At 37.1% G+C, this 60948-nt stretch overlaps 1 pseudogene; it reads left to right on the top strand.

Moving 5' to 3' along the window:
- Window positions 1–18944: 18944 nt before the first annotated feature.
- On the top strand, window positions 18945–23892 carry LOC107987380 (olfactory receptor 11H12-like; annotated as a pseudogene).
- Window positions 23893–60948: the final 37056 nt, after the last annotated feature.

The following is a 60948-nucleotide window of genomic DNA, read 5'->3' as shown; positions in this document are numbered from 1 at the left end:
GGAATAATATTTTGTCTCCTGTCCCTGACCTTCTCAGCATTCACTCAAAGAGCGAATGGGAAGTATATAACATGTGAGTCACCCAGTTTTTTTTGCAAAAATCATAGAAAATGTTTTCTTCTTGTCTTTGAGAAAACTAAAAATATATCTCAGAATGAAAAGCTGGCAAAGAATGAAGCTGAAAAATATAAGTTTTTCTTCTTGTTTCCCTGAAATCTGGAAAATATTTTCCAATTATGGTTCATATCCCTTTAAAATATGAATAGCCATATATACAAAAAGAATAGTATTTCAAGTGAAGATGTATATTAACTGATGAATTGCTGGAGAAGGGTATATTTTGGTAATTTTTGTTACTTGGTGAGCAGAAGAAATATGGCATATTTCTCTTTCCAGCAATATTTTCTTTCTTAAGCCCAAATACTGATTTTTCAGTTCCATTACATTAATAAGACTTGGTATTATACAAATTAGTTATTATTTAAGAAACAAAAATCTTCAGCTCATATGACTTTTTCTTGTTTTTGTTGTTATTTGGGCTAGAAGTTAACCGGAGGGTAATCAGGGGAAAAGTTTTATGTTTCGGATTTGCCTAGATAGGAAAGGCCTCAGAAAACAACCACAGTGAGATGCAAAATAACACCAAAGGTCAAAGGAAGAAAAGGAACATGTGGAAGAAAGCAGTGAATAAAAAACATGGAAACTTTTGTAATATAAACTTTATCTGCCTTTCTTATTTTCCTGCAGCTGACTTGACCATGATTAACAAAAAACAAGCACATTGAACTTGGCCACAGTCACGCAGACCAGCTGTTCTCCCTAAGGTCAATGTCATAATAGGCATATGAAGTTCTTACATTCACCTGGAAGCATATAAAAATATTTAGTCAGAGCAATTTAAGAGCCAAAGTATGGCACGCTTCCTCACAGCATATAGCATATCCAGCTGCCTAAAAATGAAAGAATGTATTTTTTATGCTAAACATTGGTACAGATACATGAAACAGCATAAAAGACCATATATTCTCTAATGACAGAGTTCTTTCTTATTACCACTTTAAAACACTACAAGTAACCGGGAGTAGCTGAAATTGAAAGTAAATATTAATTTGTGCCCTGGCATGGCACTATATTGAGAAAGAGTATTTTTAAATATCTTGGTTTTGTATTTTATTTTTATACCACTAATAATAATGAATCAGGTATTCATAGTACTGTTGAAAGAACTACATACCCAGATAAATACAGTATCAATAATGCAGGTAAACAGAAGAAAGAGTAGACCCATTGTATATAGGTAATTTATTGGAATCACAAAATTTGCATTCCTGGTTTCAAGTCTAGTGTTCTTAGCAAGAAAAAAAACTCTCCACAATTCATATTTTCCCTTCTATTGTTGTGATTTATTAAAATAAACGTGTAGGAATTGAGTCATGAAAGTCACAGTTTTGTTGTTTAAACAAAAGTCTAATTGTTTACTACTTTATAATATACATGATGAAGAATTTTGGTTGTTTCCAAGAAGAAACAGCACGCTCCCTTTCATGTTTCAGTTACCTCTGCCATCTCCATGTCTTCCAGACTAATGAATGTGTTCAGCATGGAAACTATCAATTTTGTTAGCTGCCTTATCCTCATGGGCTTTCCCTCAAGCCCAGAAATGCAGCTCCTCTACTTCGGTCTCTTCTCAGTAGCCTATACTCTCACCCCGATGGGAAATGCAGCCATTGTCTGTGCTGTGTGGTAGGACCAGCACCTTCACACTCCCATGTACACCCTCTTGGGAAATTTCTCTCTCCTGGAAATATGTTATGTTACTGCAACTAAACTGCTGGCCAACTTCCTCTCCACAAGCAAGTCCATCTCATTCATGAGTTGTTTTGCACAGTTCTACTTCTTCTCTTTGGGGTATGATGAGGGCTTCTTCCTTTGCATCACGGCCTTTGACAGGTATCTTGCCATCTGCCGCCCTCTACGTTATCCATGCATCATGACTAAACAAGTATGCACTGGCCTCATCATTTTTGCATGGTCATGTGTCTTTGTAATCTTCCTAACTCTGGTGATTCTCATTTCACAGCTATCCTACTGTGGCCCAAATATTATCAACCATTTTATTTGTGATCCCGTCCCATTGAAGATGCTGTCCTGTTCTGAAGACATCATCATCACCCAGCTCATTTACTCCACATTCAATTCTGTCTTCATGATTGGCACCTTTCTCTTTATTCCTTTGTTCCTATGCTCTGGTGATTCTGGCTATAATACGGATGCCTTCAGAGGCTGGCAAACGAAAAGCTTTCTCCACTTGTGCCTCTCATTTGGCAGTTGTCACCTTATTTTATGGCTCTATCCTGGTGATGTATGTTAGTCCTGGATCAGCACACCCAGTAAAAATGAAAAAATCATTACCTTGTTCTATTCTGTGATAACACCACTCTGTAATCCTCTAATATATAGTCTCAGGAACAAAGAGATGAAAGATTATCTGAGGAAAATCTTCAGGACTGGAAAAGATGTTAATAAAATATAAATAAGAGAATTTTCATTTATCAAATTAACTTTATTATACATGAATATTTGTCTACAAATTTATTGTTTTATTTAAGAACTGCTATAATAATGAGCCATTAACATCTTAAACACCACTCACCACAATCTGCATTACTGTGGTCTTATTTAAGAATGTTTCAACAGTGAATTAGATTTTCTGTTGAAGTGAATAATACGTATGTAAAATTCTATGTCTATGCTAATCAGAACGTGTATATGTAACTCAACTTTTTAAAAAGAATGCAGACGTCCTTTTTGTATTACTGAGCTAAAGCAATTGGTAACACATGTGACAGATATCATAGACTGCTCTCACAATTAACACTATAATCCAATCATTATCCACTAAGAGATACTGGCTGAAAAAGAGCCAAGTTTTAAGTAGTCCAGCTTGTCAAAATGTAGCAAGTGGTCTTTACATTATATAAATAGACTAATAGCCTTAGTTTGATATTCAGTGTTTTTTCAGAGAGTACACAACCAAGAATTAGGAATTTAAAGCAGATTCGTTACCTGGAATATAGTGCAGCAAAGACCTAAACAAAAAGGTGAGCATTACTCAGGATATAGCTTTCTTTGTTGTAAACCCAGTTTAAACACAGGATTTGATACCATAACTAATTTAGTATTAATACTGTGTGACTTATTTGAGTACTGCTGGACAGTACTAAAATAAAACTCTTAAAATCCATTTTATAAAATATTTGACTAATATCTTGCTTTAATTTTGACTTTTGTTTCGTTCTATGCCATTTTTTCAAATACAACTCTCAAAAACTTAATGAAAAGGAATCACAATATGAAATGTAGTTTACAGAGTTTTAATTTGTAAGCCATCATAGCTATTTGCTCCACAAAATGAGGTGCAACTGCAATTAGTTTTTGTGTCACAAGGAAGCTGAGTTGAGAATATTTTCTGGGTTTGAAAGGCAGGATTTATATGAGTTCTGGGGAAAAGAGTGGTTGTTTTATTATACCTCACATGTGAAATGTAAATTAAATAGCTAAATACTTGCCTGAAAGCCTCTTTTATATAGGAAGAAAATACAAACAATTTAGAACTTCATTCAAACTGACTTCAACGGTGGGATCTCTTTAAAGTGCTGATAAATTTAACACTGAGTTTCACCTGTCCATGCCAGTTTTGTTTATATTTCTTAATTATATGAGAAAAAATGATAGAAATTCTTAATAAAATATAATCTCAACTGTTATAAATGTGCACAGTGCCCATATTTGTAATTATCTTCAAATTGATCATTAACCAATCTTATCTTACCAATATTAAATTCTATCTCATATTGAGCTTGCTGGCACTTGATAGAATGAATTGAAAACTATTAGATACAGTAAAAAGCATTTCCATAAGATACAAACATGCCTTCATTGTGACAATATCTCTTCCTCAGTTCATACCTATGGCTTCATGGTATTTCACACAACCAGCTAATAAATGAAGAAAGAGCCTCAGGCTTGGATCACAAATGGATTGTCTGAATCTACACTTAGACAAGATAAAAACTGACTAATGCTGCAGCTTAACGCCTCTCCAGGGTAGCCATAGAATGTAGTGGTGGAGGAAATCCTCGTAAGCCAATGATTCGGTAGCAATATACTTAGTTGTCCACTTTGAATGTTGGGAGAAATAGCTTGCTATGCAAGATAAGGATATGTGTAGTATAATGATTGTTGTAAAAAAGTTTCACTAAGCAAACCCCCTCAAAATACAGAAAAATCAGATTTAATGAAATTTGAGGTGGAGGCCTATGTATGGGCCTATGAGAATAAGCACAAAGTATGCAGATCTTTGTTTCTCAACTCTGTGCCCATTAGAGAGTATCCTCCAGAGTGGAGGCACTCAATAGCTAAGTGAAAAGAATGAGTCATCTAAAAATGTCAGTCAGCTCTGATTTCATTCACCTCAGAGCTTATAAAAGGGAATATAAAGAAAGCTGTATAAATGGAAAATATGCACGTGCCAAAAAATACAGGCATTATCTTACCAAGGTTGGTGACAAATCACTGAGCCACTGAAGATGCAGCCTCGATGAGAAACCAATGTTAAGCCCTCAATATGGCACCAATCTTTGAGAAAACCAGCCAGCAATGGGTGGCAAATTGATTACATCAAATTCCTTTTACTTTGGAGGGTGCCAAGTGACATGAAAGAGTATAGTCAACCTCTACTTCTTCATTTCATATTCACTCCCCAACCCCCTGTGATCTTGCTTTCTATCTCCTCTGCTCAACTAAAACTTCTTTTCATCATGTTTCTGTAGAGGATTAACAATAATCATCATATGGGTATTTTATCTTAGGTACAAGAAAGTATAGTAACTCAAATAGATTTTCCAATCTACCATTATTTTCATTAGTCAACATTATCTTAGCCAGAGAAGATGTGAACTCTACATTTTGTAATTCTACATTGTTTGAGTTTGAAAACCTTTGCTATAGCCTGGGAATAAGTTGTTTTTGGATCAGTTGCAGCCTCTTATGAACAAGATTAAAGATGAAAAAGTTGAAAAATGTGTATTACCCTATAATTGCAACTCAAAATCTAGCTTATTTTTCATGTTTCACATGAAAACAGATGTTTAACCTAGTAGTTCTCAACTTTAATATCCATATCAATCACCATCACGTATGGATCTTTTCAAAATGCAGATTCTCTATGACATCAGGAAGATTGAAGAATAGGAGGTCCCAGTTTTCCCTACCCTTCATAGAATGTTCAATTAACAACTGTACACAGACAAAAACTCCTATGTGAACACTTCAAAACTCAAGATTAAGCCTGAGAAACCTGTGTGAACTAAATAACCAAACAAAATGCCACATGAGAAGTGTAAAAAGAATAGCCTCACTCTGACCACATCACCTCTCCCTTTCTCCCAAGTCAGCACAACACCACTTAGAATTTTTCTAGGCCCACAGTTTCTACAGTAGGAAAAGAGAACTAGAGGTGGACATTCACGTTCCCTGTGTTCCAAGATACCTCCCCCAGGAAGCCAACTCTGGTCTCACCTTGCAAGGAGCATAGGGGTAATAGCATGGCTAGACTACCTGTGGTCAGGTAGAAACAGAGCAGGAAGGCAAAGCTCATAGTGACAAACATGCAGATCTTGGTGGTAGGTCTATGTAACCACCAGCAGTGGTATGTGATTAGGGGCATTAGCGAACAGTATTAACAAACCAACAAAGTCAAGCTGGTTGCCCCGGGAAATAGGAAGTTCTACCTGGCTTGAATCCCTAGACAATCAGCCTCCATGCCAGCCCCAGATCCTACCACAAAGCCTTGTCCAGAGGGGGAGATGACCACAGCATATTTTGGTAAAGTACAAGGGCTAGACCTGCCCCACTCAGAAGCCCAAACAGTGGTTTGGCTTAGTCTCAAAACCCACAACAGGGACCCAGCCAGGCAGGGAGATGCATACCACAGCCCATTATTAGCACAGTGTAGGGTCTAGAAATGCCTTACCTGGGGACTCTAACAGTGGTTCAACTCAGCCTCAAAATCATCCCCAAAGCCCACTCAGAGATGGAGATACTTGCCGCAGTGCATTTTGGCAAAGTGAAAGGGCTATATGCACCCCAACAAGGAATCCAAACAGTGGTTTGGCTCAAATCTCAAAGCCCACCCCAAGGTGCTACCCAGTCAGGAAGGCAAACATCAAATGTGCATTCCCACCAAGTGTAGTAGCTGTTCTCTCCATCCTGAGCAGTGTCCCCACTTAACTTTATGAGTAAGCCTGCAACCCCATACAACTCCAGAACTCAAATAGTGGTACCATCCAGCCAGGAAATACATCCTGTGGCCTGGCCCAGTCAGAGACAATCACCATCCGAGCAAGCAATTTTGTCTGATTGCATAGCTCATTTAGTGGTCATACCAAAAATCAGAGCCCAGCCAGTAGTCCCAACTGAACTCAGAGCAAAGACAAAAGCTGAGCCATCCGGAGAACCTGAAAGCAGAAAGCAAGCTCTACTTTCCCAGGGTTGGTACCAGTTGGCCAATCTAGAATGAAAGGCTAGACTAAATAATGAAAGTCTATCCCTGCCAACTAATACCTATAAAAAGAGGTAGCTACCTCCTCAAATGAACAGACAGCAGTGCAAGAACAAAAGGATTGTGAAGAATCGAGGAATGATGACACCTCCAAAATAAACTAATAAAACTCTTAACAATGGACCCTAAAGGAACGGAGATTTGCAAAATGACTGACAAAGAATTCTAAAAAGTCCAGGAGCTGGTTTTTTGAAAGGATCAACAAAATTGATAGACTGCTAGCAAGACCAATAAAGAAAAAAAGAGAGAAGAATCAAATAGACGCAATAAAAAATGATAAAGGGGATATCACCACCGATCCCACAGAAATACAAACTACCATCAGAGATTACTACAAACACCTCTATGCAAATAAACTAGAAAATCTAGAAGAAATGGATAAATTCCTCGACACATACACTCTCCCAAGACTAAAACAGGAAGAAGTTGAATCTTTGAATAGACCAATAACAGGAGCTGAAATTGTGGCAATAAGCAATAGCTTACCAACCAAAAAGAGTCCAGGACCAGATGGATTCACAGCCGAATTCTACCAGAGGTACAAGGAGGAACTGGTACCATTCCTACTGAAACTAGTCCAATCAATAGAAAAAGAGGGAATCCTCCCTAACTCATTTTATGAGGCCAGCATCATCCTGATACCAAAGCCAGGCAGAGACACAACCAAAAAAGAGAATTTTAGACCAATATCCTTGATGAACATTGAGGCAAAAATCCTCAATAAAATACTGGCAAACCGAATCCAGCAGCACATCAAAAAGCTTATCCACCATGATCAAGTGGGCTTCATCCCTGGGATGCAAGGCTGCTTCAGTATACGCAAATCAATAAATGTAATCCAGCATATAAACAGAACCAAAGACAAAAACCACATGATTATCTCAACAGATGCAGAAAAGGCCTTTGACAAAATTCAACAACCTTCATGCTAAAAACTCTCAATAAATTAGGTATTGATGGGACGTATCTCAAAATAGTAAGAGCTATCTATGACAAGCCCACAGCCAATATCATACTGAATGGGCAAAAACTGGAAGCATTCCCTTTGAAAACTGGCACAAGACAGGGATGCCCTGTCTCACCACTCCTATTCAACATAGTGTTGGAAGTTCTGGCCAGGGCAATTAGGCAGGAGAAGGAAATAAAGGGTATTCAATTAGGAAAAGAGGAAGTCAAATTGTCCCTGCTTGCAGACGACATGATTGTATATCTAGAAAACCCCATTGTCTCAGCCCAAAATCTCCTTAAGCTGACAAGCAACTTCAGCAAAGTCTCAGGAAACAAAATGAATGTACAAAAATCACAAGCATTCTTATACACGAATAACAGACAGAGAGCCAAATCATGAGTGAACTCCCATTCACAATTGCTTCAAAGAGAATAAAATACCTAGGAATCCACTTACAAGGGACATGAAGGACCTCTTCAAGGAGAACTACAAATCACTGCTCAATGAAATAAAGAGGATACAAACAAATGGAATAACATTCCATGCTCATGGGTAGGAAGAATCAATATTGTGAAAATGGCCATACTGCCCAAGGTAATTTATAGATTCAATGCTATCCCCATCAAGCTACCAATGACTTTCTTCACAGAATTGGAAAAAACTACTTTAAAGTTCATATGTAACCAAGAAAGAGCCCGCATTGCCAAGTCAATCCTAAGCCAAATGAACAAAGCTGGAGGCATCACACTACCTGACTTCAAACTATACTACAAGGCTACAGTAACCAAAACAGCATGGTACTGGTACCAAAACAGAGATATAGATCAATGGAACAGAACGGAGCCCTCAGAAATAATGCCGCATATCTACAACTATCTGATCTTTGACAAACCTGACAAAAACAAGCAATGGGGAAAGGATTCCCTATTTAATAAATGGTGCTGGGAAAACTGGCTAGCCATATGTAAAAAGCTGAAACTGGATCCCTTCCTTACACCTTATACAAAAATCAATTCAAGATGGATTAAAGACTTACATGTTAGACCTAAAACCATAAAAACCCTAGAAGAAAACCTAGGCATTACCATTCAGGACATAGGCATGGGCAAGGACTTCATGTCTAAAACACCAAAAGCAATGGCAACAAAAGCCAAAATTGACAAATGGGATCTAATTAAACTAAAGAGCTTCTGCTCAGCAAAAGAAACTACCATCAGAGTCAACAGGCTACCCACAAAATGGGAGAAAATTTTCACAACCTACTCATCTGACAAAGGGCTAATATCCAGAATCTACAATGAACTCAAACAAATTTACAAGAAAAAAACAAACAACCCCATCGAAATTGGGCAAAGGACATGAACAGACACTTCTCAAAAGAAGACATTTATGCAGCCAAAAAACACATGAAAAAATGCTCACCATCACTGGCCATCAGAGAAATGCAAATCAAAACCACAATGAGATATCATCTCACACCAGTTAGAATGGCGATCATTAAAAAGTCAGGAAACAACAGGTGCTGGAGAGGATGTGGAGAAACGAACACTTTTACACTGTTGGTGGGACTGTAACTAGTTCAACCATTGTGGAAGTCAGTGTGGCGATTCCTCAGGGATCTAGAACTAGAAATACCATTTGACCCAGCCATCCCATTACTGGGTATATACCCAAAGGACTATAAATCATGTTACTATAAAGACACATGCACAAGTACGTTTATTGCGGCACTATTCACAATAGCAAAGACTTGGAACCAACCCAAATGTCCAACAATGATAGACTGGATTAAGAAAATGTGGCACATATACACCATGGAATACTATGCAGCCATAAAAAATGATGAGTTCATGTCCTTTGTAGGGACATGGATGAAATTGGAAACCATCATTCTCAGTAAACTATCGCAAGAACAAAACACCAAACACCACATATTCTCACTCATAGGTGGGAACTGAACAATGAGAACATATGGACACAGGAAGGGAACATCACACTCTAGGTACTGTCGTGGGGTGGGGGGAGGGGGGAGCGACAGCACTGGGAGATATACCTAATGCTAGATGACGAGTTAGTGGGTGCAGCGCACCAGCATGGCACATGTATACATATGTAACTAACCTGCACATTGTGCACATGTACTCTAAAACTTAAAGTATAATAAAAAAAATTTAGTGAACTACAATAATATAAGGGTAGATAATTAAAAAAATTGAAAAATAATAAACAATATAACATGTTTGACAAATAGGAATAATAAAAATATAGAAATCTTAAAGAATAAAATGACTGAAATGAAAATGCAATAGAAAGCTCTAAGAACAGGCTCAATCAAGCAGAAGGGAAACAATCAATAAGCTAGAGACAAAACATTTAAAATAATTCAGTCAGAAGAGAAAAAATTAAGAAGATTGAAAAAGAATAAAGACAGACTCTGGATATGAAGGGAAACTATTAAGACCTAATATTCATCTAATAGGAGTTTTCAGAAAGAAAAGAAATAGAAAAGAGACCAGAAAGCATATCTGAAGAAGAAATTCTAAAGAACTACCAAATCTGGAGAAAGTTGCTAACATCTAAACACAGCAAATGCAGAGTTATCCAAACAAGTTTAAGCCAAATAGGAGTTATCCAAGATGTACAATAATTCAAATACCAAAAATTAAAGAAAAAGAAAACATTTTGAAAACAGCAAGTAATTAGAAGCATATCACATAGAAGGGAATATCAAAATAGCTGTCACTGGATTTCTCAACAAAATCTCAGGAGACCAGGAGAGAGTAGGATAATGTATTCAAAGTGCTGAAGGGAAAAAACAAGGCCAACAAGTCTACTTAACCCAGCAAAGTTGTCCTTGGCAAATGAGAGAAAAGCAAAAACTTTTCCAGACAAACAAAAGCTATGAGAGTTCATCACCACTAAATATGTCTTAAGAGAATTACTAAAGGAAGTTCTTTGAGCTGAATTAAAAGGCTGCTAATTAAAAATATAAAACATATGAGAACACAAATGCAATGGGATAAGAAATACAAAGTCATATCCAGAATATTCTAAGACTGTAATGATGATGTGTAAAGCAATTTTTTCCTATAGTACAATGGTTAAAAGACAAATCTATTAAAACACATAGAGCAAAAATAGTCAATGGATACACATAAGAAAATGATGTATATTTTGACATCAAAATCGTAAAATGTGGGAGAGGAGAAATAAAGTGTACGGTTGTTGTTGGCAAATAAAGCATACAGTTGTGATTGTTGTCAGCTTAGAATAGTATATCATATAAAAATAAAGACTAAAAACATCACCCAACACTACACAACTACATGGAAATTAAGTGACTTGCTCCTGAATGACTTCTGGGTGAACAATGAAATTAAGGCAGAAATCAAAAAAGTCTTTGAAATAACTGAAAACAGAGACACAATATGCCAAGATCTCTGGGATGCAGCAAAAGCAGTGTTAAGAGAAAAGTTTATAGCACCAAACAATTACCGCAGAAAGTTAGATATACCTCAAATTAATGACCTAGCATCCAACAGAATAGCTAGAAAAGCTAAAACAAAGCTAGCAGAAAAAAAAATAACTAAAACCAGAGCAGACCTGATTGAAATACACCAGAAAATTAATACCAAGAATCAATGAAACCAAAAGTTGATTCCTTAAAAGGATAAACAAGATTGATGGGCTGCCAGCTACAGTAACAGAGAGAGAGCGAGAGCAAGAGGAAGAGAGAGAGAAGATTCAAATAATCACATTAAGAAATGACAAAGGTGACATTACAGATGATCCGATAAATACAGAATATCCTCCAAGACTATTAGGAACACCTCTATGAACACAAACTACTAAATCTAGAGGAAATTGATCAATTTCTGGAAACAACCTCCCAAGATTGAATCTGGGAGAAATTAAAACCCTAAAAGACCAATATTAAGGTCCAAAATAGAAGCAGCAATAAAAATCTACCAACCAAAAAAGTCCTAGACCAGATGGTTTCACAGCCAAATTCTACCATGCATACAAAGAAGAGCTAGTATCAACTCTACTTAAACTATTCCCAAAAATGAGGAGAATGGACTCCCCCCTAACTCATTCTATGAAGCCAGCATCTCTTTGATACCAAAACCTGGCAAGTGAAAGTTTATAGCTACAAGTGCCTACACCAAAAAAGTAGAAAAATTTCAAATAACCTAGTGATGTATCTTTAAAAACTAAAAAAGCAAAAGCAAACAAACCCAAATTATTAGGAGAAAATAAATAATAAAGATCAGAGTAGTAATAAATGAAATGGAAACAAAGCATACAATACAGAAGATCAACAAAGTGAAAAGTTTGTTTTTTGAAAAGATGAACAAAATCAACAAAACTTTACCTAAGAGAAAAAGTGAAAAGACCCAAATAAATAAAATTAAGACATAAAACCAATACTGCAGAAATTAAAAGGATCACTTGCAACCATATGCCAATAAACCGGAAAATCCAGATAAAATAGATAAATTCTTAGATACATACAACCTATGAGGTTTGAGCCATGAAGAAATCCAAAACCTGAACAAACCAATAACAAGTAATGAGATCAAAGCCCTAATAAAAAGTCTCCCAGCGAAGAAAATCCCAGGACATGGTGGCTTCTCTGCTGAATTTTACCAAATATTATAGAGGAATTAATACCAACACTATTCAAACTATTCCAAAAAATATAGGAACACAGAATACATCCAAATTCATTCTATTAGGCCAGTATTACTCTGATATAAAACCAGAAAGAGACATATCAACAAAAGAAAACTACAGACCAATATCCCTGATGAACACTGCTGCAAAAATCCTCAACAAAATACTAACAAACTAAATCCAACAGCACATTAAAAATTTAATTCACCATGATCGATTGAGTTTTATTCTAGAAATGCTAGGATGATTCAACATATGCAAATCAATAAATGTGATTCATCACATAAAGTTAAAAACAAAAACCATAGGATCATTTCAATTGATGTTGAAAAGACAATCATAAAATAGGAGAAAATATTTGTAAACTATCCATCTGGCAAGGGATTAATAACCAGAATATATAAGGAACTCAAACAACTCTATAGGAAAATTCTGATCATCCAATTTAAAAATGGGCAAAAGATCTTGCTCAGAAGAAGACACATAAATGGCAAACAGGCATGTGAAAAAGTGCTCAGCATCATTGCTCATCAGGGAAATGCAAACCAAAACTACAAGACGAATCATCTAACCCTAGTTAAAATGGCTTATATCCAAAAGACAGGCAGTAAGAAATAGTGGCTAGGATATGGAGAAAAGGGAACCCACTATTGGTGGGAATGTAAATTAGTACAATCACTATGGAGAACAGTTTGGAGGTTTCTCAAAAAAAACAAAAATAGAGCTACCATATGACCCAGCAATGCCATTGGTAGGTATATACACAAAAGAAAGGAAATCAGGATATCTGAGAGATACCTGCACTCCCATGCATATTGCAACACTATTCACAATAGTCATGATTTGGAAGCAACCTGTTTGTCCATGAACAGATGAATAAAGAAAATGTGGTTAATGTACACAATCGAGTAATATACAGCCATGAAAAAGAATGAGATCCTGTTATTTGCAACAACATGGATAGAACTGGAGGTTATTACGTTAAATAAAATAAGCCAGGGACAGAAAGACAAATTTTCCATGTTCTCACTTATTTGTGGGAGCTAAAACTTAAAATAACTGGATTTATGGAGATAGAGAATACAGTAATGGTTACCAGAGACTAGGAAGAATAGTAGGGTTAAGGGGAGGAATGGATAATCGGCATAAAAATACAGTTAGATAGAATAAGTAAGATCTAGTATTTGATAGAACAACAAGGTGACTATAGCCAAACAATTTATAGTACATTTAAAAATAACTAAAAGAGCATAATTGCATTGTTTGTAACACAAAGAAAGGGTAAATGTTTGAAGTGATGAATATCCCATTTACCGCGATGTAATTATTATACACCGTATGCCTGTAGAAAAATATCTCATGTACCCCATAAACATATACAGTCACTGTGTACCCATAAAAATTTAAAAAGGAAAATATAAAATAAACAACCTGATATTACAACTCTAGTAACTAATAAAAAAAGAACAAACTAAACCCAAAGTCAGCAGAAGGAAGGAAATAACAAGGATCTGAATAGAAATAAACAAAATAGAGACTAAAACTACAATAGAAAAGAACTCAATGTAATAAAGAGTGTTTTTTCAGAAGGATAAACAAATCAACAAACCTTTAGCCAGACCAAGGAAAAAAAAGAAAGGACTCAAATATTAATACAATCAAAAGTGAAAAGGGAGACATTACAACTGATACCATAGAAATATAAAAGCTCATAAGAAAAAAAAGCTCATAAGAGAGTACTATGAAAAATTGTACAGTAACAAATTGAATAAAGTATAAGAAATAAATAAATTCCAAGATACATGCAAGATACCAAGACTGAATCATGAAGAAAAAGTATGAACAGACCAAAAATGAGTAAGAAGATTGAATTGTAATAAAGTCTCCCATCAAAGAGAAGCCCAGAATAGCTTTACTGTTGTATTCTACCAAACACTGAAATAATTAGCAATCCTTAAACTCTTCCAAAAAAAATCTAAGAGGAAGGAATACTTCACTTACAAACTTTTTTTACGTGGCCAACATTACTCTGACACCAAAGCCAGACAAGAACAAGAAAAAGAAAAGAAAAGAAAAGAAAAATTATAGGCCAATATCCCTGATGAACATAGATGAAAGAATCCTCAATCAAATACTAGCACACTGAATTCAACAGCACGTTAAAAAGATAACTTACCATGCTCAAGTGGATTTACCCCAAGGATACAAGGTGGATCAACATACATACATCTATAAATGTGATATACATTAACAAAATGAAGCCCAAAATTATATAATCATCTAATTAGATGCAGAAATAGCATTTGAAAAATTCAACATTGTTTCATGAAAAGATTCTCAACAGAGTTGGTTTAGAAGAAATATACTTCAACATAATAAAGACCATGTATTACAAGCCTACAGCTCACATTATATTCAACGCACCCTCCAAATCTCAGGCTGAATTGTGATCCCCAGTGTCAGAGGGGGTGCCTGGTGGGAGGTGTCTGTGTTATGGAGGTGAATCCCTCATGGGATGGTGATGGTATCCAACCCAACCCTCAGGAATGGGTTTGCATTTTACCCATAGTAGAGTTACCATCAGATCTGATGGTTAAAAAGAGTATGGGACAACCCCCTCCCCACCTAGCTCCCTTTCTTGCCATGTGACACAACTGCTCCCTCTTTGCTTTCTTCAATGAGTAGAAGTTTCCTTAGGCTTCAGAAGCTAAGCAGATGCTGATGCCATGCTTGTATTGACTGCAGGACCATGAGCCAAATAAACCTCTTTTCTTTATAAATTACTCAGTCTCAGGTATTCCTTTATAGCAACGTAAAATGGACTAACACAAATGTTATTGGTGATTTATGCAATGGCCATTTTAAGGGTGTGGTGGGGGGAAGCCATATTTAAATATATTGGAGGTGAGAAAGACATGAGGAAAAGATGAAGATTCCTTACTGTCTCTCAAGTATGGCAGGCATGCTCCTGCCTTGTGGTCCCTATACATGTCATCTCCTTTGCCTGGAATGCTCTTTTCCCAGATATTTATATTTCTTTCCCTAACACTCCCTTCAAATCTTTGACCAAATATCACCTTTTCGGTGAGGCCTTTCCTGACTAGCTATTGAAAATTCCACTCAGGGGAATTGAGAGATATTGGTCAAAAGGTACAATGTTTCAGCTAAACAGAATGAATAAGTTTTGGAGATCTACTGTACAGCATAGTGACTGTAGTTAACAGTCATGTGTTATACCATTGTCCCTAAATATCTGCAATATCAGGGGGGCGATTCGTTCCAGGACTCCCCAAGGACACCAAAATCCTGGGATGTTCAAGTCCCTTATATAAAATGATATCATTTTATATTTGCATGTAACCTACGCATATTTTTCCATACACTTTAAATCATCTATAGATTACTTATAATACTAATAAAATATAAATGTTTTATAAGTAGTTGTTATACTGCATTTTTTTATTTTTATTGCTTTTACTGTATTTTTTGTGGGTTTTTTGTACAAATAGTTTCTATCCAGTTGGTTGAATGCCTGAATGTGGAACTCATGGAAACATAGGGCCAAAAGTATACTTGAAATTTTTAGAAGAGATTTTAAATGTTCTCACACAATAAAATGAAAGTATGTAGAAGTGATAAATGTTAATTAGTTTGAATTAATCATTTCACCATGTATACATATCAAAAAATCATCTTGTATGCCACAAATGCATAGTTTTTTAATAAAAAATATCCAATCACCTATTATAAGGCAAGCGCATATTGAACAAGTGCCAAGTGAGCCTCATATACTGGATAATGATTCCATGGAAAGTAGCCTTGCTTAACTGGGAAAAGACCCAAGTGACAGAGTAGCTCCCTATGGAAAATCGTAACTGGTTTAAATGACAGCTTAAACTCCAGAATGTCTCACCAAACAGTCAAATGCTAGTTCTGTGAATTGTTTTTTCTTCTCATGTGAATCTGTATACTGTTTTTGTCAATTACATCTTAGTAAGGCTGGGGGTAAAATGCACCTCTGCCAGCTCCCACACACACTCCCTATTGACCTGACGTTTCTAATTTTTCTCCACGTTTCCTCATCACTCCCTAATATACTATAGTTTACTTATTTATTTAACACCTGTTGTCTCCCTTTGGAATATAAGTTCCACATAGGAATTTTTGTACATTTTGTTCACTGCTATGTGCATGAGCATTTAGAGTAGTCCCTGGAACATTCACAATCAATTATTATTATTGAATTAACTAATCAGTTTTTAATATTAAAATATAAATATAAATAATATAAACATGTATAGTAAATTTTACACTTAATTACAAACATTATGAATATAAGTGTGATGAAAGGAAAAATTTTAAATGTTAAATGGTTATGTTGTATTCTCATGCATATGTATGTTTTCTCAAATTTTTCTATAATAAACTTGTAGTTACTCTTGTAAAATATCAAAAGTGAGCATTTGTTAAAATAAACTCATGTAAATAAATTTCATGCTTTCTGAAATGGCCATTTCAGAGATGTAGCGTAGGTGAAGAAGAGATGAGGACTCCCTGCCGTCTCAATCATGCCAGGCGTGCTCCTGCTTCGTGGCACCTACACATGCCATCTCCTCTGCCTGGAACCCTCTTTCCCCAGATGTTTATATTTGTTGCCTCCACACTTCCTTCAAGTCTTTATCCAAATATCACCTTTATGAGATTTCTGAATTTTTTATTCATCTATAACATGCAAAAAGTACAGTGCACAAATCCTAAGTATATTGCTCAATGAATTGTTATCAACTGATACTCCTGTGTAAAGGTACCTAGTTCCAGAAACTGAATGTTATCAGCATCCCAAAATCCCAACCTTTTCATTGAGGCTTTCCCTAACTACCTATTGAAAATTGTGCCCAGGGGATATGGGGAGACATTTGTCAAAGGGTACAATGTTTCAGCTAAAAGGGATGAATAAGTTCTGGATATCTACTGTACACCATTAACCTTAAGAGAGATCTCAAAAAGGAAAAGAACTCACAAAAAAAAATTGCTGTAAAGGATACACATGAAAGGCACAGAAGGGAAGTGGAGGGAGTGCAGAGAACTGTGGGCTGAGTCTGAGCCTCAAGGCTTTTTCAGCATAAAATGCCACAAAGACTGTTGATAAGCAAGCCTGTCCCCCATTTACTAAACTTAGGCAATTAAAATTTTATCACTACCCAATGTATCAAAATTTTATCACTACCCAACACTGATTTAAGGACTCAACACTCTGACTTGAGAAAACCTGAAGTACAAAAAGTTACCACAAAGGTGGGTGAGACTCTCTGAGGAGCTCAAATATATGTCTTCAATGTGTTCTAATTGCAAATTACTTACAATTTGGCACAACATATTGGGAGAGGAGTAGTGGAGTGGTAAAAATCAAACCTAACTTCAAAATATTGTAAATTATGGCTCTAAGATCATTCTTAATGACCCAATATGTGCAGTGAGGCTCTTCTCTTCCTCCTCCATGTTACAGTTGAGAACACGAAAGACTAAGCCATTCACATTACCCCAGGGAAGGCAGAGGGAAAGGGCAGTCCAGGTGTCCTGAACTGTACTGCTCGCAGGGGAGGCCTGGCCCACCACTAAGTCTGGATACTTCCAAACCTATCCTTACATGAAAACAATATCTGCGGACCATTTCATTCCAATTGGTTTTGGGTCCTAGTTTCTGCCCAGTGGTCAAATCCAGAAACCCAATCAGGACCTAGTTTCAATGAGTGGCTCTGAGCTTAGCTAATTAATGGCTTCCTGTCCCAAGAAAGGTTTCTTGTTTTTGTTTGTTTAATTAATTGTTTGCTATTGCACTAAAATACTTTGTCTTACCTGACAATAGTGAGCTCAGGATTATCTTGGCACATTTGGTTATGTGGTTTGAGCCCTCCCAGAGTGTTACTGTCTACTAGTTACCCATTAAAGTTTAATAAGGCAGAAGACAATGAGCTTGCTAGAGATGTCACAGAGCCTTTGTTGCCATGGCAATAATTGTTGGACCAGATCACAGAGAAGTATGTAAGAGACAAGAAAGAGAGAACTGCAGGAAAAGCTGAAGCATAATAGTTTTTTAAAATAGTCTCTAAACTTATAGTGGAGTAATGTGTTTAAACTTGTGGGGAAAACTACTTTACGAGAAAGGCTGATTTTCCAACATCCTCTTAAGGAGATATGGTTTTGGTTTTATGGAAGAATGGTTTCTAAGCTACATTTCTTCTTCTTTTTTTTTTTTTTTTTTTTTTTTTTGAGACGGAGTCTTGCACTGTCACCCAGGCTGGAGTGCAGTGGCGCGACTTCGGCTCATTGCAACCTCCACCTCCCAGGTTCAAACGACTCTCCTTGCCTCAGAATCCCAAGTAGCTGGGATTACAGGTGCCTGCCACGATGCCTGGCTGTTTTTTTTTTTTCTATTTTTAGTAGAGATAGGGTTTCACTATGTTGGCCAGGCTGGTCTTGAACTCCTGACCTCATGATCCACCCGCCTTGGCCTCCCAAAGTGCTGGGATTACAGGTGTGAGCCACTGTGCTCTGCCTACATTTCATCTTAAAGTAAAAGTAAACGAATTGGGATTAATTTGGAAGCACACTGACTATTATAATACCAAGAACTTCATATGAAGGCAGATAGCCATTAAAATGGCAGAAATTCAACAAGATTTTTAATAGATGATTGGGTCAGTGAGAAATAGTTTTGATGTGCAATATGAAACCCCAAATATTCCAGGGGCTCCTGCAAAGTGTAAACTTGGAGTTTCCTTGACTTAGAAGTGAAAGAACAGCAGGATTGGAGGTGGGTGAAAGAAAGAACCTAGTGATCTAGGTAATGTCACTTTGGATAACATTTGCTCTAAATTGCTCCCAGCATCAGAGTAGAGCTTGGGAGGAGTGAGTCTGTATTTCAAAGCCCAGGGTTTCAGTCAGTGTGAATGAGACAGTGAGGATTATCCTGCCCTCTTGTGCTTCTGAGCCAACATACCAGGGCTTGAAGAGGAGTGGAAGGAAATGAAGAAGTCACAGAATGCCTGACTGAAGAAGCAAAGTGCAGAAACACATCGCCTCCCTCCCTCCCTATAGAAGTCAAACTCCCCCGAGACTGCTCATCACTATCAGCATGGGATGGCAGTATATTTACTTAATTAGCTAAAAGTGAATAGAGCTTAAAGTTTAGCCCTTAGGTGGGATTTTGCCGACATAGACTTCCTAGGACTTTTGTCCTATCAGAGTGGCCTGTTGTACTGTGAGCTTCTTGTGTCAAAGGTTAATTAATCTTGTCTATCCAGAGTCTAATGTTCAAATGCATGTTCATTTAATCAGGCTGTTTATAAAGTAAGTGGTTTAGTGACAAGATTATTTAAGAAAAAGTCCCCAAAAATATACTGTTGACCAGAGTAAATTAAAGGTGTAAACATTTAATAATGCCTAGAAGCCCTAATCAGAATAGATATAATTTTTACCATTCTAATCTTTTGAAAGAAACATCACAACTAGAAATGAAAAAGGTCATGTTACCACTGACCCCACAGAAATAAAAAATAACCATCAGAAACTACTACAACCACCTCTATGCACACAAACTAGAAAACCTGTAAGAGATGGGTAAATTCCTGGACACACCAATAACCTGCTCCAAAATTGCATCAGTAATAAATAGCCTACCAACCAAAATATATATATATTTTAAAAAGCTCAGGACTAGATGGATTCACAGCCAAATTCTACCAGATATGCAAAGAAGAGCCAGTACCATTTTTGCTGAAATGATTCCAAAAAACTGAGAACTGTCCAACTCATTCTATGAGGCCAGCATCATCCTGATACCAAAACCTGGTAGAGACACAACAACAAGAAAAAACTTCAAGCCAATATCATGGATGAACATTGATATAGGGCAGCTTATGATTAGTATCATGACAAAGACACAAAGATGGTAAAATAAAAATTCAAGGATGGGGCCAGGCATGGTAGCTCACACCTGTAATCCCAGCACTTTGGGAGGCTGAGGCAAGTGGATCACAAGGTCAAGAGATAGAGACCATCCTGGCCAACATTGTGAAACCCTGTCTCCACTAAAAATACAAAAATTAGCTGGGCATGGTGGCGTGCACCTGTAGTCCCAGCTACTCAGGAGGCTGAAGCAGGAGAATTGTTTGAACCCAGGAGGCGGAGGTTGCAGTGAGCTGAGATCACACCACTGCATTCCAGCCTGGGGACAGAACGAGACTATGTCTCAAAAAAAAAAAAAAAATGCAAGGATGGAAAAGGTGCTTTGCTTAGGGGAAGAGGGGAAAACATTCTGGGGGGAAAAATGTCTTTTGAACTGGATCTTGAAGGAGGGTTTTTACAGGTGTAGGTGGAGATAAATAGAATTCCAAACACAGAAAATGATCACAAAAAAGAGAACATAGGAAACTGAACCTATTCAGAGAATGAAATGCTGTCTACTGTCTAATTTATCTGTAAAAGAGAGTAGGGAAAGATAACACCAGGAAAGTAATTTGAAGTCAATTTGTGGAGAACTTGGGAACTTGAAATCATTGATGGCTTTTGGAGCAGACAACAAGATCAAAGCTATGTTTTAGGAGTTTCTAAGTATTATGATTAAGTGATAATAAAGGTCTGAATAAACATTTTCCTCCATAGTCTTTCAAAGTGGAAGTGTGCTTTTAGACAGATGTCTGTAGTCCTAGGGCATACATCCCTGATGTCCTCAACTACTTCACAGCACTTGGTATGAGCATTCACTCACACATGAGTGTTTAGCTACACTATATTGGCCCCTAAATGCCATAAAGTAAAAATAGAAGGGACACAAATAAAAGTCAATACTTCTTTCATGTTAATTGGGAAGTCACATGTTCCTCTCAAGTATTTCTGTCAATTAACTTAAATGTTGCTACTTCTTATACTTTTTTCTCATATCTAAAGGAATCTGCCAAAAAAGTGCCATCCTTCTAAAAGTTATTTCTAAATTCTGTAAGTTTTTGCTCAATATGTGACAATGTTGGAACATCAGTATTTTCCTCACTGGGCTGTATATCCTCCAACATATGCACAGTAACACTTGAAATGTTCCTAAACATTATGTCAGAACTTTTGGTAACATTTTGTATCTTATTTCTCCTCAGACTGTGTCTTCTGGAAGATTTTTTGGAATCCGTCTGGTGGGCAAGCTCTTTGTAAATAATGATGTCTTAGAATAGTTGTCATTACTCTTTACTGATTCTTCAGAGAATATCTAATCATTAACTTTTTAAAGATTCATTGGCTTGGAAGATAACTTTCCTAATGCTATAGAAGCTACATCCCAGGAGAAAGTGAGTTTTATAAAGTGCATTTTTAATTTTGGGGCCACAATAAAACTGTCTAGCTGGAGGCAGAATATGGTTTATAAAATAAATCATTTAGAGATTTGGTTCATGTCAAAACGATGATGGCTTCACCTTTTGAGCACTGCTGAGAATCATGACACTCCCATGTCAATCCGTTTCCATAATTTCCTAATGTTGGTTTATTAATGTTTCTGGTTGGAAGCCAATTAAAGAGGCATCTATTACTAAAAGAGGCACAAACATAACTTCTAACTAGTCATACCAAAAGAATTCCTAGAGCACTGGTGTAGAGATCAAATTGGAAGAAAAACTTCTGAAAATTTGTGTTTCTTCTCAAAATGCAAGCCCTCTTGACATCTAGAACTCACATCCCTCCATATTTCTGAGGAAAAAAAAGTTTTTTCAGGTAACTCAAATCCCTAAATACATTTTTAGAAGAATGTAGGAGGAAGTTTACCTATAACAAAAAAAAGTGTTTAATTTCTGTCATTTAGTAAAATTTTTCAATTTTATAAAAAGCATATAAGGAAAATCAATCTCCAAATTTTATGAAATACCTTCAAAAATAAAGTTTAATGTCTAGATCTTTGCAAACTTTTGTACATAATGACTAAATCAATACTGTATTGATTTTATCAATATAATAATCACTGTATCAGTTTATGAAATTAAGGTAAAAGATTAATCAGAAACTTAAAGCCTTCCCTTTCTACAGAAAACAATGCAGCTTTACAATATTAATATTAAAAGTCAATATTGGTAAGCAACATTAGATAATCACTTAAGCTAACAACAGCAGCAATAGAAATTCAGAGATAATGGCTTTAACGTGATAGCTACCAATTTATTTTAAAATATGTGCATTTCTTTTGCATATGTAAATAATGTTAAGTAATATGTTTAGCTGAAATGTAAATGGTCAAAACTTTCCTTGCTGAGTCTATTGCACTATAAGTTGGGTTTGCAGTAAGAAACTAACACATTTGTGCCTTCTCAAAGTACTAACTTTGGGTTGTATGCTATCCAGAAACTATATTAAATCATTTCTGTCCCAAAATAATGACCTTACAAAAGGAATTTAACTTTACCTAGTTCTATCACGATTGCATATTAAGGAGAGATTTAGAAGCTGGCAGAAGTTTTTGTTCAATCAGCTACCTACTAAGCCCAAAACTCATATACTGTATAGCCAAGAAAAAGTAAACTATATTCTCTTCCTAATTATTCTTTTGAAAAATGACTTCATGTTCATTGTCTTCTCTTCATTCTTAAAAAAGGAACTCATTTTGTAAAAGAGTCCTGACTGATAATGTGTCTCTTGACCTTGCAGGTCACTGGCCCAATGAATGTCTCTGAGCCAAATTCCAGCTTTGCTTTAGTAAATGAATTTATACTCCAAGATTTATCTTTTGAGTGGACAATTCAGATCTTCCTCTTCTCACTCTTCACTACAACATATGCACTGACCATAACAGGAAACGGAGCCATTGCTTGCGCCCTGTGGTGTGACCGGCGACGTCACACTCCCATGTACATGTTCCTGGGAAATTTCTCCTTTTTAGAGATATGGTATGTCTCTTCTACAGTTCCCAAGATGTTGGTCAACTTCCTTTCAGAGAAAAAAACCATCTCCTTTGCTGGATGTTTTCTCCAATTTTATTTCTTCTTCTCTTTGGTACATCTGAATGCTTGATTTTGACTGTGATGGCCTTTGATCAGTACCTTGTTATCTGCCATCCCTTGCACTATCCTAATAAATCATGACTGGGCATCTCTGTGCCAAACTGGTCATACTGTGCTGGGTTTGTGGATTTCTGTGTTTCCTGATCCCCACTGTTCTCATCTCTCAGATGCCCTTCTGTGGTCCAAACATTAATGACCATGTTGTGTGTGACCCAGGGCCACTATTTGCATTGGCTTGTGTCTCTGCCCCAAGAATCCAACTGTTTTGCTACACTCTAAGCTCATTAGTTATTTTTGGTAACTTCCTCTTTATTATTGGATCCTATACTCTTGTCCTGAAAGCTGTGTTGGGTATGCCTTCGAGCACTGGGAAACATAAAGCCTTCTCTACCTGTGGGTCTCATTTGGCTGTGGTATCACTGTTCTATGGCTCTCTTATGGTCATGTGTGTGAGTCCAGGACTTGGACACTCTATGGGGATGCAGAAAATCAAAACTTTGTTCTATGCTATGGTGACCCCACTCTTCAATCCCCTTATCTATAGCCTCCAGAATAAGGAGATAAAGGCAGCCCTGAGGAAAGTTCTGGGGAGTTCCAACATAATCTAAGCCATATTAGATTATTCCTCCATGATCAGATCAGTACAGTCTAACAAAGAGAAATCAGAATTATATAGTTATTTAAATCTAAAAAATATGGATCTAGTGATATTGACTATATCAGCCTATGAAATTAAACACCTGTTGGGCCCCTTACAAATTAAAGTTGCCAAATTATATAGATAAATGGAAGCGTGTGGCTTCCCTTTGGCACCTAGACTGAGTATTAACTGAGGAATGTACATATTTGGGTGTTTTCTGGATAGTTTCCATCTGATTCATCTGTAATAAAAATTCTTTAAGTTCTATTTGACTTAAATTTATTGTTCTGACATTGACAAAATTACATCTATGTTATTTTGTTTGGTTGGTTGTAAATAAAAGAAGAAAAAACATATTTTCTGATTGTGATTCCTATCATATTTGGCTTTATTATTTGGTGACATGGTCATTTCTAATAAATAAGCCCTTATAAGCAATTTATCAACATTTTTGTGGGACAATAAAATATTCTAGCCTAATGACATCCAAACATTACTTCCTTCTGAGCCCCTAAAGGGCAGATTCTAATTCCATCTATAGTAATATCAGTCAAAATATTCACAAATGCATTCTTCTAAATGCCTAATATTTTTACCTAAATAAGGTATCACCAAAAACGTGATGGGTCAATTTATTGAGTTTTAGATAATAGAATATCTCCCCCTAAAAATTGGACAGGGCAATGGTGTACTTGTAGATACACTGCTTAAGTTCAAAAAATAAAATCAATGGCAGTTCATTGTCATTTGTTGCTAAAAGAATGTGAAAATAACATGAAGGAAAATTTTTAAAGGAAAAAAGCATTTATAGTTCAATTGCTCTAATGTATCTATTTTTGTTAATATGTCTGTTTCATGTGATTTAATGTTGAACTTGCTCCCATTTATAGCAAGTTTTCATAATTATCATCCTTAGAAAGCATAATATTTTATTGAACTAACATGCCATGAATTGTGAATTTTTATGTGGGGAGATGAACATTGTCCTAGACGAAGGGCCTTCTTTCCAAGAAGCTAAGAGCTGACTAGTAAAAGGGAATTTTCAGAAGGGATATTAGGAGAAAAATGAATGCCTCTACTACACAAGAATGACTTCTCACAGAATTTGTACTGTGGCATTCTGGGGTAAGGTTACTGAACACTCCAACACCTTCCTTCCTTCTACCACCAATTTTTTTGATGAACATTACAGTTATCCCATTTTTTGTTATAAAATAATATCTCAATAAAATCTCCATAAAGATTTGCCTTGATAATATTTTGCAAACCTGAATTAGGACTCATCATCTAATCTGAAACAGACTGTCCCAGAAAATACAGAATATAAGAATATGATGTATGTGCAACAATTTTCCTTTCAGATTTTTTGTCTTATAACAGTTTATTGGGAAAGAGATCATTATTCAGTTCAAAAGGTAGGAATGCATTTGTGAATTGGGGCCTGGACATTCCAGGTAGAACAATTATTTGCTCCTTTGATGTAAGACAGTATCAAGCTTTTAGTCAATCTTATTAGAACTCTGCCATATCTCTCACTTGTATAGCCGCTGAGGATCTTTCCTGTTTCCATACTCCTTTCCAGGGTATATGACTTTTAAGTTACCTGAGTTCTGATCAGCAAATGGACTCAGGAAGAACAGGTAGTCAAGGCAGGCAATATTTCCACCACAGTTTCGGAACTCCCTACTTTGTGGTACTAAGTTAATACATTTGTGCAGCCACTACCTTTTCAAAGGTTTCTTCTTACAACCTCAAATACTATGACTGGTTCACAACCTTTTCCATAGTGCTAAATTATTTGACCAAACACCGCATATATACCATATTTTTTCAAAGCCAAACTGTATCCCAAAGAGAGAGAAGGAGAGAGAAAGAATAGCAGTAAAAATACAGTGTTATTTCAGGTTGATATTTAAAAACAATTGTGCTGGTTAATGGTTTCCTCGGGGGAAATGACAATTGAAAGTCGGTATTTTCTACTTTCAAATACAAGTCATGGTGTTTATTCGCTGCCTTTACAACTGAATAGATGGAATTCGCTGAACAAACTTTGATTCTACCCTCAATTACAACTAATTCCCTCACAAAGCAAAATTTATTTCACAACTAAACATTATGTACATTCAAGATTACTAGAAAACTTAGGACATAAGGTGCAAGTGCGACAATATTAGGAGAAAAGAAAGAGTGTGTATCAGTTTAACAGGTTTTCACATGCAAATTCACCACCACAGGGTTCGCTGTCTTGGCAACATTGAAAATAATAATAATTAACGTTTTAAGACACCTATTTTGTGTCAGGCAATGTTCCAAGTCTTTTCTATGTATTATTTTATTTCCTACTTATGAAACCCAAAGAAATTGGGTTGGTATTATTGTATCTCTAATTTTTGAAGAGTGAAACAGGCAGAAAAGGTAACTTGCCTAGTTGGAGATGGCATCTGATCTCAGGCAGGCTAACAATGGAGCCCACAGTTTTTACTACTATTAGGGGAAAAGACCAACACTATCGAATGAAATAGATTGGATCAAATCTAAGTCACTGATTGTGTGAGCTTATGCAAATTATTTGACCTTTCTGCCTAGATTTGTTTAGACTATAAAATAGAACTAATGATAATACTTTTGTCAGACAGTGGATTTGATGATTAAATGCGGTAAATCAAGGTAGGATCTTACACATAGTATTTATGGAATCTATTTCAGTTAATATTATTAATGTCTTTCATTTGTAGGGCTCTTCAGCATTTCCCAAACACTTTTATATAGTTGTTCAGTTCATCCTCACAAATTCTGTCATCACACAGTTAAGGTAGACATTCCCATACTCATTTCACTGATGAGATTCAAAGAAATCAAGTATACTGTCCAAGGTCACCCATAGTAAGTGAAGGAACCAGTTCTTCTGACTTCAAGTTCAGTAAGAATTCTGCTGTACCATACATCCTATTCTGGGAAATGTGGCTAAGTCCTGTGTAGCTAACTTCAGAACTACATGGCCATGCAAGCCAAAGAGCTGGATTTACCCCAGAAATGAATACTGTAGAGAAGAAATGAGTGAAGTAGAAGAACTAAGGGATTTCTTTCCAGTAGTTTTAAGGTAATAACTAGTCAAATTATACAAATATTTATGTAAAACGTATTTCACGTGCAAAATATGTCACTGAGTGAAAATGGCAGATCATGAAACAATAGTATTATATAATCTTACACAAACATGAAGTCATGGGATTATGGGTAATTAAGATTCGTTGTTTCCTTTTTTATGCTAATATCTTTATTTCCTAATTTTTCCATGACAAATATGCATTTTTTGATCAATTTACAAACAACATGGAGTAACAAAAAATTAGTGTTTACAAATGGATGCATAATTTAAAGCAATGCTTTTAGACACACCACTTACCCACACTTCCCCTCCACTTTGTGTGTAAGGGAAAGGATAATGCTACTGTCTTTGGTAAGCTTTTACCATGTCTTTACAGAGCTTCTCAAGTACTTTTCCATGTGGGGTCACTTTGTGGAGAGGAGTTAATTTGGCACCCTAGTCCTTCTATTTCACTCAGAACCAGCTTTTTCTGCAAAGGAAAGAGTGGTCCTTGATAGCAAACCCTGGCCTTGTGGTTTTCATTCTAGATGCTTAGAGCAACAACAACAACAAAAACAAAAGACAGAGACAGAGACAGAGAGAATGGAGGAACATGTCATACAATCAAATGAACCTTCCCAATCAAGAACTTTACCTGGGAACCTCCCATCTACACTTGTACACATCTCTCCCCCCAAGCTCCCTGCTTACTACTAATACAAGAACCAACTTTAATTAAAAGAGGGTTTGAATTGTTATGTTTTTGATACCTACCTTTTTTTTTTATTATACTTTGTTTTAGGGTACATGTGCACAACCTGCAGGTGTGTTCCATATGTATACATGTGCCATGTTGGTGTGCTGCACCCATTAACTTGTCATTTAGCATTAGGTATATCTCCTAATGCTATCCCTCCCCCCTCCCCCCACCCCACAACAGGCCCCGGTGTGTGATGTTCCCCTTCCTGTGTCCATGTGTTCTCATTGTTCAATTCCCACCTATGAGTGAGAACATGCGGTGTTTGGTTTTTTGTCCTTGCGATAGTTTGCTGAGAATGATGGTTTCCAGCTTCATCCATGTCTCTACAAAGGACATGAACTCATCATTTTTTATGGCTGCATAGTATTCCATGGTGTATATGTGCCACATGAACTCAAACAAATTTACAAGAAAAAAACTAACAACCCCATCAAAAAGTGGGCAAAGGATATGAACAGACACTTCTCAAAAGAAGACATTTATGCAGCCAAAAGAAACATGAAAACATGCTCATCATCACTGGCCATCAGAGAAATGCAAATCAAAACCACAATGAGATACCATCTCACACCAGTTAGAATGGCGATCATTAAAAAGTCAGGAAACAACAGGTGCTGGAGAGGATGTGGAGAAATGGGAACACTTTTACACTGTTGGTGGGACTGTAAACTAGTTGAATCATTGTAGAAGTCAGTGTGGCGATTCCTCAGGGATCTAGAACTAGAATTACCATTTGACCCAGCCATCGCATTACTGGGTATATACTCAAAGGATTATAAATCATGCTGCTATAAAGACACATGCACATGTATGTTTACTGCAGCACTATTCACAATAGCAAAGACTTGGAACCAACCCAAATGGCCAATAATGATAGACTGGATTAAGAAAATGTGGCACATGTACACCATGGATACCTACCTTTTATTTATCTGTGTTTATTATAAGAACATATTTTAAACGTTTATCTCTTCTGAGTTTTTATTATGAGCAAACTGGGCACTCATCTCTTTTAAAGAACATAAGCCATTTATCTATCAAAAGTATATACTACTAGTCATCTTAATAAAAACAGAACCATTTTTAAAAGATAATAATTCAACTATGGCCAAAGAAGCAAAGTATCTATGGTTGGAATAAATAATTATTACTTTTTATTAAGTAATTCAATTACTCCACATTTTACTTAAGTGTTGGAAACTCAAGATCTATCCAGGGACTCAAATTTGCTGCACATAGTAGACTTAGATTCAGCTGCATATAATAGAAACTCAAGCTACAGTAATTTATGCAACATAAAGGTTTAGTTTTCTTCTCTCATGCGTGCTTCTAAAGATAGTCAGTCCACTGCAGTCCAGAGGTGGGCAGTGCCAAGATATCATCAGGGACCTAGGCTTCCCTGCCTTTTTGACAAATCTTTTGTAGTATGTGTTTCTTTCCTTAAGTTCACCTTATTACCTGAAGATGGCTGCTGAAGTGTCAGACAGCGGCAAAACTATATTCCGTTTATATATCGGAACATAAGCATGTCAAATGATAATCACCATAAACAGAAGAGACTGCAACATCTAATTTTTTAAACTGGGCACATTCTCAAATTGAATAAAATTGAGGTTGTATTAGTTAGGAAGATAATAAAATTGGGTGTTAAATATGTAGCTAACAAACTTTGCCACACATGTATTGGGTATAAAATTAAGAAAATGGACATAAGTGATAGAAGTTTAGAAGTAGCCCCTCTTCTCAAAAGCCTCACTCTAGGAGGTTGATACACCTCTTAAGCAAAACTTTATACCCAAATGAACTGCAAAAGAGACAGAGTTGGTGGATAGAAAAGTTTTTAAAAAACAAAAATGTTGATAAGCCAAAAAAAAAAAAAAGACACTACAAAAACTCTTGCAAATGTCTATGGAAAAAAATAAATTTAAATTTATTTCCCCTATTCTCCACAGAACAAAAGGCCCACATACGGTGCTTGAAAAATAAATGCTTGGAATGGTGCTGGGAAAACTGGCTAGCCATATGTAGAAAGCTGAAACTGGATCCCTTCCTTACACCTTATACAAAAATCAATTCAAGATGCATTAAAGACTTAAACGTTAGACCTAAAACCATAAAAACCCTAGAAGAAAACCTAGGCATTACCATTCAGGACATAGGCATGGGCAAGGACTTCATGTCTAAAACACCAAAAGCAATGGCAACAAAAGACAAAATTGACAAATGGGATCTAATTAAACTAAAGAGCTTCTGCACAGCAAAAGAAACTACCATCAGAGTGAACAGGCAACATACAAAATGGGAGAAAATTTTCACAACCTACTCATCTGACAAAGGGCTAATATCCAGAATCTACAATGAACTCAAACAAATTTACAAGAAAAAAACTAACAACCCCATCAAAAAGTGGGCGAAGGACATGAATAGACACTTCTCAAAAGAAGACATTTATGCAGCCAAAAAACACATGAAAAAATGCTCACCATCACTGGCCATCAGAGAAATGCAAATCAAAACCACAATGAGATACCATCTCATACCAGTTAGAATGGCAATCATTAAAAAGTCAGGAAACAACAGGTGCTGGAGAGGATATGGAGAAATAGGAACACTTTTACACTGTTGGTGGGACTGTAAACTAGTTCAACCATTGTGGAAGTCAGTGTGGCGATTCCTCAGGGATCTAGAACTAGAAATACCATTTGACCCGCCATCCCATTACCGGGTATATACCCAAAGGACTATAAATCATGCTGCTATAAAGACACACACACACGTATGTTTATTGCGGCATTATTCACAATAGCAAAGACTTGGAACCAACCCAAATGTCCAACAATGATAGACTGGATTAAGAAAATATGGCACATATACACCATGGAATACTATGCAGCCATAAAAAATGATGACTTGATGTCCTTTGTAGGAACATGGATGAAATTGGAAATCATCATTCTCAGTAAACTATTGCAAGAACAAAAAACCAAACACCACATATTTTCACTCATAGGTGAGAACAATGAGAACAAATGGACACAGGAAGGGGAACATCACACTTGGGGGACTGTTGTGGGTTGGGGGAGCGGGGAGGGATAGCATTGGGAGATATACCTAATGCTAGATGATGAGTTAGTGGGTGCAGCGCACCAGCATGGCACATGTATACATATGTAACTAACCTGCACATTGTGCACATGTACCCTAAAACTTAAAAGTACTGTAATAATAAATAAATAAATAAATAAATACACCAAAAAAATAAAATAAATGCTTGGAACAAGAGATGAGAAAACTATTTTAATGTCTCCAAAGGCAAACTTATGTCATTGTTATTGCAAGAACAGAACAGAAGCAGAAAAAATATTCAAAAGGGCTTCAGTCAAGTCAAACAAAATATGAATTAGAGTATGGGGACTTTTCTCTCTTTGGGAGATTAAATTACCAAAACCCAGTTCTGGCTTTGATTTTTTGACTTCCTTCCCAAAAGTTTCCCACTGGCCTGTGTCCTCTGGAAAACAAGATCCGACCATTCAGATAAACATCCATCTTTCCTCTTCTCCCTCTATTCCGTAATCCCAACTTCAGTAGGAAGGTCATGTTCCTTCAGCAAGACTGTGGGTCCCTCTTCAATTGTACTGCCATAAAGGGAGCACTGGGATGGGGAGGTAGAAATGGAGAGATGATGGGGTGCTCTTACTGCAAGGAAAAAAACTCTCCTGGAAAATGGAGATGGAACTTGTTCTTTCAGAGATAGGAGGATATTATACAAAGTTAGTGGGAACTGAAATCCCCAAATCAGACTGAAAAAGAGGAAATCAAAAATAGAAAAGGTAGCTGGGAGGGGAAAGGGAGAGAATATGATGCAATTTGGGGAGATGTTAAGAGGTTAACAAAGCACTCTCCTTCTTCCCTAGAAATTCCCACCTGACAGTTAATAACAAGGGAGTCACACCTGTGTGTGACAGAGGGCAGCCAATGGCCATTGTGGAGGAAAGAATCACCGAAAAAAAGGCTTTACTCTTGCTGCACGATAAAGTGGAAAAAAAAAATCCTTCCTGAGAAAGTTCAACCTTGTCTCTGCTGACTTCCATTTTCTCTGCTCAGAGGTAAACAGCCGCTAGATAAGCCTTGTGGACAAGGTGGAAGAGCAAGTAAGTAGAAACTGACAGGGCAGAAAGCAGAAATGAAGAATCTCTCACACAGAGAGACTCTGCCCCTCTCCAAGGGAAGCCAGAGGCTTGAAGCCAGGCAGGGATTAGGTGGCATTTAAGAGGAATCTGTGTGTTAAGACTTGCCACAATTTAACTGCTCAAGTAAGGAGCTGTCATTTGTGGATAATGTAAGTATGCTTCAGGTGATACTATCAAACTTGATTTCCTGAAAGCAAAGGACCACTGCATAGCTCAGAATTCTATATTCCTAGGATCTCTACCTCAAAACCGTTGCGTCTTCTTGGTCTGAGATTTACCCCAGCCTCTGAAATCTCCCTGAATGCTAGAATAGAGAGGGAAGCCCAAGAATAACAGGGCATGCTATTTGACACAGTCAGGGCTCAAGAAACAGACTTTGAAAAATGTGAGGAAATAGCCATGGAAATAGGATGATGGAGCACCAAATGTATTGAATGATATCCACAATGAGGTGGATGGCTTTGCAAGGTTGAGTCATCTAGATGATTCATTCCCAGGACCTTCTCAGGCCTCCTCTGAACTTTTCACTGAAATCTGAGGCATGTACACTACTCATGCTCCAGCTCCCTTTGAAGAGACATTATTACTCAAGGAAAGGCAGCTTCTGTGCTTCCAGAGCCAGCTTTCTGTGGTCACCCAGCAATGTTATCTCAAGAGAAAGACACAGAAATCCATGTCCTTTGATAGAAAATCCTCCTTTGCTCAAGGGCATGAGTTACTGAATAAGTCCAAGGAGGGTGACACTTTTCATTCTTGTTTGATGTCTGTCATTCTCAGAGCACCAGCCTGATCTGCCTCTTTCCATCTTTTCAGGGACCCAGATAGGGGACACATGATTATTGCTGATTTCATAATAGGCAACTGGAGGCTTTACCATGAAAGATGAATAAGTAAACAGTGCAACTTGGAGGTAGGGCTGGCCACCTACCACTTGGTGGCCAACGCAGGGACTGCTCACCTCCTGCTGCTGTTTCTGGAGCCTGTTGATCAGCAGCAGCTGCACAGCTACCACCGCTTTACCCGGTAGCTTCAGAAGGAGGACTATTTTGATTTACCCCAAGGTGAGGTTGAGTGGGATGCCTTCTGTGAGTGACTTTGGAGAAGGCTAAGGAAAGCCAGATGAGAAAGAGAGGATTAGAAGCTGTGAGAGGTTTAACCAGGCAGAAATCTCTCCCAGCAGGGGCCTGGATTGCCATCACATCACTGAAGGGAGGGCTCACAAAAGTGGTCTGCAGGCAGTGCTTACTCCAAGCCCGCTTTTTACACTGAAAATGATAGTTGAAGACAACATATTTGAAAGCACCTGCAAACAAAGTTCTTTCAAAAAACAGTTCTGATACCCTGCTAGTCCTCTCACACAAGGCATTCCCTTAAAAAAGAATATGCAAAAATGGGTTGGAGAATGCTATGTGCATTTTTCAAAATGAATTCCTTCTGCCTCCACTGAAAGCAATGTGTTCACTTGTTTGATAAAAAGCTACTTTATTCCAGAGGAATGAGGCAAGAATCAATGAGCTACTTGTCAGTGTTCTAAAGCTAAATTGCAAATTCAGAGTTTCTCTAATTCATGAGGTTCTCACAATAGTAGTATTGCATGAGTGAGAACAATAGTTGTGATCCTGTATTACATATGAGGAATCCAAGCACATAAAGATTAGGTGACTTACCACTGTGGCACAGCAAACTGGATCTGGTGCTCATCCTCTGAGTCACAGTCCAGGGCTCTGTACTCTCTACTGTCTTCCGCTTACCTCCAACTGATGACAGCTTACCTTGCTACGGAGTTAAATGGGCAAAAACGAGGTAAACATCTTAAAAATACACACGTTATCTATTTCTGAGAATATTTTCACAAATTTACAGAGATTTTGCATAAAATTATAAGTGCCCCCAAACAGAAGGATAAAGTACATTGATAAAAATGGACTATAATGTTCTCATTAAGAATCATGTTTCAAAGAACACATAGTGCTATGGGGAAAGACACATGATATATTAAACAAAAGTATTAACAAAACTGCATGCACTACGATTCCAATTTTGAAAATAATTACATAGATATCTAATATACGAAATACAGAGAAACAGAGGAGGCTAGAAATGGTCTTAGAAATGGTATTGTGGATGATTTAAACTTCCTATACTTTCCTGTGTTATTATTTTTTTCTAAAATAAGCACATGTTGTTTTCATAATATTAAAATAAATTCTCTTTTGTAAATGGAAACCTTAGTGTAGACTAATTAGTTTAATTCTCTACTTTTTGTTGGCATGACATGAGCTTGAGAGAAAGTATAAATGTCTAAATCTGGAAAAACACAGCAAAAAAAAAAAAGGTAAAAAGTCACTGCAAACAATTTCAGAGACCATCTGTTAGACAAATGGGCCAAAGAGGGCTTCTTTATATAGCCCCCTAGGGTGTTTACTTCTTTACAGTAAGCTGAATCCTGTTAACTCAAATGCCATAGATAAGATAAATTCTGGGGCTGTAAAGACCCCAAGTTGCTGCTGTACTTTGGAGCTCTCTGACACAGAGTCCACACTGGGCTACTCAGCAACATCACCTAGACAAGCAAATCTCTCTCTTATCGCCCTCTCCCCCGAGCGCTCTCTAGTCCTCCTCCCCTTCTGGATAGAGGCCTGATGCCATAGCCTCTGAAAGGTAATGCATTGAGGGACTATCCCTGCATGAAAAGCTATCTAAGCAGCTCCCCCAGGAAAACTGCCACCTCAGGGTCAGCTCCTCAAGTTTTGGCTCAGAAAGTGAAAGACTTCCACACACATTGCTTCAGGGAAAAAAAAAAAAAAATTAGCAATTTATTCCTTAATAGAGTTGGAGTACTTGTAGTCCTGTGGCATAACCCTGGGACTTTGCTGACCACAAGTCCAGTATTTCATCCCCCCTCCTTTTGTCTGCTGTCAACTAGTGTTCCTTAGAAAATATTATTATTGTTATCAATGTTAATAAAACTTCACGTTCTAATTAGCCTTAATATTTTCCATTACAGTTTTTTATGTTGTTGAAATCAACCTGAATGGTTTTTTTCTTGAAATATCTTAGATCGTATCATGGAATTTCAAGATTGAAAGAAATTTGCATCTGATGCTTAGATACCCTCTCCCACTTTCCCAACCTATATCTGACAAAAGCAACTGATAGAAAGTATTGTTCTTCAGCTCGTTCCATCATTGCATATATTTCTCTGTTAAAAAGTAAGTCTCCATGATGAATTAAAATGTGTCACCCTATAGAATTATAGTAATTCTGTACTTTAGAGATTAAATGGGACAAATTCAATTGCTTTATTAAATAATTACCCTTCATTTGTTTCAATAAAACTTTTTGTTCTCCAATTTAAATATCCCAATTCCTTCTACTGTTACTCATTTTCCGTACTTCTAAGTCCCCTCTAGTTGTTCTTCGCCAAATTCACTATAGCTTGACAATGTACTTCTTAAGTGAAACTAAAATGACAAATTCATGAAACAAGTGGGCAAATAGTTTAAAGTTAAGTACCACTAAAACAGATATTGATCCAAAAATCTCAACATAAGTACAGAACCCTTGGGGCTGGCACATGTGCAGAATTGTAGAAAGAAGGGAAGAGATAGATAAGCCTTTGAAGCATTTTGTAAATTCTTTGCCATAACTGACTTCTGTCTTTATATCCTTGGACTTCATAGAACCCCTTGTTCTTACATTTTCAGTCCTAAATCCAGTATCATCTATTTTGTGGGAAAACATAGCTATGTTAGTATAAAAACATATATCAAGGCTTCCAATTATATTTGATATTCTGATTCAGGCTTAAGGTCAACTGATTATTCAGATTAGACCCAGGCCTCATCATCTTTCCCTTTTTCCCTAAAGGCTGAACCAATTAAGATCTCAGTTAAGAAACACTTTTTGAGATCTTCCCAAAACTTTCTCACTGTTATCCCTAGATGAGTCCACTTGGAAATGTTGGATGATCCAGAAGGGTCAAAAATAAACCTTGGCACATTTATTTAAAAATGAAGCAGGTGGAGACTGGAGGTCAGCAGTGAAGACTGAGTGTACACACAGCGTGCTCTTAGTCACCACTCCTCCAAGAGGAGCTGTCCAGGGTATGATAGCCATGGCTCAAAATGTGTCTGCTACATACTCTCCTAAAGAGTCAGGTGTAATCGGTGCTTCCTAAATCAGGAAAGACTGCAGTGCCCTTTACATCCGCTTGTAACCACAATATGGTTATTGGGTGGGCTCCAAATAACTGCTATACTTGATAATGTTACCTTCCAACACTGACCCTTTTAAAGGCCTTCTAAGAAATTTTGGATGTGAGCGCCACTGTGTTCCTCTTTGCTGAACACTTTCTCAAATGGGAGACCAAGGAAGATGAGGTTGACTCATGTATTCCAGCAGACAGAAACCTAACTTTAGATGTCTACTCTCTACATGTTTCTATAATTCTCACACAACAGCTTCAGATAAGGCACAGCTCAGATTTTTTTCATGTCTTTTCCACTTTCCTTTAACCCTGTGTTGCATTTGGAATCAATCACAATCTTGAAAGACACAGTTCCAAACACCATAATCGAATGTTGAAAATCAAAAGAACAAAATCCTTAAAGTCTAAAATTCCAAAAATCGCCATCCCAAAAGACTGAAATCCTGAAAATTTAATTCTGGAAAAAATAATTTTAAAAATTCTTTAAGATATATTTATTTACATTTTTAAAAGGTATTTATTTGAGTAACATATAAAAACACAAAAATAAAAACACAGCAGAACACTTCAAAGATCACCTTACACAATAAAATAAGCGATAACATACATTTTTGCAAGCATAAACATTCAGGCCTTCTATCAACAGTCACACAAGTATAAGAGTTATAAACAGATGAACTATATTCATGAAGAAATAGGTCAAAAGGTGAAATATGTAAATGCATATCATTGTGGTTGGTAATTGTATGCACCCAGCTCTATAACTGTAGTCTTCTGAAATACCATGATAGACAACATAAGTATTTTCATGATACTGATTAATCACCACCACAACAGTCACCTAAAGAACCAAGATCTCAAGAAATAATGTTTTAAATGTTTCTGTAGTACTGTAAGGTGAATATAGTTAACTATAATTTATTGTGTATTTTTACAAAGCTAGAAGAGAGGATTTTGAATGTTCACAAGACAAAGAAGTGCTAAATGCATGAGGCGATGTGCTAATTACCTTGATTTGATCACCCCATATTGTCTATGTGTATTGGACTAGTACTCTATATCTCATAAACATAATTATTACATGTCAACTAAAAATAAAAGGAAAAATATATTTTTAAAATGTTAACTCAAAAATCTTAGCTTAATAGTTGTAAAGAAAGAAGACTCTCCCATCAGAGTGAAGTGGGAGTGATCTTGCTTCAGGAAATGAAGCTGCATCAGCATAACAGGACTTTGACCTGAAGTCCTAGCTGCTGGCTGAAGCAGCCACTGAGGAGCCTTTGACAGCAAAATCTGTAAAAAACATTGCGTGATAGGCATACCTAATCGTTAAAGATAAAAACAATACATAGGTACACGAAGACATTCGTTGTATCTCATATTTTCTATAAATGTTCTAAGGAAATGTACTTGTTGCCTAGAGCTCATTTAAGAAACAAGGTTCTCTTCAGTGCAGCATGTGCTGTTTTAGGGACCCTGCCAGTGTCCTTCCAATAGGACCAATGCTCTAAAATCATCACATAAATAAAGTGTGACAAGAGTTTCAGCTTCTTGGTTTCGTACTCCTCCCTCAGACATACTCTACTTTGTACGTTTACATTTCCTCTTATCTATCTCAATTCTTCAAGCTTCCTCATTGAAAAATAAGCCCTGGAGAATGAATGGAATATGTAAATAAATGAAACATCCACCAGTAGATTATTGTTAAGAACTGTAGTATGTGTACATGATAGAATGCTTCCCCGTATTAAAGTAAATATTTTTAAAGATTATCCCAAAATATGGGTAAAGACTTAAGATAGGCTATTAAAGTGATAAAAATAGAATAAAAAGTAGAATTCAAAATTAGTCATAATATGATTCGAAGTAGAAAAAATAGGAGTAATGCAGCAAAGTATTAGTAACAATTTGATGTAAATGAACTGTGCCATTAATAATTTTTCTATATTTTTCATATTTGTCCATTTTTTGTTTCATTTTCTAAATAGTTACTTAAATTGTGCAAAATTTTCTCTACAGTATAAATGTCTACCAACAACTCAGAGAGAAAATGTCCTACAGTGGCATGTAACTTCAAATGATCCAGACCTTTACATAAGTGCTAAAAAGTGTTAATGGTGTCATTTCTGGGAAGGAGGTGCCCTAGAAGAGGGAAACAGACTGGATTCTCAGGCCTTTAAGGTTGTCTTCTTGAGACAGTCTCAGTGTCCTAACTATCAGCACCGTGTATGGAGCCGAGACCCAATTTGCATATTTCAACAAGCTTAATTTTCTCAACAGTTATGGCTTTCACTTTCCCCCATCTTCTTCCAGCCATCTCTATTTATACACCCAAGAAACTTTCAGATTTTCCTTAGTTTCCTCTCATAACACAAACGTGCCTGAGATGTTATCAGGCACATTTATCATTCACATGTCTCTTGAAGGCGTTCAGAAGAAATGAATGGTATCCTTTCTCCTGGAACTGCATCCCACCCTGGAAACCAAATGCTGTTTACATTACTCTTATAGGATTTTTCCAGACATATGATAAAAGAAAAAACTTCAGCTGAATTAAATTTAAAGGAGTTGAATTGAGCAATGAATGATTCACAAATCAGGCAGCCCCCAGAATCACAGCAGATTCACAGAGGCTCCAGCACAGCCATGTGGTGGTAAATTTATAGACAAACAAAAGGGAAATGACATACAGAAATCAGCAGTGAGTTACAGGAACAGCTGCATTGGTTACAGATTGGCATTTGCCTCATCAGTGTATTAATGATTGAAGTATGGCCACTGAGATTGGCTAAGACTTAGCTATTTGTTGCAGGTGCATACTCGTAAGTTAGGTTTTCAATTTTGTCTGCCTATTAAGCTAGGTTACGGTTCATCCACAAGGATTCAAATATGGAAGTACAAGTCCTTCTCAGGCCATATTTAGTTTGCTTTAACACCTATGAGCTTAATACTGACAAAGTGAACACTATTTCCTCATATCATACAAAACCAAAAGTGTTGAAACTAAACTGTCAGGATCTAATACTCAAATATCATAGTATGATATATTTTCAATTTCCCATGGTGTTCTTTCCCTCCTTTCATATATTCCTTCACTCTTATTTTTTAGCATATTCATTCATCACCCAAAACTTCATCTTATGTGCTAGGTGTTGGGCCAAGGCTTGGAGGAACAAAGTGATGCAAAATACTGATAGACTTTTTAAAATGCTTATTGAGTCAGAGGGGCATGAGATTCTGCATTTCTTTTTATAGATATATATACTTTAGGTTCTGGGATACATGTGCAGAACGTGCAGGTTTGTTGCATAGGTATACACGTGCCATGGTGATTTGCTGCACCCATCAACCAATCATCTACATTAGGTATTTCTCCCAATGCTATCCCTCCCCTAGCCCCCCACCCCTGAAAAGCCCCCAGTGTGCAATGTTGCCCTCCATGTGTCCATGTGTTCTCATTGTTCAACTCCCACTGATGAGTGAGCCAACATGCGGTGTTTGGTTTTTTGTTCTTGTGTTAGTTTGCTGAGAATGATGGTTTCCAGCCTCATCTATGTCCCTGAAAAGGACATGAACTCATCCTTTTTTATGGCTGCATAGTATTCCATGGTGTATATGTGCCACATTTTCTGTATTCAGTCTATCATTGATGGGCATTTGGTTTAGTTCCAAGTCTTTGCTATTTTGAACAGTGCTGCAATAAACATACTTGTGCATGTGTCTTTATAGTAGAATGATGTATAATCCTTTGGGTGTATATCCAGTAATGGGATCACTGGGTCAAATGGTATTTCTAGTTCTAGATCCTTGAGGAATCACCACACTGTCTTCCACAATGGTGGAACTAATTTACACTCCCACCAACAGTGTAAAAGCATTCCTATTTCTCCACATCCTCTCCAGCATCTGTTGTTTTCTGACTTTTTAGTGATCACATATGCAGAAAGCTGAAACTGGATCCCTTCCTTACATCTTACACAAAAATTAACTCAAGATAGATTAAAAACTTAAGTGTAAGACCTAAGCCCATACAAACCCTAAAAGAAAACCTAGGCGATGCCATTCAGGACATTGGCATGGGCAAAGACTTCATGACTAAAACACCAAAAGCAATGGCAACAGAAATCAAAATAGACAAATGGGATCTTATTAAACTAAAGAGCTTCTGCACAGCAAAAGAAACTATCATCAGAGTGAACAGGCAACCTACAGAATGGGAGAAAATTTTTGCAATCTATCCATCTGACAAAGGACTAATATCCAGAATCTACAAAAAACTTAAACAGATTTACAAGGAAAAAACAAACAACCCCATCAAAAAGTGGGCAAAGGATGCGAATGGACACTTCTCAAAGAAGACATTTATGCAGCCAACAAACATGAAAAAAAGCTCATCGTCACTGGTCATTAGAGAAATGCAAATCAAAACCACAATGAGCTATCATCTCACACCAGTTAGAATGGAGATTCTGCATTTCTAAAAGTCTCCAGCTGACACTGATGTTGCTGGTCAATAGACCATACTTCATGTAGCAATGATCTAGTGCTGACCTAGTGAAAATGTCCAAGGAGACAAGTTCCTGAACAAAAAAGCCTCAGAAATATCTCTACCTCACCCACATAATGATGAGAAAAAGTCAGAATTGGGAGTGATTCTTAAAAATCAGTGTTTCTCTCTCAAAGTCAGGTTAAGGAGTAGACATTGCCTGATTTCTATTAAATCCTACTAAGATTCTGCCAGATAGTAGAAAACATTGTAATACAAATTGAAAAACATCTTTATTCCTGTCATTTATTGATTTATATAACATGTTATTTGTTGAGAACCATGGTGCACTGGGATGTGTGGTACTAATCAGGGATACATGGTGACCTAAACTAGACCTGGAACACTCTTGAGGAGCTTACAATCTAGTATAAATCCTAAACACTGAATAAAATAGCCAGGTAAATAAATGCCAAATTAATCATTCAGTAAGTGTTATAAAGGAAAGGTACATTAAGGCCTAACATGATTCAATGGAGGTGGCGCAGGGAACTCTGTCTCACTCTTCATACCATAAAAGGCTTCTTGAGAAAGGAATGCTTGAGTTGAGACCCTAGAAAAATGAATAACATACTTTAAATAAAGGGAGATGAGGGTGAAAAGTGGATTTCAGGCACAGAGAATAGAATATGACATGATTTCATCTCCCTTTTTGAAACAGTAACTGTGGCCACGGTAGTGAAGAGTTTAGAGAAGGACAAGGGTAAATGTGAAACTAATTATGAGGCAAGTATATTTGTTTTTGTATTTTTGTGTATTTTTGCAAGACAGGATGAATTTTATTCTGTTTTTAAAATAAGTAAATTTATCTTTGTTCTTTGGAAGACCTCTAGTAAAGAATAAATGTCATGACATGTTAATCCTTAAAATTGTTATAGTTGCTCAAAAAAGAAACTCAAAAACTAAAATTGGATCCTATCAACCCAGATAAAACACTGAAAATTATGAAACTTTCACTCAAAATACAGTGATAACTGCAGAAAAGCAGCAACTATTTAATCATGCCCACCAACAATGTGCAGTGTCCTCCATGGGCCAAACACACTCCAGGTGGCGGCCATGGATGGAGGGGAAGAGGACTGGGGTTTTCTATGGGGTGATGGCAGTGTTTTGGAGCTCAAAAGAGGTGGTGGTTGCACAATGTGAATGTGCTGAATGAGGCAAGTATATTTGAAAAAGATGGAGGCAGTCAGTAGAGGTGGTGGTAGAAATTGAAGGAAATGCATATTATTACATATTTGGGAAGTAAAATGTATTTAAAGATTGGAAATGGAGGTGAACGGTTAGAAAGATGGTCAGATACCTTGCCATGGCGTCTCACCCTAATACTTCAGTGCATGCCAGCCTGACTTCCAGCATTCACCCCTGCATTTCCTTACCTGAGGGCTTTCTCTGATCACAGAAGCCACTTTTGCTGTCCCTGCTGCAGGTTGGGCATGCTGAGGAATCAATGCGGCTAGGAGACAGTCCATAACTAATGACTATCAGAAACTGTTGTACGAATACCCTTTATCTCTCAGCATGTTTCTGAGATGAGTTATCTACACTGGATCTCAGAGTTATTCCAAGTTTAATCCACAGTTATCCATTCTGGTAACTGCTTCATAGTTCACTCTTTATAAGGGTCTTTGCCCCACTTCCCAGTTCTCCTACCAGAGATTCTGATACCTACCAAATGAATCACCTGCAGGTGAATCTTAGTCTCTGGATCTGCTTTCAGGGTAGCACTGTAGTCAGATGAATGGGAATCCATTCTCTCAGAAATGCAAGAAGGGAATGTGGTTTGGGAAAGTTCATTAGATCAATTTTGGAGTTGAGTTTGAGGTGCCCCTGAAACATTCAAGTAAAACTATCATCCAGCAGTCAAATATTAATACCATGTAGCAGTTGTCATCTGGAACTCTGAGGATGCAATTTGTATTAACAATTTGATATACTCATTGGCAAATAAGTAATAACCAAAGCTTTGGAGAAGAAAATGACCTAGACAATAGTATAGCATTGAAAGATGTGAAGGCCTGGAACTCAGCCTCACAGAGCTTCAGAATTTAATGGCCAAATAAAGGAAAAGAAGCCCACAAATCAAATAGAGGAGTTGTAGCCAGAAATGTGGGAGTTTTCTGGGCAATCAGGAGGCAAAGTAGAGTAGAGTTGACACTGAAGCCAAAGGAAAAAATGTGTTGGAACAGCAGTGCTGAATTCTGCTGAGAAGAGATACATCTTGAAAAAAAAATGTCCATAAGACTTAGACACATGAATGTTATTGGTGATTTCTGCAATGGCCATTGCAGGGTTATGATGGGGAGGGAACCATATTTAAATATATTCAATGTGAGGCAGGCATGAAGAAGAGATGAGGCTTTCTTGCTGTGTGTTAAGCATGCCAGCCATCCCCCTGCCTTGTGGCGCCTATACATACCATCTCCTCTGCCTGTAATGCTCTTTTGCTAGATATTTATATTTCTTGCCCCAACACTTCCTTCAAGTCTTTTCTCAAATATCACCTTCTCAGTGAGGCCTTCCCTGACTAGCTATTGAAAATTACACCCAGTGGGGATGGGGAGATATTGGTTAAAGAGTTCAAAGTCTCAGCTAAACAAGATCAATAAGATCTGGAGATGTACTGTATAGCATGGTGACTGTAATTAATAATAACATATTGTTCAGTTGTCTCTTTATATCTAGGGGAGACTAGTTCCAGCTCACGCTGGAGACAACAAAATCAGCAGATGCTCAACCGCCTCATGTAAAATGGTGCAGTATTTGCATATAACTTACACACATCCTTCCATGTAGTTTAAATAATGTCTACATTTCTTATAGTAGCTAAGACAATGTAAATGCTACGTAAATAGTTGTTATACTATATATTTGAATTATTTTTTGTCATATTGTTATTTTTATTTTTTTCTAAATATTTTCCATCTGTGATTGATTGAATCTGCAGATGCAGAACCACAGATACTAAGGGCCAAAAGAATACTTGAAAATTGCTAAGAGAGTTGATCTTAAATGTTCTCACAACAATAAAATGGCAAGCATGTGAGGTGACGGATATGTTAATCAGTTTGATTTAATCATTTTGCAATGTACACATATATCAAAATATCACCTTGTATACCATAAATATATACAATGTTTTCAAATTAAACCTTAATTAAGCTGAGGGAAAAATGTACACCTGCCACCTGTCACCTCCAACACACACTTCCTATTGACCTGAACCTTCTAATTTTTCTCCATCTTTACTCATCGCCCCCCAAGCATGCCACATAGTTTATTTACCCTGTCTTCCCCCATTACAATATAACTTCCACAAGTCAATAATTTTTATCCATTTTGTTCACTGCTGTATTCATGAGTATTTATAGTAGTGTCTGGAATGTTAACAATTATTATTGTTGAATTAACTAATCAATTATTAATATTTTAAAAATATAAATAAACATGTATATTACATTTTGCATTTAAATGCCATTAGAGCCCAACTATAAATATAAGTATAGATGGAAGGGGAAACCTTAAATGGTTTTATCCTTATATTCTTTTTGCCAATATGTTTTCCCACATTTCTCTACAATAAACTTCTACACCTTTATAATATTGAGAGTAAATATTTCTTAAGAAAAATTAACCTTAAGAGAGAGCTCAAAAAAATAAATAATTCACAAAAAACTGCTGTGAAGGCTATGCATGGAAAGGGCAGAAGGGAGATGGAGGGAGTGCAGAGACCTGTGGGCTGAGTCTGAGCCTCAAGGCTTTTTCAGCATGAAACTCAGCAAAGACAGGTGTTAAAAAGGCCTGCCTCCCACCGCCCCTGCTGTTCACTAAGCTTAGGCAATCAAAGTGTACCAGTGTTTTTTCACTGCCCAGCATATACTGATTTAAGGACTCAACACTCTGACTTGAGAAAACCTAAAACATGAAGTTATCTCAAAGGTGGGTGAGATTCTAAGGAGGCTCAAATATATAGTCCTCAATTAATTCTCACCTCAACTTAGTTACAATCTGATACAACATATTAGGAGACAGGAACAGCACAGTGGTAAAAATCAAACCTCACCTCAAAAGATCGTAAATTATTGCTCTCAGATTAGTATTAACTGACACAATATGTGCAGTGAGTATCTTCTCTTCCTCCTCCCGAATTACAGAAGAGAACGTGAAAGACTAGGAGCCATACACATTACCCCAGGGAAAGCAGAGTGAAAGGGCAGTCTGGGTGTCCTTAACTGCACCACTCACAGAGGGGGCCTGTCCCACAACCAGCCAGGTTATTTCAACCTATTCTTACCTGACAAAAAGGATCTGGGGGCCTTGGCTCCACTGTAGGTGGGTAATTTTATTCCAACTGGTTTTGGGTGCTAGTTTTCTGCCTAGTGGTCAAATTCAGAAACCGAATCAGGACCTAGATCTCCACCTGGAGCTCTTAGGTTAGCTAATCAATGTCTTCTTGGTCCTCAAGGAAGGGTTTATTGTTTTTGTTTGCTTGTTTGATTGGTTGTTTGCCATTGCATTAAAATTCTTTCTTACCCAGCAATTGATGAGTTCAAGGCTATCCTGTCACATTTCGTGATGTGGCCTGAGCCCTCCCAGAGTGTTACTGACTGGGACCAACTACTAACTAAAGTTTAGTGAAGAGAAGACAATGAGCTTGCTGGAACATCACAGAGGCTTGGTTGCCATGGTAGTGATTGTCAGATGAGATCACAGAGAAGGGTGTAAGAGAAAAGAAAGAAAAACATGCAGGAAAAGCTGAAGCATAATATTATACTAAAATATATATATATTATATATATATATTTTATACATATTTATACTGTCTAAACTTACAGTGGAGTAATGTGTTGAAACTTGAGGGGAAAACTACTTTTTGAGAAAGACTGACTTTCCAGCATCTTCTTAGAGAGATGTGGTTTCATGGAAGAATGGTGTCTGAGCTACATTTTGTCTTATTCTAAAAGTAAAAGGAATGGGACTGATCTGGAAGCACATAGATTCCAGATCAATACTAATACCAGACTATTGTAATGCCAATTTATAAAAGGAAGCTAGGTATCCATTAAAATAACAGAAAATCAACAGGTATTTTTTGTAACAGATCATTGAGTTGGATGTGAAATGGTTTAAAGCTTTAACTATTCCAGGGGCTCCTGCAAAGTGTAAACTTAGTGTTTTCTTGAGTTAGCACTGAAAGGAGAGCAGGATTGAGGGACAAAAGAAGCAATCCAGTCATCTAGTAATATGACTCTGGATGATGTTTGCTCTAAATTGCTCCCAGCATCAGTATGTGGAAGGTGGACAGTGTGTGTGAACTTCAAAGCCCCCGCAGGGCTTCAGTTGGCTTGAATAAAATGTTACTGGTTATCCTGCCACCTTGTGGCTATGGGCCAACATGCCAGGGTGTGGAGAAGGAAGGGAGGAAATTAATGAATCACAGAGTTGCCTGACTGAAGAAGGAAAGCTCAGAAACACATCCTCTTCTCTCTTCCCTATAGATGTCAACTTGCCCATCACTTGATTAGCTAAAAGTGAATAGGGCTTAAAGTTCAGTCCTTGAATGAGATTTTGCTTATATAGCCCTCCTAGGACTTTTGTCCTATCAGAGTAGCTTGTTGCACAGTGTGCTCCTTGTGATCAACGGTTAGTTAATCTTGTCTCTCCAAAATCTAAAGTTTAAATCCTTATTCATTAAATCAGACTGTTTATCAAGTATAGTGCTTTACTAACGAGATTATTTCAGAAACAAGCGAACAAAACAATAAGACGTATGCTGTTTGTTTTTTGAGACAGGGTCTTGCTCTGTTTTCCAGGCTAGAGTGCAGTGACACAATCACGGCTCACTGGAGCATTGACCTTGTGGCTCAAGCAATCCTCCTACCTCAGCTTCCCAAGTAGCTGGGACCAAAGGTGTATACCAACACGCCCAGCTAGGTGTTTTTATGTCTGTCTGTTTGTTTGTTTTATTTTGCAGAGATGGAGGTCTCCCCAGGTTGTCCAGGCTGGTCTCAAACTCCTGGGCTCAAGTGAACCTCCCGCCTTGGCTTCTCAAAGTGCTGGGATTATGGGCGTGAGCCACTACACCTGCCCAATATTGTTGATCAGAGTAAAGAAAAGACATAAGCACCCAGTAACAGTTAGAAGCCATATTCAGATTAGCTATAATTTTCACTAGAACCATCCCAATCTCTTGAAAGATAAAACATCAAATTAAATGTAGCCAAATCTAATTGCTTCACCTCTGATTTTTTTTAATCACTTGAAAAGGGTAATGGTTCCCTCACATTTTGTATATAAAATCTACTGGCTAGGGGAAGGCTCAGAAACTTGAATGTTAAATAGGATCCCAGGTGATTTTTACACACACTGAAGTATAAAGGTCACTGGACCATTCTAGTGGCCATGGGTCCCCTCTGGTTGGCCTGTAGTTGAAATCTATGGGAACAACTTTCAAACTACCACATCTGAGGAATCAGTGGAGGTTAGGAGGTTACTTTTAGAAGGTGATTGGGAATGTACTCGAATTTGAGATTTGTTAAAGTTCATTATAGTTATCACATATGAAAGAAGCAGCACACATGAGGAAAGGAGAGCTCTGGGGCTCCATGATAATTCAGCATGCCACAAGAGAACACTGAGACACAATTAAATGAAATCACAACAATGATAGATGAGCAAGATAAAAATATTGAAGTAAAGATATAGAAATTTTACAAGAAGAAACAATTAGAAATTCTGGAGCTAAGAATTCTATGACGGAAATAAAAAAATCACTAGGGGGTGTTCACAAGTAGACTTGATCAAACAGAAGAAGGAATCAGCTAATCCAGACACCAGTCATTTCAAATTATATAGACAAAGGAGCAAAAGAAAAAAGAATAAAAAAGAGCCAATGAACCTACGGACTTAAGGTACATCATAAAGTGAAATAATATACTGATCACAAAAGTTCCAGATGGAGAAGAGAAAAATAAGAAGGAAAGTAAGGTGCTGGCTAAAAGCTTGCCAAATCTGTAGAAGAAAAAGGACATACAGATACATGAGGCCAAATGCAACTGAAATAAAACAAATTCAAGGGAAGTCCACACAAAGACATATTATAATTATATGTCAAAAGTCAAAAAGAGTGAATTTTGAAGAAGCAAGACAATGCTGAAAGAGAGAAATTCTCAACCAAGAATGCAATTTCTGGAAAAAAATTTTCTTCAAAAATGAAGAATAGATAAAGACTTTCTCAAGCAAAAGCTGAGAGAAACAACTTCATCACCACTAGATTTGTCATAAAATAAATGACAGGTGAGCTCTTTAACTCAAACAAAATAATACTAAATAGCAAAACTAAGCATAACTAAGCATATTAAAATATAAAACTTACTGGAAAAGCTAATTATTTAAACAAATACAAAATTGTGCAACATTGTAATGGTGGTGCACCTTTTTCTAATATGAAAGTCAAAAGACAACAAAGTAGAAATTACTATAACTACAGAAGTATAATAGTAGATATACACACATAAAAGATGTAATTGTGACATCAATAACAAAGTGGGAGAAGTGCAGAATTTTTTATGTGATTAAAGTTGAGTTGTTATTAGCTTAGAATAAACTTTGCCTCCATATATATGATGTTTTACATAAGCCCCAAGGTAACCAAAAAAATAAAATACTACAGAAAATATACAAAAGAAAAAGGAAATAAATACATATCAATACAAAAATATCAATGAACACAAAAGAAAACAGCAAGAGAAAAAAGAAAGAAGAATTATAACACAGACAGAAAAAATAAAATGAAGTGCCATAGCAAGTCCTTACTTATTAATACAACTTTGTAAATACAGTTGTCCCACAGTATCCATGAAAGATGGGTTTCAAGATCGCCTGTGGATACCAAAATTTATGGATGCTAAAGTCCTTTATATTAAGTGATATAGTATTTGCATATAACCCATGCACACCATCCCCTATACTTTAAACCATCTCTAGATTACTTATCATATCTAATAGAATGTAAACAGTATATAAATACCTGTTACACCATCTAGTTTGCATTACTTTTATTATTCCATTTTTTATCAGTTATTTTTATGGGGGTGTGTGATTTTTTTTATGCATGGTTGGTTGACTCTGTGGATGTGGAACCTACATCCAGCTGACTGTAAATGGATTAAAAATTCCCCAGTCAAAAGACAAAGAACGTCCAAATGCATTAAAAAATAAAATCAAACTATAGGCTGTCAACAAGAGACTATAGATTCAAGGATGCCCAAAGGCTGAAAGTGAAGGGAGGGAAAAAAATATTCCATGCAAATCATAACGAAAAGACAGCAGGAGTGGCTAAATTTATACCAGGCCAAATAGACTTTAGGTTAAAAACTGTCACATGAAATAAAAAAGGTCATTATATAATGATAAAAAGGTCAATTATCAGGATGTTAGAACAACTATAAATGTATAGGCACCCAAGATCAGAGTACCTAACTATATATAAGGCAAACATTGACAGATTTGAAGGGAGAAATAGACAGCAATAAAATAACAATGAGACACAACATTACGCCACTTTCAATAATGGGAATGAATCTCTAGCAGAAAACCAGTAGGGAAATAGCAATCTTAAACATCCTATAAAACAAAAGGACCTCATAGACATGTACAGAACTATCCAGTGACAGCAGAATACACATTCTTCTCAAGTGACTATATAACATTTTTCAGGATAGGTCATCTGTTAGGCCACATAACAAGCACAAGTAAATTTAAGAATATAGAAATTATGTAAGTAGGAAAAGTATCTTTTCTATCTATAATGATATAAAACTAAAATCAATAACAAGCAAAACTAGAAAATTCACAAATATGTGGAAATCAATACACTCTTGAAAAACCATTATGTCAAAAAGATATCGAGGGAAATTAGAATGTATCTACCTATAAAAAAAGACCAAAAACGCAAAATAACAAAACTTATGGATGCAGCTAAAGTGGTATTGAGGCAGTATAGCAATAAACATCTACTCTAAACATAAGAAAAATGTCCAAAAACAAACCCACCTTACTTTAAACTTCAAGGAAGTAAAAAGGAACAAATTAAGCCCAAATTTACCAAAGGAATTAAATAACAGAGATTAGAACAGAAATTAAATAAATCAAATACAGAATAGGAAAACAATAGAAATAATCGATGAAATATAAAATAATGTTGGCAAATCTTAGCTAGACTAACCAAGAAAAAATAGAGAAGACCCAAATAAAATCAGAAATGAAAGAAGAAACAATACAACTCATGCCATAAAAATACAAATGATCATAAGGGATTACTATAAACAATTATTTGACAATAAATTGGAAGGCCAAGAAGAAATGATAAATTTCTGGAAATGTTCACCCTACTATGACTGAATCATGAAGAAACCGAAAATTTAAACAGACCAATAGTGAATAAGAAGATTGCATCACCAATAAAAAACTGATTAAAAACCTCTCAGCAAAGAAGCTCAGGAAGAGATGGCTTTGTTAATAAATGCCACCAAACATTTTTTAAAAATTACCAGTTCTTTATATACTCTTCCAAATTATTGAAGAAAAACCACATTTCCAAACTCATTAAATGAGGCTAGTATTTCTGTGATATCAAAGCCAAAGACTTTATAAGATAAGAAAATTACAGGTCAATATTCTTGATGAATAAAGATGCAAAAATTCTCAACAAACTTAAATACTCACAAACAGAATTCAACAGCACATTAAAAGTATCACACCTCATGATCAAGAGAGATTTATCCTTGAGATGCAGGGATGATTCAACATATGCAAATCAATAAATGTAGTACACCACATTAACAAAAATACTAAAAACATATAATCTCCATAGATTCAGAAAAAGCATTTGGGGCCGGGTGCAGTGGTTCACGCCTGTAATCTCAGCACTTTGGGAGGCCAAAGTGGGCAGATCACGATGTCAAGAGATCGAGACCATCCTGGCCAACATGGTGAAACGCCATGTCTAATAAAAATACAAAAATTGGCTGGGTGTGGTGGTGTGCACCTGTAACCCCAGCTACTCAGGAGGCTAAGGCAAGAGAATTGCTTGAACCTGGGAGGTGGAGGATGCAGTGAGCGGAGATTGCACCACTGCACTCCAGCCTCGTGACAGAGTGAGACTCCATCTCAAAAATAAATAAATAAGAAAAAGAAAAAGCATTTGGAAGTGGCTGGAGCAAAATGGTGGAATAGAAGGCTCCATCAATTGTCCTCCCACAGGAACACCAAATGTACCAACTGTCTACACAAACACAGCACCTTCATAAGAACCAAAAATAATATGAGCACTCACAATACCTGGTTTTATCTCCGTATCATTGAAAGAGGCACTAAAGAGAGTCAGAAAGAGAGCCGTGAATTGTTGATGCCAACTCTCCCTCATCCCCACTACAGCAGCCACATGGCACAGAGAAATGTGTGTTTGGGAGAGGGAAAGTGCAGCAATCGTGAGACTTTGCATTGAACTCAGTGCTGCCCTATCACAGTGGAAAGCAAAACTGTGCTGAACTCAGCTGACACAGACCCACAGAGGGAGCCTTTAGACAAGGTCCAGCCAGAGGGCAATTTGCCCACTCCAGCAGATGGAGCTTGAGTTCTGGCAAGCCTTGCTGCCATGAGCTGGAGTACTCTAGGGTCCTAAATAAATTTGACAGGCAGTCTAGGCCACAAGGACAGCAAGTCCTGGTGCTGAGCTGGGCTTGGAGCCAATGGACTTGGGAACACATGACTTACTGAAACAACAGCTGGGGCAGCTAAGAGAGTCCTTGCCCACACCTCCCCTAACCCCAGCAGCACAGCTCGTGGCTCCAAAAGAGATCCTTTACTTCTGCTTGAATAAAAGAAAGCGAAGAGTAAAGATGATGTTTGTCTTGCATCTTAGATCCCAGCTCATTACAGTAAGAAAGAATATTGGTCCGTCATGAGGCACCATTCCAGGCCCTAGCTCCGAGATGACATTTCTAGACACACCCTGGGCTAGAAGGGAACCTGCTGCCTTGAAGGAAAGAACCAGTCCTGGCAAGACCCATCACCTATTGACTAAAGAGCCCTTGGGTCCTGAATAATGAGAAGCAACACCCAAATAGTATGCAATATGCCTTGGGTGAGACTCGAGACATACTAGCTTCAGGTGAGACCTAGCACATTCCCAGCTGTGGTGACTACAGTGACAGACTCCTTCTGCTTGAGAGAAGCAAAGAGAAAGGTCAAGGGGACTTTGTCTTGTACCTTAAGTACCAGCACAGTCAAATGGGCATAGTGCATCAAGGGGGCTCTTGAGGTTCCCTATTCTAGCCCATGGCTCTTTTATGGCATTTCTGGAGCTTCTCTGGGCCAGAGGGGAGCCCATGTCCATGAAAGGTGATTCCCAGGCATAGCAGCATTCACCACAAGCTGACTGAAGAGCCTGTGGGCCTTAAGTACACACAGGTGGGAGTGTGGCAGTTACTCACCATAGGCCTGTGATGGTGGTGGCCACAGGGTCATTCTCCTCTGCCTGTGGAAAGAAGAGGGAAGAGTGGGAAGGGCTGTGTCTTGTGGCTTGAGGGCCAGCTCAGTTGCAGTATAATAGAATACCAGGTAGACGTCTAAGGTTTTTGACTCCAGTCCCTGGGTACCAGACAACACCTCTAGACCTACCTGGGGCCTGGAGGACTCGCTGCATGGAAGGGAAGGACACAAACCTGGCCTCAGGTGATGTATCTAATGTAAACTACATAATCTATAAGAAATATGTAAATAATATTTTCCTATGATATATAACCTCAGTTCCTAACACAGATGTCCAGAGGCAAATCTTTCAAATTCACAAGCAAAAATTAGATAGAAGCAAGTTACATGTGAACAAATGGAATCAGATGCAATGAGAGAAAACAGCTAGCACATTATATACATAGCTGAAAGCTGGACAGAATAAAAACTTGAATTTTAGATTCAATGTATTTAGAAGCACAATAGAATTCAAATGGTACATTTAAACATGTGAGAGTGTTTTTCTACTCTAAAACTGGAAAGGAGAGGGGAGGAGGATTTAATGAGATAATGAACATTATGTAACTGTCACAATAAACATTTAATACATGACAGTGGTTGTTGTTATGCTTACTATCTTAGAAGTCAAATGTTCTTTAAAGAAAGTGTCCAAAAGTAGATTTATGCCATAAATGATGCCAAGAATTAGGGCAAAGGGCAGGTCAAAGTTGAATAGGGGATATGATGTAGCAATTGTCAGCTTTGGTTAGTAACCTGGTTAATGTCCTCCTTTATTATAAATAGGGATCTAATTCAAAGGAAGGAACAGTATAATACATACACAATATACTTTTGCAACCATCTGAGCTGACAAAAAAAGCAGGGTCCCACAATAGCAGAGGCTTATGAGAAAAAGTCTGAACTGAATATATGAACACCTAAGTTTTAGGCCTCTTTCTTCTAACAGCCAACATAACTTTGGATCATTCTAACCTCTCTGGTCTCAGTTTCTGTGATACGAGGAAATTGAGCTTAATAAGACTAGAGGTCCTTTCTGACACTAACATTCTACACTGGTGTATTCCTCTCACATTTTTAAAGTTAAATTTATGGTTTATTTTTTAATATAAGATAATTCATCACCAGTATAGTAACAAGATGAGAAGGCATCTGAGCTAAGGAAATAGATGTTTTTCCATCTGCCTCTTGCTGTTTTTCTATCATAGAGCAAGATCTTCCTAGTAAAGGGTTGAAGGCAACTTTTCTGTGTCAAATTAGCTGTTGCTCAGCAAATAGAAGTTAAATGCCACTATACGGAGCAAACAAACACGTGCTAGCATGAAATCTGTGGCAGCATCCTCAGTACCCTACTTCAGTCAACAGAACTATCCAGGACAGATCTCCTAAAAACATAATTTATTGACAACATAATGAGGTTCTCTTTTTGTACTGACCTAATTCAATTTTAGATTATGTTTAAACTGATTTTTCTTAGAATTTTTCAAAATACAATACAAAATTTTCTAATAGGGAGAAATTATATGTATAAATATTTGAATATGTGTATTACAAAACATTACATCAAAGCAGAATTAATTTAAATGCAAATAGAGAAAGTCGTTTGGACCCTATGTTATGTGATGTCAATGAAACTTACACTCTGAAAAACAGAGATATGATATAGTGGAGGCTGTGGGATCACGTAGTAACATGTTGAGCCACATTCTCCCATAACCCTGATTTCATTGAACTAAGACAAAGATGGGAGGTGAGTTATTGAATTGAGAACTATATGGAACTTTTCACAAAAGTGCATTAAAAGATTGTCTTGGAGTCAAAAGAAATAAATATAACACTTTAAGAGAGAGAAAATGGTTATTGTAGTGGTCCCTATCGTTCATTTCCTTCATAGATTAGAAGAATGAGTGTCATAGAAGCCAATAACATTTCTGGGCCTGTGAGTGAATTTATCCTCCTGGGCTTCCCCTGCCTGCTGCAGGGAGACCAAGATCCTCCTCTTTGTGGTCTTCTCCCTCATCTACCTTCTGACCCTCATGGGTAACACATCCATCATCTGCGCTGTGTGGTCAAGCCAGAAACTCCACACACCTATGTACATCCTCTTGGCTAATTTCTCTTTCCTGGAGATCTGCTGCATTAGTTCTGATGTCCCAAAATGTTGGCCAATCTCATCTCCCATATCAAGAGCATCTCCTATGCTGGCTGCCTGCTCCAGTTCTTCTACTTCTCCATGTGTGCTGCAGAAGGCTACTTTCTGTCTGTGATGTCCTTTGATCGGTTCCTTACCATCTGTCGACCTTTGCATTATCCCACAGTCATGACTCACCACCTGTGTGTCCGATTAGTGGCCTTCTGCAGGGCAGGTGGTTTTCTATCCATACTGATGCCTGCAGTGCTTATGTCCCGAGTGCCTTTCTGTGGCCCTAACATCACTGACCATTTTTTCTGTAACCTGGGACCATTGCTGGCACTGTCCTGTGCCCCAGTTCCCAAAACTACTCTGACTTGTGCTACAGTAAGCTCTCTCATCATCTTCATCACCTTCCTCTACATTCTTGGGTCCCATATCTTAGTTTTGCGAGCTGTTCTGTGGGTCCCAGCTGGCTCAGGCAGGAACAAAGCTTTCTCTACATGTGCTTCCCATTTCTTGGTTGTTTCTTTCTTCTATGGCTCAGTCATGGTGATGTATGTGAGTCCAGGCTCCAGGAGCCGCCCTGGGACACAGAAATTTGTGACATTGTTTTACTGCACAGCAACCCCATTCTTTAATCCCCTGACCTACAGTCTCTGGAACAAAGATATGACAGATGCCCTTAAAAAAGTGCTGGGAGTGCCATCAAAAGAAATATATTGGAACACACTGAAATGATATACATTCTTCTACAATTATTCCATAAGAAATGCAAAATTTCTCTCATTTTAAAAAAAAACTATTTTCTGGTGATGTCTGAGCACTTGGCTTCTTACTCATAAAAGCGTGACTCATTACACACAAAGAGCCCTGATCCTATCTCAAAGCAAAAAGTATACAAAGTCCTAAGTTTCATCGTAGGTAAGATCTGTACAATTTTTATTCATCTATGTATCATTTTTCCATTTTGGAGATTTTTTAAGTCCTAAAACTATATGTAATTCAGTTGGTATGTACAAAGCTAAGACCCATGTTTCTAATTTGTATTTTGGCTTTATCCTAATGCAACTTTATGTATCTTAAATGTGTTTTAAATTTATCAACTGTTTTTTCCTTGCCAACTATAGGTTTTTCTATAATGAAAAACAGCATCTACTCACTGTACTCACAAAAATTAAATTGCTTTATCTATAATATCAAAGAACGAGAATCCGTCACTGAAACAAGAATGTTTTTTAATTTGTATTTTCCTTATTACTAAGTCTTGGTAAGGTGTTCATGGTGCGCAGCAAATAAAAACTAGAAATGGTATAGATTCTTAAGGGAAATTCCTGTTCCAGCTCTGAAGAGAATGCATAGAAGGGCATGCATACATTCAAATATGCCAAATAATTAAATATTTCTTACTCAAACCTGGGCTTCTATACTTTGAGCTTATAGTGAAGAAACATCTACTGTTACAGAAAATAAACATAGGATATCAGGGAATCAACTCTATCAACCAAAATATAAGCTACCTTAAAGCAGTCACCACCTGGATTAAGAAAATGTGGTGCATCTACACCATGGAATACTATGCAGCCATAAAAAATGTTTGAGTTCATGTCCTTTGTAGGGACATGGATGAAGCTGGAAACCATCATTCTCAGCAAACTATCTCAAGGACAAAAAAACAAACACCGCATGTTCTCACTCGTAGGTGGGAATTGAACAATGAGAACACTTGGACACAGGAAGGGGAACATCACACACCGGGGCCTGTTGTGGGGTGGGGAGAGGAGGGAGGGATAGCTTTAGGAGATATACCTAATGTAAATGACGAGTTAATGGGTGCAGCACACCAACATGGCACATGCATACATATGTAACAAACCTGCACATTGTGCACATGTACCCTAGAACTTAAAGTATAATAAAAAATACATATAAATAAAAAATAAATAAATAAAAAATTTAAAAAAGTCACCACTTAACATAAACTTCTTTACTTAACCTGATCACCTGCCAACACTCTGAAATTTTCATATTTTTAACTAAGGCACAAAAATTAGGGGGATAGGAAAGAGAGGTGTTTGTGATGTTGTCTCCAATATGTTGAAGAGAAAGTTAATGATTTGACTAAAAATATCCAGTCTACATTAGACTTCATATTCAAGTTTTTTCTGTGAACATATACCTCTTTTATTATTTGTTAAATTTTATTTCTAATGAACACATGATAATTATATATTTATGGGATACAATGTGATGTTTTGATAATCATTTACATTGTGAAATGATTAAATCAAGCTAATTAATAAATTCATCATCTCCTATACTTATTTTTTGTGGTTAAAACATTTGAAATCCACTCTTTTAGTAGTTTCTAAATATGTGGTGCATTATTATTTATTATAGTCACCATTCTATGAAACAGATCACTAAATCTTATTCCTTCCATCAAACTGAATTGTTGTATCCTTTGATCACCATCTCTCCTCCCCTCAGCCGCCTCTTCCCTCCAGCCTTAGTTAACCACCATTCTACTCTCTACTTTTAAGAGTTCAACTGAATGAAGTATCACCTCATATCTGTTAGAATGGCTATCACCAAAAAGATGAAAGATAAGTATTGCTGAGGGTGCAGAGAAAAGTAAACATTTGTGCACTGTTGGTGGAAATGTAAATTAATATAACCGTGGAAAACAGTATAGAAGTTCCACAAAACACTTAAAATAGAATTACCATATGATTAAGCAATTTCCCTTCTGGGCATATATCCAAAGAAATTGAAATCAATATGTCAAAGAGATATCTGTACTTCCAAATTCATTGCAGCATTATTCACAATAACCAAGACACGGAAGCAACCTAGGTATTTGTCATCAGATGAGTAGATACACAAAATGTGATATATACACACAGTGGAATACTATTTGGCCCTTAAAAAATAGAGAAATTCTTCCATTAGTGACGATGTGGATGAACCTGTAGAACATTATGCTAAGTGAAAAAAATCCAGACACACACAGACATCTTAAAACCCTCTTCCAAGTTATTTTGACTTTTGGAATATTTTCTTCAATAAAATATGTTAAGGGATAAAGCTTCATAGACCACTGTGGAGCTAAGGGAGAATTCAGAGCAACCTGCAATGCCAAAGCGTTAGTTCTTCTTGCCCTCTGCAGATTGTAGAGACTATACCCACCTGAGATAACTCTATTAGAGTATAATTCTGCCAGTGTTCTCACTTACATCCAATAAAAGCTGACTCTAGCTGATTATGTAAATGAAAAAGGACTTATTGATGGAGTAGCAGGAATCTCACAGAACCAATGAAAGCTAAAGAGCCAAAGTTGAGGCTCAAATTCAAAGATACATATGCAAACCACCATGCAGAACTGATGATGAAAAATCATGACTGCAGTCATGGCTGTGCTATAGGCCACCAAGATGCTACATGAGCACCACTGTCATTCTGTTCTAGGAACTTGTCTTTTCTGCAACAAGTGTGCTACCTTTTTTTTTTTTTTTTTTTTTTTAATTGAGACGGAGTCTTGCTCCGTCTCAGGCTGGAGTGTAGCGGTGCGATCTCGGCTCACTGCAAGCTCCGCCTCCCAGTTCACACCTTTCTCCTGCCTCAGCCTCCTGAGTAGCTGGGACTACGGGTGCCAGCCACCACGCCCGGCTAATTTTTTTGTATTTTTACTAGAGACGGGGTTTCGCCGTGTTAGCCAGGATGGTCTTGGTCTCTTGACTTCGTGATCCGCCCACCTTGGCCTCCCAAAGTGCTGGGATTACAGGCGCAAGCCACTGCGCCCAGCCTGTTCATTGTCATTTCTTATGCCAATATTTCAACATTGTTGCTCTTCCTACTTCTGCTTCTTGATTCAAAGCCTGGTATAGCTGTATCTGGTAAAGGCAAGAGTACATTCCTACAACTTTAAGTGCAAGGGAAGCTAGGAGAGCTAATATCTGGCAATATAAACAACAATTACATAAATAGAAGCTCCAAGCCTGATAATATTGGGATTACCTCAAACATAAAAAGGGATGGAGATACTGGACAGCAAACACACACACACACACACACACACACACACACAGAGAGCGAGAGAGAGAGAGAAATAACTCAAACAACCCATTCATTTTGACTATTCCATATCTCTGAGCTATGTTTCCTCTAGAGATTACACAGGGTGGAAATCAAATTATCCACCTATGCAACAGCAGTGAAAGGGGAGCAGGATGAGTAAGGGGTAAAACACTGTCTCGGGTAGTTGAGGACTTGTCTATCTCATGATGAATGCTGTTAGAAGATACTGTGCTGCTTATAAGTTACTACTGCATTATCTGGAGTTCTGAGAGAAAAAGTTAAACTAAAGGTAAATAAATTATCATCTGGAAAATCTCTGTAAGCTGCAGTGAGATTTAGTGTTGTGCACTTGCCTTTCATCCTTCTTAGAACTAGTGAAGAATGGATATAGAGGATTCTTCACTTACTCTTTCTCTTTAAGCCAAAAATTCTTAGACTTGGGGGAGGGGGCCAACGAACCATAATTAACTGAATAACTAAAATCCTCACTTGTATCTAAGCTCTCATTGTGCTTGAAAAAGATGTTCATATATAAAATTGAAATATTTTAAAGTATGTTTTTAGTCTAAATGTGTACATAAAAACATAAAAGTTTTACTAACTGGGGCTTGCTTAGCTACACTGAAATGAATTGTATTCCATTTTGTCTACTTTTTAATTATACAAATAAATCATATATTTTATAGTGAATAGTCGTTGTAAAGAAAAAAACTATAAAATAGTGAAAATTTTCACATCTCCACACCTCTACACACACACATGCCTCCTCAGCAACGTGTTTAGTTTGGTGGATGTATTTCTAAGTCCTCTTTCTGTACATATAGAAGCAAAATCTCTGGGTTTTGAGTGGGTATATAAATTGGATTATACCTAAGTATTGTTCTACAACTGATTGACCCTCCCAACCACTCTGTACTCTCACCTAAACAGCAATGTCTGAAAGGGAAATTTTAGCCAGCTCTGCAGGTACTTCTGTCAGTTTGGGACAAATCAGGACAAACAGACTGAAGATACAATTCTTCAGGAAAGACTTTCCCAGGAGATGGAGCATGGATGTGTAAGGTCACTAGTTCCAACATGTAGCACACTCAGTGGGTTCTTTCCCCTGCCAAAATCAGGATTTCAATTAGGAAAATACGTGAAATAAGAGCATGCTTGTTCTCTCCAGGCAAAGAAACTTCATTCTGAAAAATAAAGTCAATTTAGTATTTGTTTAACCTCAATATTATTTGAGGTCTGTATTTAGTCCTTAGACCTCTCTTTAACCTGTACTGTCCAATACAATAGCCACGACCCACATGTGGTTACTGAGCACCTGCAAAGTGACTAGTCCTAATTAAGATGTGCTCCAAGTATAAAATCAAATACCAGTTTTGAACACTTGGTGGGATGAAAGAATGTAAACATCTCATTAATAGTGTTTATACTAATTCCATGTTGAAATACTATTTTGGGTGAGTTGGGTTAAATAAAAATATTATTAAAAATTTCACGGCTGCTCTTCAGCAAGGTGGAGTGGGCGCGCCACATGCCCTTCTTCCCCAAGCTGCCGGTGGCCGACCAGGTGGCTTCGCTCTGAACGCGGGTTAGGTGGCATTGTCCCTGCACACTGCTGCCATTTTTCAATGGTGCATCTTCAGGCACATTTTTAAACCAAACTTCTTGCCTTTCTTGATAGCCACCATTTGGATTTGGATCTCTAAGTGTACTTGTTAGAGCATTTCCACACTCATTTTGATGATTGCCTTGCTTTCCTGCTCACCGTAAACTTGAAATAGGAAGGACAGAACTCCCTCACTTCCTATAGGTCTCCTCAAAATTTAGCTTAAATGAAGCCTTCCCAGACTATTCTATTTAAAAGAGCATCCCCACTCTCACTAGTATCTATTCCCATCATCTGCTTTGCCCTTCTTCAAAGAATGTATCACCACAGGAAATATTGTATCCTACATATTTATTTCTCTATTTCTTGATCCCTGTCTTCCCATACTGTAATATAAACTGCATGGGAATAGGTATCACTGCTATAGCTTCAGTGCTCAGATAATGCCTAATACATAATAGGAGCTCAATAAATGTTTGTCGAATAACCTTGTTAACTCAATAATTGAGCTATTACTATTGCAGAAGCCATTCAGGAGCAGTAAAAAGATCATATTTCCTGCCCTAAAGAAACTTATATTCTAACTGGTAGGAAAGTAAAAAATAGCACAAACAATGCTGTAATAGATACCCAAAAGGCAGACCAATTTTGAGTAAATATTTGGCAAAACTCAAAAGGCAATGAACTTAGAAAATAACATTATGATATACTGTAGTGGGCAAGGAAAGTTTCGTATGAGGCATCTAAACATGGGCAAGGTATGAATAGAACAATTTTAAGCTCAGGTTGTAAAACTAAGATTATACTCTGTGAATTAGAGAGAGTGAGTCAAATGGGAGTGATGAGACATATATTAAGGTAAAAATAAAGTTTAAGAAGAAATTCAG

The sequence above is a fragment of the Homo sapiens genome, assembly GCF_000001405.40.
Source record: "Homo sapiens chromosome 15 unlocalized genomic scaffold, GRCh38.p14 Primary Assembly HSCHR15_RANDOM_CTG1".
Lineage (NCBI taxonomy): Eukaryota > Metazoa > Chordata > Mammalia > Primates > Hominidae > Homo > Homo sapiens.
This window is presented reverse-complemented; position numbering and strand designations above follow the sequence as displayed.